This window comes from Cryptomeria japonica, chromosome 7 (assembly GCF_030272615.1).
Source record: "Cryptomeria japonica chromosome 7, Sugi_1.0, whole genome shotgun sequence".
Lineage (NCBI taxonomy): Eukaryota > Viridiplantae > Streptophyta > Pinopsida > Cupressales > Cupressaceae > Cryptomeria > Cryptomeria japonica.
Window position 1 is genome coordinate 299331520 of NC_081411.1, and position 72089 is coordinate 299403608.

Sequence of the window (72089 nt, forward strand, 5' to 3'; positions counted from 1 at the left end):
CCCGATTGATATTGATTTTGATCCACCCCAAGGGGGGTGGATGCCAAGAAACATTCTCTCTGGTATGTTTAATTTTATAGACAAGGATAGATATATTCCAACATATCTTCCATCTATTTATATTATCCCACTCCTCCTGACTAGAATCAAGTGGGGGATCATTTTTCCTACCAAGGCAGTAATTAAGACAGTTTTCCTTAATAGCATTCCTAATTTCTTGAGCCAGAACAAGAGCATTGGATTTTATATCTCTGAACACCCTATTATTTCCTTCCTTCCAAATACCCCAAGGAAAGTGAGGTAGGCATAAGCTCCACAAAATTCCAATCGCATGGTTTCCATTTGGGCATTTCCATTGGGACTGGACGTTCTGAATAGAGTTAGGAGGGACCCACTTAATATTTCATAGATTGAGAAAGAAGGCTCAAATATCCCTAGGAACATAGGAACAATGTAAGAGTAGATGATCAACATTTTCAGCTTCCTATTTGCAAAAAAAATATCTATTAGTGATGGGAATCCCACGTTTACATAGATTATGAATGGTATAAATCATTTTTTGCATGAATAACTAGAAGAAGACATTAACTTTAGGAATTAAGAGTTTGTTCTAAACTCCATCCCAAAAAGGAGGAGTAAAAGACCTAGTAATGATCCCAAAAGCATCAGCCATCAAAAATTTCCCAAAGGTAGAGCCATTCCAAACAGCAACGACTTCCACAAGAGAGGAAGGGATGATGATCAGGTTAAACCAAGCATGGAAAAGAGATAGACAAGCATCCAAGCAGCTGAGGTCCACCCACCCCCATCACTGATGTAATCTGTGACACAAGTTCCAATCAGATTAATGCATTTCTCTTTAAATTGTGAAGCCCACACCGAGTCAAACAACGGTCCCTCACCTATCCACTAGTCATCCCAGAACCTTATATTTCTTCCATGTCCTAGAACCCATTGACTTCCTTGACAGATAATAGGAGTGGATCTGAAAAAGTTGTTCCAAATATCAAAGGCCAAATTCGAGAGGGAATAATTTTCCAACATTCTTTGGAAGCCATGAATTTGGTATTTTTCCTTGAAGATATAAATCCATTCATTATTCACCTTCAAACATCTCCAAAGATGCTTAGCCATTAGAGCTCTATTGAAGTCTATCAAATCTGTAATATCTAGACCTCCCCTATTTCTAGGCAAACAAACCTAACCCAGGCGACCAAATGAAGTCTACTCTTGAACTCAGTACCCAACCATAGGAAGTGCTTCTGTATTATTTCCATTCTGTCAGCAAATTTGGTTGGGATTTTAAAGAGACTCGAAGAATAAATGGGTATGTTCTAAAGCGAAGCCTTAATTAACTGAAGTTTACCCGCTTGACTTAACAAAGCACATTTCCAGCTAGCAAGCTTATTTTCGAATCTATCAATCAGACTCGACCAAAAGGAGTCTGGGGAAGGTCCCACACAGAAGGGAAAACCCAAATACAAATCTAGAATAACACCCATCTTACACTCCAACATATTGGCAATCTTCAATTTCCTAAGTTCAGGAGTATTCATGAAAAAGATGGAGCTTTTAGAAAGACTTACTTTTTACCCCGACCCTTTCTCATAAGTATCCAAGATAACTTTAATAGTCTTTTCTTCATTAATCAAACCTTCCCCCATGAGCAATGTATCATCAACAAATTATTGGTGGGAGAAAATAGTATCTTGGGATGAAGGTCGTAAACCCATCAGGTTGCTCTTTCTGATCTCTCTCTAGATAATTTTGTTGAAATATTCACTCAATGGAATAAAGAGAAATGGGGAAAGAGGATCCCCCTATCTAATACCTCTCAATGCGGAGAAGAAACCAAATGTCGAACCATTGATCAGAATCAAAAATTTGGGAGTGGTAACACATTGATTGATAAGTTGGATGAAGTGGCTACCAAAACCAAAGGATTGAAGCACTCTAAAATAAAAACTCCAATTCACCAGATCATAAGCTTTCAGAAGATCCAATTTCAACAAGAAGCTCGGCTTCTTATTAACAAACAAGGAGTGGATATTTTCATGCACAACAATAATAGAACCCAAGATCTGTCTACTAGGAATAAAACCATTATGATGCTTCAAAATCAAGGAGGGAAGAATACTTTTAAGCCTGAGCATAATGATCTTGGTAAATATTTTATAAACTGAATTACATAAACTAATGGGTCTAAATTCCTAAAAAGAATTGGCATCAGGTTTCTTAGGTATCAAGACAAAAAAGGTGGTATCCAATTCCTTAAAAAGTGACCTGGAGCCAAAGAATTCTCTTCCAACATCGACAATATCTGAAGTAATTACCTTCAAAGGAGAATATCACAACATGAACCTCATCATGAGTAGGAGTCTTGGTTAGCTCCTTATTCATATCTAGGGAGATGGTGCTGGAAAACTCTTGTAGGATCTCATATTGGCATAAATATCAAGAGGGCCATCATCCAAAAGAAGAGAAGAAAAATATCTAATAGCTTCCTAGTTCCACACCTTCAGCTTATCAATATAGCACTGATCCACCAAAATTTATTGATTTTTTTTGTATACCCTATGTTTAAGAGTTTTCATGTGAAAGAACTTCATGCTTCTATGACTAGATTTGAGCCATAAAGCTCTAGACCTTTGCTTCCAGAATTCCTCCTCCTTGGCTATAATATCATGAATTTTGGTAAGTAACTCAACTTCTTTATCCATTATTACATGATCATACCCCACATCTTGGATCTAAGATTGGACATCATCCAAATCTTTCTTGATTTTTTCTTTAATTTGAAAGATGTTACCCAAGGAGGCTTTACTCTAGAGTTGGATATTGGACTTGACATTAGCAATTTTCTTAGCCACTCTATACATCACAGTACCCTGAATGTCAAAATTCCACCATTTAAAAATATTATCATGTATTTCCAGAGCTAAAAGCTACATCTTCTCAAACCTGAAGGGGAAGGCCCTTCTCTCGGTTAAAGGGGATATACTCAAACTAATCGGGAAATGATTAGATCCAATCTGGGATAAAGAATTTAATCTACAAGAAGCATCATAAATCCACTTTGGAGAAATAATGCCTCTGTCTAGTCTGACTTGGATGAGGTTCTCCCCACTTCTTCTGTTGGACCAAGTGAATTTAGCTCCAGGGATATCAAGGTCTAACAAACCCAAATAATTAATCATATCTACCAAGTCCTGCCTACTTTCATCTGAAACAAGCATCCCACCCACCTTTTCTGTACTAGATAATGGGGTATTAAAATTTTGGAATCCAAGAACACTGAGAGAGGAGGGTGAATCAGTATTGTACCAGAATGATCAATTTTAACCCTATTAAACCATACATTCACCAACCCGTATACCGGTACATTTATAAATGAAAGAAGTAAAATAACCAATAAGCCAATCACACAAATGAATAACATAAAATAGATAATTATACATGGAAAACCTCAATGAGGAAAAACCATGGTCGTATATGTGACCCACAATATCAATCCACTGGCCATATGAAAAGATACTACAAAATATGGGGGCTTGCACTTGCAGGAAGGCTTACAGCCTAGAGCACACTGCTTATCACAAAAAGGAGTCTAACTGACTACATAAAAATCTAAACTAAAATCTGGAAAAGAGACTGAACTACTAAGATAGCATCTCCTATGCCTGAATAAAGTTACGGTTTAAGCTCTGTCAGTTTCAGTTATACAACCCTGAATCCTTATCAGAATAACCTCTTACATAATCAACATTCATCACATTACAAAACTCACTCCTCTAACATTTTTCATTTGTTCCATATCATATTCAAAATGACCTAATCAACTGATCTATATACCCTTTACAATCCCCATGCCTTATGTTTCCTTACATAGATAATTATACAATGAATATACAAGTCATCCCAATTACAAATATACATAAATATCAAAATCAATTTTCGATTGTTGGATCTCCCAAAATTATGTCAGACTCCTATACTGGTATTCTAATGAAGACATGTTGGCCTACAATGTCGGTACCCAAAGAATTCCTCCTACTAATGAAGATACATGCTAGCGTCGGTGCCGGTGTCGATGTTCATGAAGTGTCTGTTGGTAATCAACCAAACCAAAATGTGAAAGCCATAACATGTTGCCATCAATGAAAAAATATTGACACCAATCAAATGAGTGTCAATTGCCAACAATCTCCCCCTCTGGCATTGATGGCAACACTCATGTGAAAAATAATAACGGTTTCCATCTGCCAATTTCATCCTAAGACTGATCCCCCTGAGCTAAATATCCATCTATGATCATGAACTAAACAAAATACTCCATACCTCTGATGCCAAGAATATATTTTTCACCTATACCTCACCCTTTGACATAAATGCCAAAAAAAATACCAAAAATCGGGATGAAGAATGAAAGTTTGTACAAAGAATGTCCCAAAATACCTTACCAGAGCTGAATATATTGGAAAATTTCCGGATAGGCTTTCTCCAAAATCTCTCGATAGGTATCCCAACCTGATCTAAGTGTGTCATAAATAGATACAAGTCCATTTAGCATATGGGCATATGAATCTTTATCTTTAAGTTATGTCAGTGTGGGCTTACCAACCAAATCAATACACTCTTTCTTATGTACACTTAGTGAATCCAACCGGTGACTCACCTAACCTCTAAGACCTCTAGCTCTCCTTATGATTTTATCCTTATCTCTCTCAAGATCTGAAACTTGAGCTTCCAATACCAAAATCTGACCATCAATAGAAATTGTTAAACAATTTGGTCCATCAAAAGAATTAACTATACCTACAATTTTCTCCTGAGATTCCTTAATCCTCTTATCCAAATTAGATATAAGTAAACCTATGTTACAACATACTCTATAAATATTAGTACACTGCCTCAATGCATTATAAATCAATTTCAATTTATCACTAATTTCCTTTTTCTCTAACTCAATCATTTGATCAAATGTAGCTATATTTTCCCAAACCGAGCCCCTATGCCTAGCGGTTTGATATTTGTTGTAAAGAATGAAAGTCCTTTGAAATGTGATTTGTGATTGTTTCAAGCTTGTCGGAAGGGCTTGCTCCTTTATCAAATTTTAATTCAGGACAAGTCTATGTAAAATTGTGATAGACTAATCAATAACTCCTTTGTCCATAGATCCTTCCTTCATCATTTTATGTGAATCCATCATGATGAGTTCAGCAGAACTCATCTCAGTTATGCTTTTTTCTTTAACCTATGAGGTGTCGATTGAAAACAATGAGGAACTCACTACCAGTTCCCTGTCGGATTTCTTTCCCTTCTCCTCTGATGTTTTTTCAACTTTTATAGCTTTCTCTCTTGCATCGGTGGCTTCGCAACTTGGTGCAATATTTGTTACTGTCAGTTCATCCTTATGAACTGTGACCTCAACCTGTACATTATGAGAATCTATCAGTATATCTACATTAGTCGGTAATACCTTTGTGTCATGTACATTAGATTCTACCAAGGGCTCTATATCCAATATCTTAATATCCTTGAAAATTGTAGATGAAGTACCTAATATACCTTTTCCTTTCCCTTCAACCGGGATGTCTATAGTATTTGTTTTAGGCTTTGGTGAAGTATAAAAACTAGGGTTTGCATCAAAGAATTGAACCCATGCCTTATGGGTATCAGTGACAATCTCATTAACTCTACCTAGCATAGGATTGACTATCATGTGCTTGCTTTGAAATATATTTTTATCTACAATCTCAAGTTTCATATCCAACTCCTTAGGAGTAATGGATACACAGGTAGTTAACAATTCTTGAATCTTTATCTGCTTGTCCTCCTCCATTGTTGATAATCTTCTAGCATCTAAATTGTTATATAACTATGCTAGGATTTGATTTTCAATTTCTAACAAGGCTTTTTAATATATATCCAAATACAATAAAACTACTTCCTCAACTTCTCTTTGTTCATCATCGTCCAAATGCTCATAATAAAATTGTACATTCTTTAACATACCATCTTTAGTTATTTCATCAACCAATCCTGCACAAGTCTTGGGTGGAATAATAGTTACATTACTAGAAACAAGTGGAAGATCAGTGTCATCCATCTTCTTTCTTCTTCCAGTACCAGATGGAGCAGAAGGTGTTTCCTTTGGATCTTTCTTCCATGCCAGTACCTTGAATGTAACCTTCCTAACTAGTTGCATCCTTGTTTCCTCCTTTGGCTCTTCACTTTTCTTCCTCAATACCCTTTTAAATGCTAAGGGTGTGTCATCCTCAGTTCCAAAGTTGAATGGAATAGGTTCAATAAAAAATTTAGTCTCTTTTCTTTTCCTTCCTTTTACTAGAACAACATCTATTAATGCCTTGATGCCTTGAGATACCTGTTCCACAAACTTGCTTGCCTTGCCCTGGTGCTTCTTCCTCTTCTTTCTGTTAAACTCTATTTCAACCTCTTGCTTTTTCTGCTCTGCAGTACCAAATGACTTCTCAACTTCATCTATAGGTGCATCAATTAGCATCTTTGCATAAGCATCTAGAATCTAAGCATCAACTTCATAACCCATCTCTTCAATCCATGTTTTCTAGGGCTTGATCGCTTCCATTAATATTTCATCCTTTTAACTATGAAGCACATCTCAGTTGAGTATTTCTCAACAATTTTCTTTGGAACCCTCTCTCTAGATTTCATAGCCTTTTGGAATGCCTTGAAGTAACCCCAAACCTTATCATCACATTGACTACCCAGAGTAGCAATAGATTATTTCATTTGTCTTCCTAATGGGATATCAAACGCCCATTGCCTCATCCCAAAACTGGGAGTCTCATTAATGAAAAATAACATCAAACAGACAATAAGATTATGATAACAGAATGTTCCCTTCTTCTCGCCTTTAATCTTCCCTAGGTTAATTAACAATTCATCCAACATCCATCCACAAAGATCTAACAACTCATTATCCCTCATTGTTTTATGTGTTGCATAAATGCAGGAGCTAGAAACAGAATTCAGACAATTAGCGCTTGTGTTGTATCCTTAGAGGTTTTTAGTTATTAATTAATTTTTGAGTTTTGCATGGTTTTTCTCACTTGTCCAAAACTAAAAACATCAGACTACTAATTGTTTTTGTTGCAACATGTTTGTCCAAGATAGATTTTCCCACTAGTCCATATTTGATTGTGCATTTTTAGTTAGAAAACATTATACATGTGGGACTAAAATGAACAAGTATGTTTTGTCCATGGTGTGCTTGCACATTTAGTGTAGGGTGGAGCCACCATTGCACTCAACTATCCTCTCCCCTCACCTTCATGGACCTTGGGTGTAAGAAAAAGAGTGATCAATAACACTTGCCTTTTTTATTTTTTGTAGTTGAGGGGTATTTCTTGATTGGGGATCTCATCACCCCACAAGAGTATCTCAAATTGGGACACGTTGAGGATATCAACTCTCCCAATGTGATCTCAAGCAGGTTTTTCGAGCCGCTATATAAAAAGTTGGTCAGGCAGTTGAGGTGTTGAGTGAATTCAATGTATGTGGGGGCTTCCCTGCACTAATAAGCTCAGTTAGAGCCTTATGTGGCTTTCTTTAATAATTCATTATTGGATTGGTGATCCCTCAAAAATTACACTAGATGCCAATTTTAGTAGCCAAAATCATACATTTGATAGTTCAGGGGATGCAGATTGTACCTCGAAGTTACTCCTCATGTATCTGCTTAGGATGAGACACAAATCCCCCATTTAATATATCCTTGGATATTTGGGGTAAGAGAATCTAGTATACCCAAGAAATGAGTGTCGTGGAGTGGAGCCAGTGCTACCAAATTCTCTATTTGTCCTCCTAAGTGAGGTATTTCTTATACGAGGGGCCTATCAAGTGGTTTCTAATTTCTACCCTAAGTTGTGTTGTCATCAAGTGTCTTCATTTGTGATATACCTATAAAATCATTTTGGGATAATCTAGGCCTCCCATCACTTGCACACTCATTATTGAGTGGTACACTTGGCCAATGTGTTTACTATGCTTGATGTTTTCTTGCCAATAGTAGATTGACAAACAACCTCCTCATTTTCCACATTTGACAAACATTCCAAAACTCAAATATTTGCAAGTTTGCGTAAACAAAGTCTAAACCAAGTCCACCTCATTTCCACCTCATGTTCAATAAGCCTAAGTTGCATAAACATCCCAAGAAGTCTATCCATTATCAAGTCAAGAAGACCAAACTCACCCAAGCATAACTCATTAGACGTGGGAAATTTGGGTATACCAGCCGCCCGCTCTTGCTTAAACATAGGACCTTCTTTTACTAATATCATGATTACACTCATGGTCATAGCAATGAGTATGATGCTAGTGGTGAACTAAGAGTTTGCACCCACCACCAAGGATCAAGCTTGTCCTTCAATACCATCTATCGTCAAAATCAACATGGTCACATCCCCTCATATAATTTTTCATCTGAACCTATCACTTATTGAGTCATTTTCTTGTCAAGAATAACCTTGTCCTCAGTTTCTTCTAGTCATCAAAACCCCTCTTTAATCTTTCATCATCAACTTTTTCTAAGGACTTAGCACATCAATCAATCAATCCAATAATAAAACCTTAATCAAATCAATCTTCAATCATACAATCTTCAATCATACAACCTTCAATCAATCATCCAAATCAAATCAACCTCACTCTAAGGTTTGTACCTTGTGAAGTTTTATTCAGACCTCATCTTAAATCAATTAATCATTTGGCTTTTGTGCTTCGGAAAGAATCTCCCCCAAGTACCTTTGCCTCATCTTTTGGGTCAATCAAGACCCCAATCCTATGTCTTTATTTTTCTTAGGATCATTAGTCAATCCTTAGTTTTAAAAAAAGACTTTGGGATAAGTGCACCAAGATGGTGAACAGAAAAGTGGCCACATGCCCAAAAAAAATAAAAAAATTCATAACCTGTGCGGGTTCTAAAATTTCAAAATTGTGCTAGGCTTGGTAACACCAAGCCTAAAGAAAAAACAATAAAAAAAACAAAAAGTTCATACAGGTTTTGAGAAACATATTTATTTTGTGTAGGCCATGGGTTTTGGCCATTTTCAACACCAAAACCCATGGAACAACAGCAAGGAGAAGCCAAAAAAGCATCTCGCACGGGTTTGCAGCTATTTTTTATTTTTCCAACATCGAGAGCAATTTTCAACAATGGCACCTCGTCGAATAGGTAAGATTTGATTTGTTTGATTATTTTTCTTTGCATTTTAATTAAATTAGGGTTTTTTAATTGATTTAAGTTTTGTTTTTATTAATTTGATGTTAGATTCTTCAAGCAATCCCCAAAAATGAAATGGACAACAAAGACCTCCTCCTGCACAAGCAACATAAGAAAACCCTATTAACATTGCACAAGAGCAACAAGAAAACCCTCAAAATCCTAAAAATGTTTCTCCTCAACAACCACCACCACCCTGAAACCCTCCACATCCTCCATTAGATCATGTAGATGCCACACAAGAGGATCTCATCAATCGCCTTACACAAAATAGTGCCCAAATTTCTATATTGGTGTATAGGTTGAGGACCTCTAGGCTTCAACACCACTCAACCCTTGCTAGAACACTAGAAACAATGGCTAATAGTGCAAATGAGGTATCTAGGGAGGTTACGAAATGGGATTCATGGAGGGATAGATGTCGAACATTTTATGTAGATGGGTTGTCATATGATCAAGTGAAGAAAAAGGGCATAGTTAAAGCTAACATATGTGCTCTTTTCACCGATCCTATTACCAGTAACAACCTAGAACTAAATATGACTCAGTTTCCTATACACTGGTGTGTTCATGCTAGGTTGAAAGAAGCTTTTTGGAATAGGTGGTATATGGTCTTTGACCAACCACCTTGTAATAATTGGGAGGTGCCTCTATATTTTTTTAGAAAGTTATCCTCGGTGAGAAGCCAAATTACTTTGACATCTGATAATTTTAGGGTAGAGGGAGAGGCTCTGCACAGGATAGACCTGGGGCCCATAAGTGGTAGATCAACAACATAGGAGGTGTACAACTCCTAAACCCATGGTTCATGTCATTGTCCCTATATCCTTGAAGGAGTCTATGGAATTACAAATTCTTCAGGCAGCTGCATCATTGACTGATGTCATTGTTCAGCATGGCACACAGTTGGTCAGAGCAGAGGATGTCCCAACATAGGTCCTTCATCAGCGACACCTCCTTCATTAGTAGCACCTCCTTTCTTATCGGCACCTCCTTCATCAGTAGCACCTCATGCATCATTTGGTACGAGCCAGCCCATTCAGCATATGTGCCCCACCTGCCAGGGTGTATGTTCTGGTGTAGACACTGACACGGATGAGGATGGTGGGACATCTCATTCATGTACATGTTGTCAGAGTAGATACCATGCTTCCACTGCAGAGGATGTGGCCCTCACCGATGAACTGCTCAATATGTTGTACCCTCTCTATCAGACACAAGGGCATTTAATTCTATTTATGACATGTTATCAATTAAGTGACTAAATCTTATAAAAAGAAATGAATTTTTATTTTTAGAACAATTTAAAGTGACATATAAATAAAATACATTGTAGGGTGCAATAGGTGGTGGGAGTACACCACATACTATTCCGTCGACTCCACGGTCATGAGTATTTTTGCTACCAGAGGTAAAGATTTGTAAATTTGTTAAAAATATAATAATACATTGGATTCAAAATATATTTTGTTAATTATATGTATCATTACTTGATATTTTGTAGGGCTTATCAGTGGCTGAGATGTCCCAACTTGATGATATCATGCTTTCAGCCATTGACTTTGGCCAATATAGCTATGCGGGTACCATTTAGATTTATAGATTTTTGACTTAAGTGATGTATTAAATACATGCTCTTTTCCCTTATGTTAATTTTTTTCCATTACTTTACCTCACCTTCCTCGAGGACATCTCGTGTGAGAAAGCCATCCTCTAGCACTCCAAGGCAAAAAAAGATATCCTCTCGAACACCCAAATGATAGAAGGTAATTCACTACAGTTTAAATTCAATTGTTGAAATGTATTATGATTAAACATGTATATGTAGATATTGATAAATGCACTTAATTTATTTGTTCTATATACAGAAACATATGGGGTTTATGAAATTAATGAATGCACTTGATGTTGATGAGGTTCAGTAGAGGGAAGAGGTGATATCTTCATATTCACTTTGGATTGCATTCTTGCTTGTTCGAAATAACTAAATCATTTTATGTCTATATCATATGTTATCAATTTTCATACAGGAAATGGTAATAGCTACATCAGATTTGACTAGGCCTCCTAAGGTTACAAGAGAACTATACGAGGCTTCAGTGTGCATTTTTTCTACATATGTTAAAAATATTTGTTTTATCTAGTTTGTCAACAACTTTGGGTTATTAACTTGTATGATTGTCTTTAAACTATTACAGGCCCCTTCCAAACTTCCTACTATTAATCTACCATTCAATTTCAGTAGAATTCATACACGTATATTATGGGATCCAACACGACCAAGGCAAAAGGTATGTATGTCTTAGATCAACTCCTTTTCACTAAGTGCACAACAGAGTTGAAACCATCTAGTTAACTCCTTTTGTATCACTTACCATGGATATAGGAAATGGTCGTAACTAATTCATCTATGACTTTGCCTCCTACGACCACAACACATCCATCTGAGGCTCCGGTATGCTTTAGTTTTTTAGTCTATTCATTTTTAGTTATTATGTGTTATTTGACATATATGTCACTAACATGTATTAATGTTGTTTTACCAGTTACAGCCTCCTTCGGGACATTCCACGGATCCTTAGCCTCACCAAATTGCAGAAGACAGAGATGAGGTAAGCAACATTTAAACTTCAAACAATTTAGAGTTCAGTATTTAGTTATTTTGATGTTATATTGAGAAAATATATTTGATTCAACATTTGAATTGTCCTTGTGCAGCCACTTGCAGAGCCATGTACTTCTTCGAAGAGGCTTGATTTTGATGATCTGGCATAGTCATAGATACCGATAGAGACATGTAGTTATAGTTGTGGTCATTGAAGGACCAATTTTTATATATTTGACATTTGTATATGTATATATCAACTTTGACAAACATGGCACATGCCACATTTTTTTAACTATTATTGATTTGGCATCTATGCCATTTTTTGATATATGTACATGATTATTGTTCATTTTGATATATATGAAACTTGATATTCAATCCAATTTGTTCATTGATATATATGAAACATGATATTCCTGAAACTTAGTTATTTGCTATTGAAATGTGATCAAATTGGTTAGTTATGTATATGTCTTGAAATGTGATCCAATTTGTTCATTACTTGCAAAAAAACAACAAATGATCATCATATTGTTATAATCTAAAGTAACAATAATAAAATAACTTCAAAAAAAACCAAAATACAAGACAAATAAATCATAATCAAAACAAAAAAACAACAAATGATCATGATTTTGTTATTATGTAAAGTAACAATTATAAAATAACTTCAAAATCAATCATTCCAAAGCAAACACGACAAAAGAATATGAAAACCTGACTGTTACTGTCCAAGAAAATCATGTGCAAAAGTAGTGGGGCCTTCAAACAACTTGTAATGCTGGTTTTTAGGCCGTTGGAACTAAACTATATAAATATTTTCCCATAACCCATACGGGTTATGGAAACCTTATATGTCAACGTTCACAATTTCTCATAACCCGTACAGGTTATGTAGAACTAGAATTTTTGGCCTTGGTTCTACATAACCCGTATGGGCTATGTAGAACTAGGAAAAGGAGAGAGGGAGAGGGAGAGAGGGAGGGAGAGGGAGAGAGCGAGATTGGGAAAAGGAGAGGGGGAGAGGAAGAGGGGGAGAGAGGGAGGGAGAGGGAGGGAAAAGGAGAGCGGGAGAGGGAGAGAGGAAGGGAGAGGGAGAGGCATAGAGAGGGAGATTGGGAAAAGGAGAGGGAGAGAGGGAGAGAAGGATAGGGGGAGGGAGAGAGGGAGATTAGGGAAAGGAGAGGGGGAGAGGGAGAGAGAGGGAGATTAGGAAAAGGAGAGTGGGAGAGGGAGAGAGGGAGGGAGAGACGGAGGGAGAGAGAGAGAGGGAGGGAGGGGAGAGAGAGGGAGATTGGGAAAAGGAGAGGGGGAGAGAGAGAAAGAGGGAGAGAGAGGGAGATTGGGAAAAGGAGATGGAGAGAGGGAGAGAAGGAGAGGGGGAGGGAGAGAGGGAGATTGGGGAAAGGAGAGGGGGAGGGAGAGAGGGAGGGAGAGGGAGAGAGGGAGGGAGGGGAGAGAGAGGGAGATTGGGAAAAGGAGAGGGGGGAGAGAGAGATGGAGAGAGAGGGATATTGGGAAAAGGAGAGGGAGAGAGGGAGAGAAGGACAAGGGGAGGGAGAGAGGGAGATTGGAGAAAGGAGAGAGGGAGAGGGAGAGAGAGAGAGGGAGATTGGGAAAAGGAGAGGGGGAGAGGGAGAGAGGGAGGGAGGGGAGAGAGAGGGAGATTGGGAAAAGGAGAGGGGGAGAGAGAGAGGGAGGGAGAGGGAGAGAGAGGGAGATTGGGAAAAGGAGAGAGAGAGAGGGAGAGAAGGAGAGGGGGAGGGGGAGAGGAAGATTGGGAAAAGGAGAGGGGGAGAGGGAGAGAGGGAGGGAGGGGAGAGAGGGAGAGGGAGATTGTAAAAAGGAGAGGGGGAGGGAGAGGGGGAGAGAGAGAGGGAGAGAGAGGAAGATTGTGAAAAGGAGAGGGAGAGAGGGAGAGAGGGAGAGGGGGAGGGAGAGAGAGAGATTGGGGAAAGGAGAGGGGGAGAGGAGAGGGGGAGAGGGAGAGAGAGGGAGATTGGGAAAAGTGGAGGGGGAGAGGGAGAGAGGGAGGGAGAGGGAGAGAGGGAGGGAGGGGAGAGAGAGGGAGATTGGGAAAAGGAGGAGGGGGAGAGAGAGAGGGAGAGAGAGGGAGATTGGGGAAAGGAGAGGGAGAGAGGGAGGGTGAGGGAGAGAGGGAGGGAGGGGAGAGAGAGGGATATTGGGAAAAGGAGAGGGGGAGAGAGAGAGGGAGAGAGAAGGAGAGAGAGAGAGGGAGATTGGGAAAAGGAGAGGGAGAGAGGGAGATAAGGAGAGGGGGAGGGAGAGAGGGAGATTGGGGAAAGGAAAGGGGGAGAGGGAGAGAGAGGGAGATTGGGAAAAGGAGGAGGAGGAGAGAGAGGGAGACGGAGATTGGGAAAAGGAGAGGGAGAGAGGGAGAGAGGGAGGGAGAGGGAGAGAGCGATATTGGCAAATGGAGAGGGGGAGAGGGAGAGAGAGGGAGAGGGAGATTTGGGAAAGGAGAGCGGGAGAGGGAGAGAAAGTGAGATTCGGAAAAGGAGAGGGGGAGAGGGAGGGAGAGGGAGGGAAAAGGAGAGTGGGGGAGTGAGAAAGGAAGGGGAGAGAGAGAGGGAGAGAGAGGGAGATTGGGAAAAGGAGAGGGAGAGAAGGGGAGAAGGAGAGGGAGAGAGGGAGAGAGGGAGATTGGGGAAAGGAGAGGGGGAGAGGGAGAGAGAGGGAGGGAGAGGGAGGGAAAAGGAGAGGGGGAGAGGGAGAGAGGAAGGGAGAGGGAGAGGGAGAGAGAGGGAGATTGGGAAAAGGAGAGGGAGAGAGGAAGATTGGGGAAAGGAGAGGGGGAGAGGGAGAGAGAGGGAGATTGGGAAAAGGAGAGGGGGAGAGGCAGAGAGGGAGGGAGAGGGAGAGAAAGAGATTGGGAAAAGGAGAGGGGGAGAGGGAGAGGGAGAGAGAGGGAGATTGGGGAAAGGAGAGGGGGAGAGGGAGAGAAAGCGAGATTGGGAAAAGGAGAGGGGGAGAGGAAGGGAGAGGGAGGGAAAAGGAGAAGGGGAGAGGGAGAGAGGAAGGGAGAGGGAGAGGGAGAGAGAGGGAGATTAGGAAAAGGAGAGGGAGAGAGGGAGAGAAGGAGAGGGGGAGGGAGAGAGGGAGATTGGGGAAAGGAGAGGGGTGAGAGTGAGAGAGAGGGAGGGAGAGGGAGGGAGGGAAAAGGAGAGGGGGAGAGGGAGAGAGGAAGGGAGAGGGAGAGGGAGAGAGAGGGAGATTAGGAAAAGGAGAGCAAGAGAGGGAGAGAAGGAGAGGGGGAGGGAGAGAGGGAGATTAGGGAAAGGAGAGGGGGAGAGGGAGAGGGAGAGAGAGGGAGATTGGGAAAAGGAGAGAGAGAGAGAGAAGAGAGAGAGAGAGAGAGAGAGAGAGAGAGAGAGAGAGAGAGAGAGAGAGAGAGAGAGAGAGAGAGAGAGAGAGAGAGGGAGATTGGGAAAAGGAGAGGGGGATAGGGAGGGAGGGAGGGAGAGGGAGGGAGGGGAAAGAGAGGTAGATTGGGAAAAGGAGAGGGGGAGAAAGAGAGAGGGAGAGAGAGGGAGATTGGGAAAAGGAGAGGGGGAGAGAGAAGAGGGAGATTGGGGAAAGGAGAGGGGGAGAGGGAGAGAGAGGGAGATTGGGAAAAGGAGAGGGTGAGAGGGGAGAGAGGAAGGGAGAGGGAGAGAGAGGTAGATTGGCAAAAGGAGAGGGGGAGAGGGAGAGAGGAAGGGAGAGGGAGGGCAGAGATGGGGAGAATAGGATAAAGAGAGGGAGAGGGAGAGAGAGAGAGTATAGGAGAGAGAGAGAGGGAGAGAAAGAGATATTTAAGATAACAAAAGGGGGAGGGAGAAGGGGGAGAGGGAGAGGGAGGGGGAGAGAAAAAGAGAGAACGGAGAGAGGTGTGAGAATAGGGTAGGATAGTGTGTGTGTGTGTGAGTGAGTGAGAGAGAGAGAGAGAGAGAGAGAGAGAGGAGAAGAGAGAGAGAGAGAGAGAGAGAGAGAGGAGAGAGATGAGGTAGAGAGAGAACAAGAAGGAGAAAAGGGTGAGAGAATAAAAAATAGAGAAGTGTGAGGGGGGAGAGAGATGAGATAGAACTCAAGGAAGATAATTAGAGCTGAGAATAGACAAAGACCAATGATGGGGGAAGTAAGATGAGAGAGAGAGGAAAAGAAGAGATACATGCATGTATACAAACATATATACATATATCTATATAAATATATGTATATATAACTATAGATATGTATATATACATACATAAACACATATTATCTAGGTATGTCTAAAACATGTGTACTAAATGCTAAGTTTACTAGCATACATTATTATGTCTTCATAACCTATATGGGTTTTGTGAAACAAAAAAAAATGTTTTTAGTTCTTCATAACCCATACGGGTTTTGTGAAACAAAAAAAAATATTTCTAGTTCTTCATAACCCATATGGGTTATTTAGAACTACGAATAGTACTTTTGGTTCTTCAAAACTCGTGTGGGTTTTGGCTTGGTAAGAGGGTTGGAAAATGACCCTAAGACTTGCAAGACCATTTTCCCCCCTTTTTTGTTCCTTTACACATTTTTTCATCCTCCACCATGATTTCTTGACTTCTTCATCATCAAGTTTACAAATGATCAAGTGGGTATCTCTAAAATTACCACCATAATCTCACACATCTTCTTAGTTTTCTGACCATATAAATTTTTTATTTTTGGACAACATTAGCATAGTAAACTTTAATTTTCTTTATCGGTGCCTTGACAGTCCTCACAGACATATGTCTACCATTTTTTTAATAACTTTTGATATACTTGACCAAATTTAAAATAAATTATATATTATTGTTCTACACTAGATTCTATACACTTTTTTTTTTTAAATTGCATTTTTTATTATTTTGATGCAAGTCATGCCCAGTGCACGAACAGGTACCAAATTTTCAGGATGCGGTCAGTTCCAAATATCATAAAAAATAAAATACTCAATGGAAAATTACAAAAAAATACACAACTTATAGATCTCACTCTTACCTATTATCCTACCAAATGGTTTTGCAAAATACTAAATCTAACTATATATTTTGTGCAGCGCACAAAAACAGCTATGTTATATTTTTCTCAAAAAGTCAAGAATAGTTTTTCGTGCATGAAAGGTTTGACCCTCTTAATCTTATCCAATTTTTTTTAAAAATTAGTAGTTTAGAAACTAGATTCAAAGTACTACAATTCTTATTGTTTTCTCAACTCCTAGTTTTGAGTGCATGGCCTTCAAATAGCTCTTTGAAGTTCAAGTTTACCTATTTTCAAAAGAAAAAAAAAAGTGGCCACTTATACCCCCCTTTTTGTTCACCATCTTGGTGCACTTACCCTTTGATCATCATCCTAAGGTCTAAATTTCACCTAGCTTGGTTGTGAACTCATTTGTGGTTTTCATCATCAGCCTCCTCCACCTGAAATCTTCATCCAAGGACTAAGGTGTGATATTAATTAACTTTGTTCTATTCTAAGGACCCAACCAATCATCCAATAAAATATCCATCTTCATCAAATCCAAATCAAAGGTCCAAAATTTTTGTTGAATTCTTTTATCAAGATTTTCTTCCAAAATATTTCCTAAGGTTATTTGTGGATGGTCACGACTTGATCTCAAAAGAAAAAGATGGCCAAAGAATATGGGATGTCGGACGTTAATATCCTATACAATCAAGATCATACCCAAGATCAAAATCCACAATCAAATATTCAAAACTCACAACCACAAGCGGATCCTAACATGATTGACCAGCCTAACCTCCCACCGAAAATGTGAACATTTTTTAAGGATCCCTACAATCAAGAAATGATGGAGAAATTTATATCCGACATAATCCCATGGGTCTCTTGACTACCCTTATCAAACAAGGGGTGCATCTTCCCCTTTATTTAGATAGGTCCATTCTTGATCAACAACCACAAGGAGAATTCTCTCCTATTCACATCATTGACCCAATCCTTCACCCCCAATCAGTGGCACCCATGATATCTATTCCAACAATCTTTGTTCCTTCTTCTTTTGCTTCTACATTTCTAACCTATATACCTTTATCTAACCTAACCGCATCTCTCCTTAAACATTCTTCTATCCCATCTTCCTCCACTCGTCCAAATGTCTTTATTCCTCAATTTTCTATTCCCCTCAACAATACCGTTAACTTGATTAATGCTTCTCTTTCACAAGCTACCACAATCCGCCAGTCACGTCTCCTTGTCACATCTCAAGTCCCCATCACATCTCAACTCCATATTTCTTCATCATATCAATACATTGGTAATGGTGGTATGAAATTCACAATCCTAGGGGTAAACATGATCCATTATGTCCAAGATCCGCAATATGATATAATCAAAGAAATTCAGAACATGAAGAACATCATCAAAAACATGAAGGAAGGGACTAACAAAAGAAAAACTTATTCATTCAAGGAATTCTTTCCCTACCCCTATGATCCACCAATGTCAGTTGCACCTTACCCACTAGGGTTTGAGATACCTAAGTTCAGGAAATATGATGGCAAGGGTGACCCTCGAGACCACGTCTATGAGTTTCACATTTTATGTCAAGAGGTCTCCTATAGTAGTGATAACTTGCTGGAAAATGATCCAAAAGCTCCACAGTTTGGGAACAAGGAAGATGATCAAGTCTTCAAGAAAAATCCAAGTCCACAGATTCTAGTGACCCAAATCTGGGACATACAGAAAAAAAATATTGAAATTGCAAAACAGAAAGAAATATTTTTCGTTGATGCAAGATTGCCAAGAATCGGGGATGCTTGTAGTGTCCCTCCTAGATTTACATTTTGATTCATGATTAAATAGACTTATCTAGACTTATGATGATAGTTATGACTTTATTTCTATGTAGTATACATTTATGCTGCTATATGGACATGTGTTGTATTCATGACTTTTCATGATCTATGTGATGGATGATATGTTATGATTATTCGATGGATGGTATTTCTTGATGGACTTATATGTATTCGAGATTCTTATGTGATTTATATGATTTCATTATATATGATGATGATACTAACCCTACCTCTTGAAGATGATTTTATAAGATGTGTATGTATTGGGTGATTGTCTTCGTGAAATGGACGATGCGTTATCACTCATAACGAACATGATAAGGTGTTGTGATTCTCTTTCACTTTCCTGCTACTATGATGTTGTATATATATGTTCTTTTGTGTTTATAGGTCGATGCAGGATTGAAGGTACCCAACATCGACTCCACCTAGTCTTGTAGGTCTGAGCCTATCCTAATCCCAATGGCAGTTATTGGAGATGACTTGGTTTTCCCTCACCTACTCATGGTCTAATATGTTCACCTTGTCAGTCTTGTCGGCTGTTGGTTCAAGTGGATATATCTTTGTGAGTGTTGTTATAATACCACTGACCACTTTTCTATTCAAATGATACCATTTATAGCGATGTATGGGTATGAGGCACCTAGCTTTATTGATCTGTTGTTTAGTGATCATAGAGTGCCTACTGCTAGAGATATGCTATAGGAAAATTAGGATATTATGAGGGCTCTTCGAGAGAATCTTCAGAAGGCACAAAACCAATAGAAGCAGTGCACGAATTAGAAGAGAGTAGAAAGGATATTTGAGGTGGGCGACATGGTATCTTTGGTGCTACAACCATATAGACAGTCTACTCTCAAGAGGAGTGGTGCTGAGAAGATTAAGCCATGATATTATTGACCTTACATGAATATCAGGCATGTGGGAGAGGTGGCTTATGAGCTCGAGCTACCGACAAAAACTAGAGTGCATAATGTCTTCCATGTCTCACGCCTCAAGAAGGCATTAGGACATAATGTGACTCCTTCCATGACTTTGCCACCCATGGATGATAAGGGTAAGTTGATTTTAGTACCTAAAGCTATCCTAGATGTCAGAGAGAATTAGTTGAGGAAGAGAGTTATTATGGAATATTTAATCAAATGGAAGGATTTACCAGTTGAGGATGCTACATGGGAAAGCAAGGAGATTTTGTAGCATCTAGCATTGAGATTTCTAGAGGACAAGCAATTTTAGGGAGGGTAGACTATAATGTGCCCATTTCCTTGGCACATGGACGTTCATGAGGTTGGCCTATAATTGACCCTCGTAGGCCAAGGAGTTGTGTAGGGGGTCGACATGGTGATGATTAGTGGTTTCACATCTTATTATTATTTGAAATTTAGATGATATAAGGGGATAACACGTATCATGAGACGTGTGTACTTTATTAATAATGCAATAATATTTTAAGGGTGGATTAAAATAACATATATAATAATATAATATAAAGTGTACCTACCCTCATCTTCTAGAAGGTGTCTATGATGAGTTATGAAAAGAATAAATAGAAGAGGGGAATACATGTTGGGATCATCAGTTGTTTGGTTATCTCTTGAATTGAGTTGTGGAGCCAAGGGTTGTTTGCAGAATTGATCCTAGGGAACGATACCTCCCTTCGATCTGCATAACTAAGGAGGTGAAAGATCCTCTTAAGGGTTACTTTGGGAGTGAGGAGCACTCAACATTTCACATTGATCTTAAGGAGATTTCATATCAGTCACATCAGTTTGGAGAGATTACTTCAAACATTCATTTGTCATGATTTTTGTCCTTGGGACATGATAGATGCAAATCTTCATAGTTTGGGATTAGCGATATTGTCTGGAGAGGAGGCTGGTGCTATCTTGAAGTCTTGGAGGTGAAATCGAATTGAATTGTAGACTTATATCAAGTTGGTGTAGACTTCACTTAGTCCATGATTTGGCTTATTCCTCATTGTTGATGCACCAAATTACACATTGGTGGGCAGCGATTTCAGTTTAGGAGCAAGGTGATCTTATTGAGACATTTTTTAATGAGCTTTGGTGTCAAAATAATCCAAAATTTGGTGGTTTGATCAAACGGACCTGTGCATAGAAGAAACCCATCTATTTGGGTGATATCTCCTTGTATGAGCCTTAAAACTTGTCATTTAGTGAGGCGCTTCAGTCTAGAATTATAACTGGTTCATAAGGAGGCAAATTTGTTACATCCCACTTGTGCCCTAGTGATTTTGTGCAGTATTTTCATCCTGACTCTTGATACATGTTAACCCTAGTGCATTTTGATATACTCGTATGATGTATGATGTGCCTAGTTTTTATGCTTTAAATGATGGATTTGTTCAGATGATTATGCATATGTGAATAATGATGATTATTTTTTCTATGCAAAATTTATGTACTTTGATTTAGTAAAATGAGGAATTTCAGTTAGCAATATGATATCATGTTTCACTTTTATCAGAGTTTATAAATTGTCAGAACTGAACAAGATTTGATCTAACCAATTTCCGTGGGCCAAGTGTATGCAGGAGACCACCGTCCCCACCAAAAGGAGGGAAAGTATCATCAGGTCGGGAGGTGAAAGAATGGAAGAACTCAATGTCATTCGAAAACCCTAGCCTAAGCCAGGTAAACCTAGGTGGATCTTGTTGGACTTTGATTAGCCAGTGTGTCAGTTAACCGGTAGGTCGGTGCATAGAATCTGAGGTTGTCATTTCTTGAAATAATTATTAATTATTAGTATTAATAAATTATTTCATCGTTTATTAATTAAGTTGACTGGACTAATATTACCTTTTAATATATATGTTTAAGTATATGTATATATACATAACTGACATATCTTATACAAGTACCTAGGTACGGTAGCACGTATACCTGATCGTATACGTACTATCACAGTCAGATATTCATATGAAGTATAGGTCACGTATATATAAATATAAATAAATATGTATTATTAAATTTAATTAAAAATTATCTGGCAAGTTTTATTTTAATAAAATAAATTATTTTATTTGGCCAATTTTAATTGGCAACTCAATGATTAAATAGATGTAATTATTTCTTTCATAGTATTGAAAGAAATAAGACTTAAATAAAACTTTTAAATCTTATTAATGTAACCCATTACATAAATTCTATTTAATGGAGAAAGCCTTATAGTTTATTGGGCTGGTTGGAATGTAATAAGAGCAAAAAGATTATAGTAAAATAAACCTATTATATCACCATCTTTCGTTTGGAGTTGTCGGGTAAAGAAAGAAACAAAGGAAATAAATTAAAAGACTTCACGCACCATTATATATGATGGTGGAAAATTTTTTTTGCATCTTTTGGTTTTGGATGAAAATGAAAGGGCTTTGGATGAAAATGAAAGGCAGCCATGGGAAATGGAAGCATGCCCTGCATGACTCCTTGGGAGTTTTGGAAAATCCGCCTAGTATTAGGGCGTGGGTTTTGGACAGCGTGGGTTATAAAAGCCAAAGGATAGAGAGGAAAAAGGGGATTATTATTATCTACAGCATATTTTTCTTCTGGAATGAAAGGGAACAAGGGTTTCAGCTGGGCATTTCAGTGGTTCCAGCTTGTGGTTTCTGCATGGAAAATTGGTTTCAGAACTTCATAATCCACCAGGTCACGTTGCCTTCTTAGACCTGCGATATTAACTTATCTCTTGCTGTTATTTTCCTAATTTTCGAAGTATAATGGAAGGAATTCATAGATATTTTAGTCGTATGTAAATGGCTAGGTATTTAAGAGAATTTCATGGCATTTTAGATGGGTTGAAAACTCTTCTGCACTTTTACTATGTATATTAGTTTCTGTTTCTATTTTTAGTAGGAAATAACCAGTCTGATGTAATGTTGTGTATTTTGCTAAGGCTTATTGGAGATTGAAATTGGAAAGTAGATATGCGTATTTCATTACCATTATTCTGCTATTAAATTTAGTGTTAACTTTGTTCCTGGAATGTAAGGAGAGGGTTAACGTATTTCAAGGTATATTATATTTTGTGTTATCCTCGTGAGAAGAAGTATGATATGTATACATATGAATTGTATATATATATATATATATATATATATATATATATGTAAATATATATGCATATATGTCGTACTTCTGGAAAATTCTCTCCTACCTCCTAAATCTGGTGTTAAAGCAAGCAAAAGAATTCTGAATCTACCCTACTGATTTGGGGTAAAGGGGCTTGACTATTTCACAAAATAAATGAGGGAGGGTAATATGTCTTATCTTGTTTTTCTATATCATGAAAAGTAGAGAAGATTGTGAAAAAATTTGTGTTATCCTCGTAGGAAGGTTGGGTAGAAAATCTAAACTTATGTAAATTGTTTCTGTTTGCTGTCTTACACCAGATTCATACAGATTTATATTTATATATGTACACACATGTATATTAGTATACTTAAGATATATATGTATGTGCATGTATGGATATAATAGGTGGTTTTTGAAATAAATGATTGAATGTATTTAATCCCTTACTGTTTTTAAGAAAAATGGGTTAATGTATAAGTCTCTAAAAAAGAGCAGTCCATTTTATATCAATTATAAAAAAAATTGGGCCTGCTAGTTTGTATCATTGTTTTCCTTCAGACAAAGTAAATAAGGGTAGATGTAGTGTTTATACATACTTCAAATAAATACAATCTGTATAGATACGTGCATATGCATGGGTGTATGTGTATGTAAGCATGGAGATATAACACTTCATACCGATGTGATTGTAGTAAGTGTTTTTCGAACCCTTAAATTTCGTAACCTGCTGAATACGATCATACCAGCAGCATCCCTTGGTTTTAGATTTGAAAACCTGCAAGGTCTCGTGTTTAGAAGACTATCGATACCTTATTGAGCTTCCTTAGATTTTTTTAAATGGATCAATCCGAACAACAGTGTCAAACACACTTTTTGAGATTACCCTCTTGAGCTTAGTTGAACTCCTAGAACCTAGACTTATTGCCGAGAAGGGTGAGATCATTGACAGTGCAAAGACTCATGCTTACAGTGTAAAACCTTGGCCAAGGTGGTGCTGCGTAATGCATGCACTAGTCTAATCTTTAGCACCAAATACAACCTTAGTCAGAGCATCATACTAGTAGGGGGTTACCCTTAGTGTATGACCGATTAAGTGCGTAGGTCCTAACACCAAGTCTCAGATGGCATTGAGTTCTCGTATTCCTTTACCTTCCTGTGAAGGGCCGGGCCAGTCCAGAAGGATATGGCATGGGGGACTAGATGGTTCGTGGTTGGGTGGAAAAGTGCCCTAATGATACTTTCCCTCCTCACCAATATCATAATAGAGTTTGAAGTCCAGAATTTAGCATCAGTTTAAAAGTACTCTCTAAACCCTATTCTCTCTTTCATTTCATGCAAGTTAATTAGTTCTTAAATATTTCATGTATGCTTAATTTATAGTTTATATTCACTTAACCTTTCGGTATCGTTATTCATTTTCTTTTGTTTGTATTTATATATATATATATATATATATATATATATATATATTTCCATCTTGCTATGCTTATGTTAATGGCTCTTTTTGCAATGTTTAGATTATTTGAATTTAATTTTCTTTCAAATTTCTGCATGTTACAAAATTGGAGGGGTTCTTGGCAGATTACATCAACAACTTAGTCATCTTTGATGCAGCAGCATGGCCGAACTATGGAGGGGTTCGATTAGACATTGTGTGGACCTCAACATGATGGATATTGCTTGATTCTTCATCACCTCAATAAGGCCATCCATATTAGGTTCTTTAGATCCTACAATCTCTTGTAATTTTTAGTTGATGTGTATTAAGTTTCTAAACGCCATAAGTCCTCAGAAAATCTGAGACATAATTTTGTTATCACTCCATAAGATGATGTTGTAATGGCACATTGAGTTTGCATTTAATTGAGTTTGAAGTACTCTGGTGGTTGCATATTATGTAATCAGTTTCTAAGGTTGCATACCATCTATTTGACAAAATGTCAGTCCATAGTTATTCATGATTGTGAGCTTTAATTGTCATTGCTTGTTGTCTATACATTACTTGGTCATCACACTTCACTTTCAAGTTAGTTATGAATGACCTACATTAAAATTTAGTGTTCAATGTCCCCATACCAAACTAAAATTAAGACCAACAAGTAGAACACTTGTTAGACAAGTGTTTGACAGAATTTCTAATCTAAGAAAATTAGAGGTTTATATCAGAATTGACAAGCGACACTACAAAATTGAATTGTACACTTTTTTAATACAGATCAATAAAAAGAAAAGAAGAAGATATTTATAAATTATATAAAATAAAAAATAAATTTAGACAATAAAAATCTTATTCAAATTTTTTGATTGTCATATGATTGATTAAGTTAATGAAAAAATTCAATGCAATAGATGCATAAATATCATCCTATTGAAAAAGATTAAAAATATTTTTTTTGTCTTTATAAAATTATAACAGGAAAAATATCTACCTATTATTATAAAATCATAGAATTAAAAATATCTATTTATTATTAAAAAATATAATCTTGTTTAAAGGACACATTTCAATACTCCATTGGCTGGCAATAAATTCATGTAGAAAAGGAGATTAATTTAAATTAGCTACAACTGCTTTCACAAATTGCAACTTGTTTCTCTTTAAACCAAGTTCTCAACTATCATATATGCGCTCAATGTAGAGGTAGGCTATTATAGTGGCCGCTTCTTCAAATATCAATGATCTTTAAAACTCAAACTAGTGTTTACAATCCCTAGCTTTCTACTTCCATCTTCTATATCTGCAACTCTCCTCTGAGGCAATGGCCATGGGAGATGCCCAGCCACACAGTAGAATCTAAACCTTTGGAAAGCTTGTATACCATCCATTGACACATCATACCTTTTTAATGCGAACTTCAATTTCCTCCAACTTTCTAACTTCAATTTCTTTTCCTCGGGGCTCTTCTCATTCCATCGGACCTGTCGTTGCTTGACTATGGAATCCACCTGCTCTTTCAGTTCTGCTTGCAGCTTCTCCATTCTATCCAACTGCTCTTGCAGCTTCCCAAATCTATCCAATTTATCTGTCATTTCCATCTTTAGGGAACTCACCGCAAGTTCATAGTTTGATGCTTCAGAATAATTTCTAGCTTCAAAGGCATCTCCTTGGGGCTCCGCTGGTGCAATCAGCTGACTTTTAGAAGCTTCCAATTTTGATGGTTCCGAGTTGCTACTTTCAGGATCCTCGTTGTTCTTAGAAATTCCCTCCTCTTTCTTGTCTACTTCCAATTTTTGTGCATTTGTATCTTTGATTAAAGAATTATCCAAAGCTTTGTCCTTTTCACTGTTATCTTCTGCAATAATGCATCTTTCATTTCTTATAAAATGATCTACAATCTTTCGGAGTGAAGGTTTTCCTTCATCTTCAAGAGCACGAAGCCTGTCCCAATTCTACAAAAAGAACAGTGATAACATAGATTATATTAAAGACATGTACATACATATACACGCAATTTGACATGAAATCGATATAGTTGTGTATGAGATATGGCATAGATACACACCTCTATAAGGATATTTATATTTTCCTCCCACTCCCAACAAATGAATATCCATGTTATCAACTGAACCTGCCACCCATCCAAATGTTTGGCTTCATTATTTATCAGAAAGATATTCCACAAAAGCCGATGGTAGTTCAAGAGGCGCTTCCACTCTCGAGGTAATTTTCTGAAATCCGTAGCCATTTTTTGAAAATAATCAAATACAATTTTCTCCCCTTTACTGTACGTCATGAACAGCAGCTGCCTTATAGGAATGAAGTCGCTTGAACTTTTATCACCTGAATCAGCAGGTTGCATATTTATTTGGAGTATAAAGTTTAACTAGACTTGAGATATCATTAATTCTCATCATTTGAATTATTAGATTGTAATTCAATTTATATTCTGATTGTGTCTATTATCACCTTTATCCATGTTTGCTTCTTGTGGAGCTTTTGTTCCATGGTTGGTTTGAATGTGACCAGTTTTGGAAAGATTGATGCACTTCATACTTGCGGCAACCTTCATTACTGTTTGCCATAAGGTTTGAATGGGACCCATTTGTTTCGAGTTACTATCACCTATCAATAAATTGAAAATGCAATTGTTAGTCGCAGATAGGAAAAATCAAATTTATCTAATGAACTTAAGTATTTCTTGTCATAGCATATTTGTCCTGAAATTTTCTTTTGTTTAAAACCATCGAAGAAAATGACAGCTCTCATGTTAAATGAAAAAATTAGAAATATAGAGACAAATTGCTAGATAACAGGTGGGAAAATTATGTTGCTAACAACCATAAACTGGATGTGAATTATAGAACTTTAAATTAGAATTGCAATGCAGTCTTGATATGAAGATATTGTGAATATGTATAGTGATAGTTACTTGTTTCACCTGCATTCTGCACAGTTATCGCAACCTCTTTTGAAACACCTGTTTGTGTTCCTGGTAGATTTTCTCCTGTCTCTACTGAAGTACCACCACCTATTTAGAAAAACAGCGTCTATAAGATTTTCCATGTCTAAATTAGATATAAAATCTCTTTGCAATTTTATTTTTTGTTTCATATCCTAACCTAGATCTTACCTGAAGTAGGAGTCACCAAGCCAAGTATCTTTGTAAAGTCAGGTTTATATCCCCGAAACCGTTCAAGAGAAAATAAAGCATTGTATTCTATTTCTATTTCTGCTACGGAATCATCTTCTTCAACTGCTTCTGATTGTGTTTGGCTTGCTGACTTTTGTTTTTGGAAAACTCCCAAGTGTTGGTCCAAAAACTTCTTTGATTGCACTTCACTGGAATCAGGGAGGTCTAATGGCAGTTGTATTATTTTTTGTAAGTACATATTTGCCAACTTCTTGTTTTGTTTTGAGGATTTGTCTCCATACTTTTTCATTATAGCCCGTTGGAGTATGGTTTTATCCATGCCGAGAATGACATTGATTTTGCAGATTGCTAATACAAGATTAATAGCCGACAAAACCTGTATAGAATTAAAAATTGTATTAGCACACTTTCAGTTGCATTAAAAATTAAAAATTGAATTGAAAATAAACTACTAGTAAACTTACCTGAAGAATGACAGATTCTTGACACCTGTCAAGATCATCGACAAATAAAACTATTCTTAGATTAGCACTTGGTATTGAACTAGCCAAGATATCTCCACGGTTTTGACAAGATAGCAATGAAATAATACAGGACTGTGTCATGCAATGCCATATGTAGGAAGCAACACTGCACAGGGAATATGGTTTTTTGCTAATTTCCTCTTTCAAGAAATTTATATCAGATATGACCCTTTCTTGATAACCAAGCTTTTCTGCATGGTCGGGAAGTTTTATATAGTTCATTAATTGAACACTCACAGGATTTACAGTACTCATCTCTTTCTTTACCAGAGTCCAGACCATAATTATTATAGTGAGAGGCAAAGATGAATATTTTATCTCAATTGAATCTTTGAACTTGTATTTATCTAGCACAAGCCATAAAATCCATGTAAATGAAATGGCCAATAGAGCTGCAAGGAGGCATGGAAAGATAATCTCAATCCAAATAACCTGTTTCTGCTTTAGCCAAGTATTTCTCAAACACGTGCTCAACCACTGGGCATCTGTCATTATTCCTTCCATTTCTTTTGTGATTTCCACTGCGATGCCTGCTAATGCTTCTAATTCGTTCCTGTATTTCCATGCATTGTATTGCACAGTTAAAATAGCGGGGACACTTCCCTCTATTGGAGAATCAACTTCTGACTTTGATTGTTCATCTTTTGATTCGAACTGTGAATATGAAATTTAGATTAAAATTAATATTCGAACTAAAGTTATCATAAATGAGGATGTTGATAACAAAATCAAATACAATTAATCGAAGAGAAGTACCATGTAACTGCTTTCCATAGCAGCTAGCGATTTATATATATTATGATATTTAGCATCGTACTGGTTTAAACACTTGCGAACTGAGTCTTTTTCCTGCTCAACAAGCATCCGCATTGAACATTGAGAAACATAGAGTTAGTCGAAAAGAAAACGTTTTATTATGTTCAAGATTTTAATTTTACGTTCTCGTTTGCGGCATTGTTTTGTTATTAAAATTAAGATACCATTTAATAATCTTTTTCTTCATCGTCGAGACTCGAGAATAACCTTTTTTGCAGTTTCAAAATAAATAAATAACCAACAATTTTTTTTTATACATTTTCGTCATTGTTGAGCAAGTCCACCGTTTTCTTGATTTGTTGATATTTGTTTTGGCCCTTTGCTGATCGTTCCAAATTTTGAATGCCCGGAAAACTCGAACTTGTCATCACTGAGCTGGTCATTTCGGATGGCAATAATAATGCCAGTTGTGCAGCTGTCTTCAACAAAATGCCTTCTGTCTATATTCAACAGAAATGAACTCAACTTTAGTCTAAACGTATAAAAGAATTGACTCAATTTGGACTTATGATTTAAAATTTACCTGTAACATGAGGCTCGATTTACCCATGCCCCAACTACCAGAGATACCCACTGTAATAGGAGGTTTTAAATAAGGGTTCAAAAACAATGCCGCAAGACCATATGCAAAGTCTCTTCTTCCTGTAAAAATAGGAATAACTACCTACATAAGCTCAGAAAACATTTTACCATTCTTTTTTATTTAGAAAAGAAAACGGATTGTATTTTACCCAGATAGTCAGATATGGCTGGCTGATAGTTTCCTTGTTCTACAATACTCTGAATTTGCTTACATACTGCAGACAACCAAGCGCACAATGATAACAAAATATCTGGTGTCATATATATTTATATGAAGTCGTAGAATGTTCCAAAGTTTAATGGAATACCTGTCTCAACATTATCTCTCTCTTTTTTATTTTTTAAACCTTGTAACCAGTTTTGGTCCTGGATGTCGCCGATTCGAGCATCCCTTGTAAGCAATTCTTTGGTCATCTCAACATCACCAAGACACGCAGCTGTCCTTAACAGATTGTTTTCCTTCCCTATCTTTTTAGTGAAATGCTCCTTTTGTTGTAAGAGAAAGTTCTTAAGTGGAGAATCGCCTAGATGCTCGTCTGCAGTGCCTAACCCTGCAGCAGAGGCCCACAGAAAAAGCAATTTCTTTTCATCGGACCCACAATTCTTTAACAGCAATTCAGCCACTGCCTTTGCTTGGCCTTCCGATTTGTTCTGCGCAAGACAATGAAGTGCCGTTCGTCCATCACTATCTCTTTCCAGTAATGGTTGAGCTCCCCAATGTAACAAAACTATGACCGTATCAGCATGTCCCTCTTTAGCGGCTTTATGAAGCGCCGTCTGTCCAAGGATGTCTGGTGTCCTCACATATACTTTAGGATTATCTGACCACTGGAGAAGGGCATCCGTGATATACAATCTACCCGTTGAAGCAGCGACATGTAGTAATGTCTGCCTGCTGTTGTCAGTTACAGATTCTCTCCTGCTCCAGTCAATTATGGATTCTATACTTCCCATAAGAGGTAGAGAGAGAATGATATTTTGATTATCCTGGTTGCCTCCTTTAACCACCTCATAGACAAGGCCACGTCCACCTGCATCTTTGATTTGTAGCTTGTCTCTATTTAATTCACAAAAATGCTCACAGAGGCGTTCGTGTCCTTTCATAGCTGCAAGAGAGAGAGCCGTTTGATCTTTATCATCTAGTTTATTTGCCCATTTTTCTTTCTCTTCTTTGCTTGTACATTTGGCGAGCATTAACTCAGTTACCTTAAATGCATTGTAGTCATTTTCACACATAGAAGCGTGGTGCAAAGCTGTTTGACCCTGATCGTCGCAAGCACGTGGATCTGCTCCTTTCTCCAACAGTCTTTCCACAATTTCTAAATTTCCCTCAGAGGCAGATTCACGCAAAAGCCTGGGAGAGTTCACCTTATGAATATAAGTCTCTAATGGTTGTTGAGAAACGGACAATAGCTTCACCATTAGCTTTATGTTATATTTCTTAACGGCCATATCAAGAGGGCTCGCCCCATCTTGGTCTTTACAAGTAACCATCTTCGCTAGGTCAAGATTAGAGACAGGTTCTTTCTGCACTGCATCGCTGTCGCCTACCCCCAATCAGCAAATCGACAATGCCTTCATTACCTCTCTCAACTGCGTAGTGGAGAGGGAGGCGCCTTTGACCATCAAGGACATCCGTCTTTCCCCCGTATTGAAGAACCGTTTCGCACACGCTCACATCAGCAGCACGACACGCACAGTGAAGAGCAGTCATTCCTTCTTTATTTGACAAATTGACAAGTTCTTCTTTTGACTGACATTCGTGGAAAAGACGTCTTATAATTTCTATTCTATCAGCCCCTGTACCATTAACTGCATAGTGTAGGGAAAGGCAGCCTTTATCGTCACGAACGTCCAGCTTTCCCCCGAATTTAAGAACCATATTACACACGCTTATATCAGCATCACGACAAGCCCAATGAAGAGCAGTCATTCCTTCGTCATCTGCTGCATTGAAGACCTGTTCGTTTGAACGACATTTGTCGAAGAGACTTCTCAAAACTTTTTCTCTCTCATTAGAGCCTTTAGCACTACCAACTTCCATACAGTGGAGGGGGAGGCGGCCTCTTTTGTCTTGAACTTCCGGCCTTCCGCCGTATTGAAGAACCATCTAACACATGTCTAAATCACCATAACAACACGCCAAATGAAGAGCACTCTTTCCTTCTTCGTTTTTTGCATTGGCGAACTCTTCTTTTGAAGGACATTTGTCAAAAAGATTTCTCAAAATCTCGTTACTTCTACACTGCTCGATAGCATATCTTGGAGCCATATTCTGTTGCTCTGGGCCAAGATTCGCTTGTGGCTGGGCGCCCCAATCTAATACCTTGTTCACCAATAAGCTATCTTCATTCTTCGCTGCATAGATTAAAATCTTGTTGAGGACAGGATAATCTCCAGATGCATCGTAGTGGTAGAAAGATCGATTTTTCAGTTTATCTTTGAAACGTTGCCTACCATCACCTGCTGTATCTTTCCATGCCCGTGCTAGAATCCCCTCTCCCTCATCTTTCTCATATTCAAGGACATAATGGATTATGGCGGTTGACATAATGAAATCCTTTTGACTTCTTGCCTGAAACATTTCAGTGCCCAAATCTTTGACCAGTAAAGCAAAGCATATATGTACAATGCTTGCTACAACATTAGAGTAGATGTAGTACCACAAGAAATTCCAGATATTTGATGTGTCTTCTTTAGAGGCAAAATCCTGAAACCAATTCACTTCTGAGCATTGCTCTATTGTGTCAATGGTAAATCCATCTACCATTTCTAGAAACGTTTGCCCCAGGATCTTCTTATGCTTCCCACTGAACTTGTCCCAACACGACTTTCCCATGCTAACCATCACTTCTTTAACCGAATCTTTAGAAAGTGCTCTGGTATCCACTTTCTGACTAGCAAGTCCCTCTTCGCCCAGTATTCTGCCCAAGCTACATATCATTTTGTTCATCTCTACAAATGTCGTCTTATTGCTGAAAGATATGTTCCCTTCTCTCACATATACTGGGTTAAAAGTATCTCCTCTTTCCCAACAGTTGAGAAGCCAGTACACAACTTCGTAATTCCAGTCATACGCACACAAAAGTAGTGCAACTTGTCTTCGTTTGAGGGTGAGTGCAAAATCTGAGTATATGCTCCTTGCGGAATCCGAATTACCTATAGAACATTTTGTCACACAAATTGAGTGCAATATAACATGCTCACTAGTTTGAACGCAAGTTGAATTTAGTGTAAGATATGTTAAAAAAGGATGTACCTGAGCTGTTGCTTAGTGATGGCTGAATTTGAATAACAAGCATGTGTCCCAAATTTCTTCTGAAGTCATCTCCGATTCGGAGGCCACCACGTCCCCGGCTTATCCAGCCGTCAAGAAGACGTGCTTTTTGTCGTCCCTTGAGAAGACCCTGTTGTTTTATCATTTCAAGGTTGTCATTTGCTTCCTGAGAAGTAGCTAAACGCCAGCCTGGTTGAGTGCAGTAGCTCCTCTCAACCACATCCATCCTGCAAGGTGCGGCCTGTATTTCTGAAGTCATCGGGACCTCAGCCAATGATCAATGCCTTAAACACAATTGATTTACCACATTAGCCAATTCATCATGCAATCTCAAATAATGAGAATGCGATAATCTACTCGAACCGCGTTTCACAAATACAGAACTTATTTGAGCAAAGCCAAAATTTGTAGGCTTCTTCACATACGTATGAAGACGTGTAACCTACAACATAAAAAAATGCAACGAGTTATTTTCCTTTTTGAAAAGTGTGTTAAAGTGTGTCAAATTGATTAGGAAGGATCATGCTTAATACAATTAATCTTACCAAAAAATTGTATAATTCCTAAATTTAAAAATAATATAATTAAACAATATTTTTTATCACATAAAAATGAAATTTCAAATAAAGTAAGCTTGTATCAAATGGAGGTGTAATAGTTACATCAACCCTAATATATGATAAGAGCATCTAAAAATTATATATATATATATATATATATATATATATATATATATATATATATATATATATATATATATATATATATATATATATATATATATATATATATATATATATATCAAACAATAAAAGAATAATAATTGGTTTAAAGTTTAAGGTTAGTTTAAGGTTATATGGTTTAAGGTTACTTTCTTTTTTATTATCTGTTGTTTAAGTTGCTATATGGACAAGATTGTTTTCAATCTTTTGTTATTCTATAGATGTAGGTGGTTTTTGTTTTTGATAATTAAGATAGGAAATATTATTGAAATAATACATATAAAACAATTTGAAGTTATTTAGTGATTTGTTTCTCTATGATTCATCATCAGGATTTGAAGTTAGACATTAATTCATGATTATATAATGACATTTACAAATAGAATTCTTCCCATTGTTCGTTCAATTAGCAAAAAAATGTTGTCCAGCTAACAAATAGAAGTAAATATTCTCCAACAACAAGAAAATAACTCAAATAATTCAAACCTTACATGAAACTCAAATTTAACAATTAAATTAGATTATTTATAATTTGTTAATATTTAAAAGATTAATAATAATTAAATTTACTTTTTAAATCCACCTAATGTTAATAAAGACCATTATAATTGAAATTCATTACCACCTACAATAAAGGTTTCAATGAAAGGAAAATTATAAGGAGGCGCAAACTTCCTATTAAGGGAGATGAAAAGGTAAGTTAAATCACTTCTTAAACTTTTAACGTATTAAACAATTCATACTTGAAGCCTACTAAATATCTCTCCACATGGAGAAAGTTGCATATAAGTACGGTACCTGTTGGGGTTATTATAGCCAATAAGTAACCACTTGTCACTGTAAATAACTTTATCTCACCAACTAAACATTTAAAAACAAATGCAGTAATCTTTAACCCCGAAATCTATTGCCTGCCAAAAGTTTAATAAAACCGACTCACATGAGAACATGAGACACTTCTACGCCCACGTAGTAAAAGTTTATCGGTTAATAAATTTCTTAAATTTATTTTTAAATTAAATATTAAACAATTTAGAATTTGAATAATTTTTTTTGAAAAAAATTGACATTAATTGCTTTTACACAATTTAATTATTTTATAAATAAATAAAAGTAGAAAACATTGATTATAAGTTAGAAGTTAAGTTAGATAATAATAAAAACATATATTGTTAGATGTATTATAATTTAATATATTGGGATATTTACTACAATATTAAAAAACATTATGAACTATTATATCCTTTCATTATATTTAATATTACTAAATAAACAAAATCAATTAAATATAAGTGGCTCTATATATATGATATCAGTTTGATAATTTGATTGTGATACACTAATTGAGACTATAATTAAGCACAAGATGAAATAGAAACAAGACTTAGTGAGGTTGTATGACTACTATGTGAACTTCAACTAATAACACACTAACATAGAGGACTTGTATACTAAAAACTAGGAGTATATTATTAATCAAAAAGTCAAGATGATACATTGGTATTAAAATTGATATAGCAATTGTACCTCATTTTTCTAAGATCCTATCTATGATAGATTTATGTGTCTTGCACCTAGAAAACCCATTCATCTTCGAATATCTGAAGTGAGAAAAAAATGCTAGTGATAAAGCTTGTTATTGTAAACGAATTGAAGTTCAATACTTCCTTGAATCATAGTCAACATTCAATAAAAAAGTTAATTATGAAATTAATTTAATAAGACTAAATATTATGATGTTCATGTAGATAGAAATGTCATTATGAACATGTCAAATAAAGGAGATAGATGTGTTTAGAATCTATTATTTCAATGGGATGTGTTACCAATTAAAATGGCCTAAGGATGATTCAATTAAATATAAAATGTGAACACTTTTGCATTCACGCATAAAGGTTGAATCAAACAATTCTAGAGAGAGCTAAGAAAATGTTTTGTAATCCAGGTTTGGGCAAAAAAATTTGGACAAGGGAAAAGAAAAAAAAAAACAACGATTTTTTTGATCAATCAAGGTCGGTCATCTCGATTGGATTTTGACTTTCTAGAAGAGAGATAGTTGGGAAAATCAATTTCCTACAATGATCTACGGGTCTTTAGCTGCAAAGCATTTGCTTACATCCCCAAGAACAAGAGAACGAAATTGGATCCCATATCTAAGCGGTGTATCTTTATTGGCTATGGACAGAGCAATATGATTTCCTGTTGTGGGATCACAAATAGTTCGTAGCACGGATGTCATATTTAGTGAATAAGTGTTCCCAGGGTTGCAGACATATAGGAGGCAACCAAAAGAATATATATTTTTATTTATCTCTCAAATGACAATACTACTCCTCACAATAAAACTCACACTTCGCAGCCCCATATCACTTCCTCATCCTCTGTTCAAAGAGTCTTACAAAATTTGGGAGGCTTCCATCCCACTCAGGTTATTTCCCTGCATCCTATTGAACGATTTGAGAGACAATTTCATTCCACACAACCTTCTCATGATTGCATCTGCCTTTTCTCTGCTGTTAATGTGCCCTTCTCGGTACGGTCTGTGCGTGGAGGTATTTCCACGCAACCTCCTCACGGCTTGCAACTGCCACCAAACATTGGTGTGAGGGATAATGTTATTGCGCAGCCTCCGAATCATGAAAGAAATTCCTACGCAGGGCTTTCAAATACACATTCACGGGCTGTTGGTGGAATTCATAGTATGCAGCCTCCACCATACTTTTTCCTGCCGGGGCTTCCTCTACACCAGCCGCTCCCTATCAAAAATGTGCGGTTGTGGGGTGTGGTCGGTGGTGTCCTACCCGTTGGGTCTGCAATGGATCCCATTTCCGGTGAGAATGTGGAGAAGCGCAGAGCTGGGGTTCGTTAGAGAGCTTTTCTCCTTAATTCTATCACAGATAAGGGTGGAAGTGAACATCATGCCTTGAAATTTGCATATGGATGACTCTACTGAGGAGAAAGGGGTCGTTGGATTGGGTGAGTCGAAGGGTTAACAATTTGTATGCTCAGTTCAGATCTGTTGTTGACGGCTTAAATCACACATTAAGTTTTGATCTCGAATTTAAAAGTGTGAAATATTTAGAAATGACTGACATGGAATTTAAGACTGACTGGTAAACTGCAATATAACATTTTGATAAAAGTAATATATGTATACATGTTGCTGCTAGATGTTACGGGGTCTTAATGGTGTCTTCGTGCACCCCAAACTTATTGTTTTTTTGGGCTTGCTTCTGCTTTCTGGGCATTTCTATGGAGTTGCACAATGCAGATAATGTATCTTTCATCATTATCAATAGACATAAGGAACAACCCCAAAACCGGCTAATTATTAAAATAACATACACATATATTTAATCTATTTTGTTTAAAGTGATAAGGCCTCATCACTATCAACGTCGCTTAAAATTATTTTAATAATGAGCTATCTTAACTTTAATAGAAAAAGAAAAAAGAATTTTGTCATTGCAATCAGCCATTCTTGTTGAAGGAACAAATATTTTCCAACTTCAGACTATTGACCTTGAGGAAATATAAAAAGTAAAAATTAATTATGAGAAATACAAATTATAGATGGGAATATGCATTTAACTATATAATGATTACCACTGAGCTGATAATTGAAAATTCAAGACGTTAAGCGCCACGAATAAATGATTACAGATATGGCTGTAGAATACTGTGAAAACTGCATAAGTGAAACGGGTCCTATAATGCTTTATGTTTGGATACAATGAATATACAGTGTAATAACGTTATGATAAATACCATCTGAGATTACAGTTAGGCGGGCCCAGCGAAAACAATTTAATATTTATTAAGTCTACATTATAATAGGGTAAATATTACATTATAATAGGGAAAATATTACTTTATAAACTGTTCGATCTGTGGATGTAATTAAAATTTCATCCAAGCGATTTTATTTTTCAAATAATTTTCGTTTTATTATCTGGCCATCGGAGCGAGCAAGTTTGTTCAAATAATTTAATAACTAGTTAAAAGTAAGAATTAAAAGTCATTACTAACTACAAGTACTAATAAGAACACATTATATTGATAAAAATAAATACAAATATAAAACTATATTGATAACACTACTCTTTATGCAAAACAAAGTTATGAATATATTGTGTACCGGCCGGATGATGACTGCTGCGCTGAATGGAGATGTTAATTGAGTAGCACTACCAAATGCTTGCAGATATGATTGAAGAAGAATAACCCCAAAAACTGTAACAAGTAAATGAAATGTTGGTGCAAAGATATAATGCACCAACTGCCCTGACCTTAGTTTGCTCTGACCGGGAATACATTTATTTATATGCACTGTAAGAGAATGTAATGATGAACAGCGCGCTCATCTGAGAATAAAGTAAAGTAAAGGCGGGGACCATCTAAAACAATTTTGATGTACATCCACGTGAATTCCATTCTTCAAACTACTTTAATATTTGTTCTGAACGCGTCTTTAAAAAGTATAATTTAATTTTTCACCTCAACTTTATAATGTGATGGAATTTCAGTTAGATCGAGTTTAATTAACCTATGATGTGGGTGATTAAGGTGAAAGATAAATAAACTTGGTTTTTCTCTTTAAAAAATAATTTTTAATATATATATATATATAGATTTGATGTTTGAAGATATTAATTTTGAATTTAGTATTATTATTTTATAAAAGTAAATGTTAAAAAGATTCTTCTAGTTCATTACATTATTATGTCTAGAGGTATCTATAATGACATATAAATATTCTTAAATAAAAAATTGATTTTGAATAAATTTGAAGTATAGATTATTTTTAACGAGTATTCGGCTACATGTCCTTGTTGACAACTAATAAACATGCAAGACGATTATGTGATATCTTTGGACATTATTTTACGTATTTTTATAAATATACTAGTATATAAAATATGTTTTTATAAAATCATAACATGGAAAATATTTATAAACTAAATTGTTGGTACTATCAAATATAAAATAGTCTTATAATTAAAAAAAAAATCATTAATCTAATAGAGACATGCATAATTCTATACTGTTATGTTTCAGATTCATAAACTCTATCATATATATTTACAAATAATATATATATATATATATATAGTATTATTACTTTCTTTTCATTTATAATCTTCAACTTATACTAATTTTAATTTAACTATTAATATCAAGTTATTACCTAAAATAATTGTAAAAAGCAGTTATTTCATATACAATTTTATAAAACTAATTATTTCAAAAAAAATTATATAATTTTAAATAGCCATCAAATACAAAAACGATTAGAAAAATATTCCAATTATATTAAATAGCATAATTAAATATAACATTTTATTTGCTTAATAACACGCTGTTAAAATGGACAAGAATAACACTATGTCGGCATGGTACTTTGCTACGAAGTTCCACATTTTTCATTAGTGAAATGGTAATTTGCTTTTACTTTTTCTTTACGCGTTTTTCGAGAGATGAAATTTAAAAAGTTAAAATTAAAACAAACCATGCGTACCGTTTACTCCGATTTGATTCCTTGCTTAACGCTGAGTGCAGCAATTTTTCGACATGATAGAAAGGGGAATAAACATGTTTATAAAGTAATTATTTAAGTAGCAATTGCACCTTGGTGTGCAATGGGTACGCCAAAAAAGTGTGGAAGGTCAATTCAATATTTTTTTGTCTATTTTTTTGCATACATTTGTGTAATACATGAGATCAATCGGTAGATCCTTTAGAAAATGATGTTGTTTGTGCAAAAATGGTCTCAATGGAGAACTGCTAGCTTTAAATCAACTATGTATCCACTTAGAGGGATCCAAATATGATCTAAACAAAACCTTGAATTGGGAAGATAATTAGGCTTCATTGCCAATAAAATTGTGTTATGTTTGCAAGAGGGACACATATATAAAGGGAGAGATAGAAAGACAAAGTTAGAGATAGGAAGTGATATAGAGAGAGATGAAGGTGGAGGAAGAGATCTAGGTATTTAGATAGATAGAGAGATAACAAGATAGACATAAAGGGAGAGATGGAAGAAGAACTATTAAGAGATGGAGATAGAGAGGCAAAGAGATATAGATATAGAGGTCTAGGAAGATGGAAAGGATGAGAGAGAGGGAAAGGTATGGATTGATAGAGAGAGGGAAGATTATGGTCTATTGTTTGCATACATTTGTGTAGTTCATTAGGTGAATTGGTAGGCCATTTACCAAATGACATTGTTTGTGTAAAATAGGTCTCAATGAATAAGTGATAGCTTCATATCAACTATGTTGCCACTTACAAGGATCCAAACATGACAAAAACAAAACATCTAAATTAGAAAGATAAGAAGGTTCCATCTTCCATATTATGTTAGCAAGAGGGAGAGGGGAGATATATCCAGATAAAAATACATAGAGATATAGCGGTGGAAGAGTGTGGGAAAGATGGATAAGGAGATAGAGATAGAGATAGAGATAGAGATAGAGATAGAGATATAGATGAAGATAGATGAAAATGGAGATAAAGATGAAGATGGAGAGTGAGAGGGAGAGAGAGAGAGGAGAGGAGAGCGGGATGCATATATATGAAAATAAATATATAGAGAGGGAGAAAGAGGGAGAGATAGAAGAAGAAATATGGAGAGAGCGATAGAGAGAGACAAAAAGATATAGATGTAGAAGTGAGAGGGAGAGGAGAGGAGAGGAGAGCAGGATGCATATATATGAAAATAAATATATAGAGAGGGAGAGAGAGGGAGAGATAGAAGAAGAAATATGGAGAGAGCAATAGAGAGAGACAAAAAGATATAGATGTAGAAGTATGGAGTGTGTGTTTGTAGGAGACATGCGAAAAGAGAGAGTGGTAAGGAGGTAGAGATAAAGAGGAAGGTATAGATGGAGTTGGAGATAAGGGAGAGGGGGAGTGATATAAAAAGAGGGAGATAGAAATAGGTAGAGAGGACCACAAAGAGAGATAGGGAGATAGAGGTAGAGAGATATAGATAGAAAGAGAGTGGTGATAGAGAGAAATAGAAAGATAAAAATAGGAGAGGTAGATATTATTACATATAGATAAAGAGAGGGAGGGAGATATTGGGAGATAGAGATAAAGACTCAACAAGAGTTGGATAGAAACAAGGCAAAAAAGACAAGTAATTGAGATAAGTATACAGGGAGAGATAGAGAGGGGAAAGATAAAGAGATATGGAGAGAAGGATAGAGAGGAAGAAAAATATATAAAAATAGATAGAGTGGAAGGAAAGAGAAGCAAATAGATATGGAAGGAAGTGATAGGGATATAAAGAGGGAGGGATGGGGGTAAAAAGGAAAGTTGGAGGGATAGATGTAACTTGGGAAAGATAGTGGGGTGTGAGAGAGAAATATATAAAGAGTGAGACATGGAAGGGGAGATGAAGAGGGAGAGGGAGTTGAATGGAGATAGAAAGAGAGAGACAATGAGAAGGGGAGATGGGGAGATATAAAGGTAAAGATGCAAGAAGTGATAAATAGAGGTATAGATAGAGACAGGAATATAAAGAGAGTAAGAGAAATGGAGAGAGAGAGAGAGAGAGAGAGAGAGAGAGAGAGAGAGAGAGAGAGAGAGAGAGAGAGAGAGAGAGAGAGAGAGAGAGAGAGAGAGAGGGGGGGGGGGGGATCAATAATATGAGGTAAAGGAGATAATAGAGATGAGTAATCTAGAGAGGGAGGGAAGGAGAAACACAAAGTCTATGTGTTTGAGTGAGGAGATATAAAAGTAGAAAAAGAGAGGGAGAAACACAGAGTGTGTGTGAGTGTGATATATTAGGTGATAAAGATAGAAAGGGAGAGAGAGGAAGAGAAATAGAGAGATGATAGTAGAGAAGTAGAGATATATAGAAAGTTTGAACGATAATTAGACAAGGGGAGAGACATGATAGAATGGAGATAGAAAGAGGGAGACAATGAGAGGGGATATGGGGAGATAGAAAGGTAAAATATAAGACATGTGTGTGTGTGTGTGTGTGTGTGTGTGTGTGTGTGTGTGTGTGTGTGTGTGTGAGAGAGAGAGAGAGAGAGAGAGAGAGAGAGAGAGAGAGAGAGAGAGAGAGAGAGAGAGAGAGAGAGAGAGATCAAAAGTTAGTCTCTTCATTCTATAATTTTTAATTTAGATTTCTTAGTTTGAAATGTACTCTATTATATAAATTAAAATTCAAAATATAATTATTTTACATTGATTAATATTTTAATAAGATAATAATTAAAGTAAATACAAAATGAAATTTCAAATACTAACAAAAATAATAAATATTAAACTTATTAAATTAATAAATAATAGAAAAAGGTAAAAGTAATTTTTAAATTTATTATAATTGAAATATCGATAACATTATATAAATTAAAGTAAAAATTTGAATAATTAAAGATTAAATTAATTCTAATAAACTTAAATTATTATTTGTAATTTCATAAAAATATAAACAATTAAAAAAATCCAATTTAAATATAAATTAAAAATTACTATAAAAAATTAAATGCAAAGTTAAAATATATTGAAATCTAAATATTAATAAAATAATAATTTTAAAAATTAATAGTTAATATAAAAATATTAAATTAATCAATAATTTAAAATATGTATTTTCATTGAAAACATACTATCTACGTATGCATAAAAAAATTAAAGAAGTTTCATTTAATATATATTAACATTAATTATTTATATAAATATATTATATTGATTAAAATAAATTAAAAATATAATAATATTAAATTTTTTGAATATATAATTGTTTACTATTTGTACTATATATACATATATACATAGTATAAAATAAATAAATTAAAAAAGTTTTTTACGTTAGTGAGCATAGATATTTTTTAAAAACACTACATATGTTGGAGTTAATGCCCAGTCAGCATAGATATATTAAAAAAAAATACGTGTTTTGCACGAAACTCTTAACCAATGACATTGAAAACTGGTGATGTCATGTCAAATGAAGGGTTGGGTAATTCAGAAATTAAAACAATCAATACCCAAAAAACTGTTAATAGTTTTGCGAATATTTGACAAAAAAGTGGTAAGGACAGAATGAACGGTTTGTATTTTTCCAATCGTCTTGCACCGTTACAGATGCAATGTCAATCGTAGATGGACTCTGACAGCTCGTCCATTTCATATAATGCACGCCTTCGGTGTAATTAAAAATAATAATAATAAAACTACTCCCCAACAAATAATAATTGTGCGGGGGCACAGGTAAAACGTATCTGATGGCTATAAAAGCTCCAATGGTCTTGCATGTCCTTTGGTGAAGGTGGACCATTGATTTTTAATATCAGCAAGTGCATCTCAAATAAGGGAACACCTTCGGCGTAATTATTGTACTAAGTATTTTGAGTTAAAAAAAAAAAAGTTTAAATGAATATTTAAATTAATATAGAATGGTTTTGGATAGTTTTAAATGAGATGAAAATGTTTTATTGTGATTATAATTTTGTTGTTAATTTAAAAAATCTATTATTCAAGTTGTAAGAATGATGTTCCAAAAAATTAAAATTAAAATTAATTGTGTTTAAGGCTAATTCTGCTGTTAAGCAGATAATTAGCAGCAGAGAGAGAGAGAATATGTATTGGAAAATGTTGCCACAAGAGAATGGTGACTGTGATGAAGAAAGGTGGAAGATTTTGTCATATAAATTAGGAAGACTTGAAACCATCCTTGAAGAAACGTTTTCTTAAATGACTAAAAAAGGCAGGTTTATGATTTTTTTTGGGATAAAAAGTACTGCTGCAGTCCCCATTTAGGACTGCATATTGTTTTGGGAAAAAAAAAAAAGTTATAGGGCTGGAAGCTAGAGATGGAATTTGTAGGGTTATAGAAATCATATTTGTTTGCAATTGAATATTTGTGCAATATTTTATGTCATTGTTTGAATAATTATTTATAAATTGATTGTAGTTGTTATGTTGATATGAGCATAGTTACATTCAAATTTTGTGAGGTTCATTCATTGAAAGAAGAATAATAATGTTCATGGCTTGTTCATTAGAATATAATGGTCATCAATAGCATTAAAGCGAGGTCTAATAATTTTTTTTATAATTTCAATGCATTTTGCTAGATAATGAATTCTAATAATAAGATTTAAAAAAAAAATAGACACATACAAAACATTGTTAGCTCTCAATGTTTACAACATAATAGGTAAATTACAATTTCTATTCGCAATGCTCATTGTTAATGATTAAGATTCAGGTTTAGTTTTCACGTGCTAATAGTTGTTGCATTTAAAGTAAGTTGTGTTGAATAGTGAATTACATTTATTACTTGACAATTTATCAATAGAGCAAGTAGGATAATGATTGATACTTAAGAAAAATATAAATTTGAAATGCTATTTGCATCTTGCTAGCATCTATATTCGTAGTCCAACGAAAAACTAATTTTCTTGAGTTGAAGTCACAAAAAATGTCTTGAAAGAATTATAATCTTATAAAATTTTATAGAATTCAGAATTTGAATTGGTTAGTAAATTGTACCAAATTGAAAACCTATTCATATAGAATATTCGCAAGGCATTTAAATAAGTTAAGATTGTTATGAAGGATCAAGAATACAATACTCTAGTGACATTCGATTTATATGAGATAAGGAATATTTTAAAATTAATGGTGAATTGTGTTGCTTAGTTTTATATGAGATAAGGAATATTTTTTTGTGATGTATATTTTGTTATTTTAAAAATCTATTGTCAAAATTTGTAATAACGAGAATCCAAAATGTTTAAATGTGAATTGGGTTGTTAGGCTAAAAGCTACATCACTAACCCTACCTTCCATGGAAATTTGATCTTATATTGACAAGCATGAATTTTGTGTCTTCCTTCAAAAACATGTTTTCTTGTACATATCTGAATTGTTTGGTGTTTAAAATCATAAGAAGGCTTACTATCAAGTAGAGGAATTCATGACAACTCGTGATTGTAGTCTAACCCTAAGTAGTAATCCAATATCATTTCAAACAAGATTGTAGACAATCCACATAAAATTAAAATGCATGGATATATTTCATAAACTAATAGCTCTAGATGCAAATGACTTAATGCATAGAAAATGGTGTTTCTAATCATGTTTACATTAGTTAAGTTTGTGCTATTATCATTGAGAATAAAAATAAAAAATAAATGATAATGATGATCATTCTTCTCAACAAGGTTTTGCGTAAGAGCTTGCTAGCTGAGGTAATGTTGAGAATCATATAAAACTAGCACATATTAGCATATTTTTTTAATCAACAAGTTATTTGGGTTAGAGATTTTGCAAACCTTTTTGTCACAAGTGAGATCTTGCAAGCGTATTTAACAAATTTGGCAAGCGGTCATAACTAATATTCTAGCCTTATTTAACATAAAATTAATGAGGAAATCAGCTCTTCTAGGATTGCAATGCTCACAAAATATAATCTCATAAAATTTTTGTTAATGCATCCTTTTATTTATTTGGAGGATTAGATGTGAACCAATCTTTCCTAACACTTTTCTTCTAATCAAAGCAATTATTCATGGGTTACTTTCTGATATTATTTTGCAAGAGAGAGTGCTTGCTAAAATCTTGAAAAAAAAGCACAGTATTAGTTTAGAGATCCAAATTCAATTATCTAGCATACAATCCCAACTGGCGGTTCTAGCTATAGAGCACAATGGGCCTCTACTTAAGAAGTTTAACAACATTACAAAAGAGCTTGTTCTTTGCACTCTATGTGCTATTAGTTTATGAAACCTATCCATGCATTTGAATTTTATGTGACTTGTCTACAATCTTGTTTGAAATGATATTGGATTATTGCTTAGGGTTAGACTACAATCACGAGTTGTCATGAACTCCTCCACTATGAGGGTATATAAGATTTTGCATAAGAGCTTGTTAGCTTAACCAGTGTTTAGAATCTAATACAGCGAGTACATATGACCATATTTTTTTGATCAACATATTATCTAGGTTAGAGACCTTGCAATTTTTTTGTCTAATACATCTATGATCCATCTTTTGTCCATTACCATACTTTCCTCTATCCTGTATTATCATCTTCGAAAAATTCCTATTCTAAAACCATGAAAACCAAAATAAGGTAATGATGATGGATAAACTTGTCTCCTCATATACATACATACAGACATACATATATGATGTTGAGCGTATATATGATTTTGAATTTAATATTATTTTACAAATATAAATGTTAAGAAGATTTGTGTAACTAATTATATTTTACACAAGCTATTTGTTTCTAATAGACAAACTTTTAGTTGTATACTATTCAATATAATAATTAGATTTATTTTTAAATCTATACATTCATCATAAACAATAGAAATTTTTAAATAATATTATTACATAATTTCCAACCTTTTTTAATCTTAATCTAACAATTACTATCCATGTATACACCTAATATAATTATAAAATATAGTTATTTATTACATATTATAGAACTCCTTTAATAAAATAATTCTATATAGTATTATATAACCATCGACTAAAAATAGTGATTAAAAAATCACTCCAATTTTAATTAAAGAGCATAATTACATATACCATATTATTTACTTAATAGCTCTTGTTAAATCAAGTGGTGAAGCCAATTTGATAAAATGACAAGAATATCGTTGTTGGCATGCTAGGGGAATAGCACCAATAGCTGACATAGTTCCACTAACCTCCATGTTATTGTCATAGTGACCCCCTAATAGCCACCATAGTGAAAACATCATTAATAAATTTATTTTATATCCATAGCTGATCATTTTTAGTAATTTTTTGTTCATAATTGGCCCATTTGTGCACCACTACTAGAACATTTTTGCAAAACTATTGGGACATTTGTCCACAAGTACTGGTGATTTCGAGTGGATGGTTACTAGAACACTTTTAAGTACGTATTAGGTGACACTTTGAAATGTGTACTTTTTTACCTTTGTATGCATAACTGATTCCACAACGTGCATCATTACTACCCAGAAGCCAGATCAATAGTTTTAAGTAGTTAAGTCCCATACCAAGACAACAAAAAAAAAAAATTCAAAATTTGATGTACCACTCAGGATCTGTGGGTGTGCGAAGTTATCTATGATGACTATTGGTTCTCTTCCCCTACTTTACCTTGGTTATCACGAACTTCCACATTATATTGAATGAGAATTCGCATTTACTTTTGCTCTATTAGGGCTTTTACTTTTTCTTTACACATTTTTTAAGAGAAGATAATTAAGTTTAAGACCATGTACATTATTTACTTTGATTTTAATCTTTTCTCTACATCGACACATTTATAAAGTAATTATTTACTTGTGTCACCAATTATTCTAAATAAAAATATTAAAAAGTTTAAATGTATTAAAATTAATGGTGAATTGCGTTGCTTAGTTTTATATGAGATAAGGAATATTTTATTGTGATGTATATTTTGTTATTTTAAAAATCTTTTGTCAAAATTTGTAATAACGAGATTCCAAAAAGTTTAAATGTGAATTGGGTTATTAGGCTAAAAACTACATCAGTGACCCTACCTTTCATGGAAATTTGATCCTATATTGACAAGCATGAATTTTGTGTCTTCCTTCAAAAACATGTTTTCTTGTACATATATGACTTATTTGGTGTTTAAAAGCATAATAAGGTTTACTATCAAGTGGAGGAATTAATGACAACTCATAAGTGTAGTCTAACTCTAAGTAGCAATCCAATATAATTTCAAACAAGATTGTAGACAAGCCACATAAATTTAAAATGCATGGATATATTTTATAAACTAATAGCTCCAAATGCAAATGGCTCAATGCATAAAAAATATTGTTCCTAATTATGTTTACAGTAGTTAAGTTTGAGATATTATCATCAAGAATAAAAATAACCGATAAATGATAATGATGACCATTTTTTTCAACAAGGTTTTGCATAAGAGCTTGCTAGGTTAGGTAATGTTGAGAATCTTATAAAACTAGCACATATGACCATAGTTTTTTAATCAACAAGTTATTTGGGTTAGAGATTTTGCAAACCTTTTTGTCACAAAGTGAGAGAGTGTCAGACATACCTTTTGGACTTTCTATTATATTTAACAAATTTGGCAAGCAATCATGACTCATATTCTAGCCTTATTTACAATAAAATTAAAGTGGAAATTAGCTCTTCTAGAATTGCAATGCTCACAAAATATAATCTCATAATATTTTTCGTTAATGCATCCTTTTATTTATTTGGAGGATTAGATGTGAACCAATCTTTCCTAAAACTTTTCTTCCAATGGAAGCAATTATTCATGGGTTCCTTTCTTATATTATTTTTCAAGAGAGAGCGCTTGCTAAAATATTGAAAAAAAAGCATAGTATTAGTTTAGAGCTCCAAATTCAATTATCTAGCATACAATCCCAACTGGCAGTTTTAGCTATAGATCACAATGGGCCCCTACTTAAGAAGTTTAACAACACTACAAAAGACCTTGTGTTTTGCACTCTATGTGCTATTGTTTTATGAAACCTATCCATGCATTTTAATTTTTTGTGACTTGTCTACAATCTTGTTTGAAATGATATTGGATTATTGATTAGGGTTAGACTACAACCATACATACATGTCTTCTCATATACATACATACATACATATATGATGTTGAGTTTATATATTATTTTCAATTTAATATTATTTTACAAATGTAAATGTTAAGATGATTTTTGTAACGAACTATATTTTACACAGGGTATTTGTTTGTAATAGACAAACTTTTAGTTGATACTATTGAGTTCAATAATTAAATTTATTTTTAAATCTATAAATTCATCATAAATAATAATTTTTTTTAAATAATATTATTATATAATTTTAAACCTTTTTTAATATTAATCTAACAAATACTATCCATGTATACACCTAATATAATTGTAAAATATAGTTATTTATTACAATATTATATCACTCCTTTAATAAAATAATTCTATATAGCATTATATAGCCATCGACTAAAAATAACGATTAAAAAATCACTTCAATTTTAATTAAAGAGCATAATTACATATACCATATTATTTGCTTAATAACTCTTGTTAAATCAAGTGGTGAAGCCAATTTGATAAAATGGCCCAAGAATATCATTGTCAACAAGCAAGGGGAAGAGCACCAATAGCTGACATAGTTCCAATAATTGCTATTCTATTGTCACAGTGACCCCCTAATAGTTGTCATAGTGAAACCACCATTAATAAATTTATTTTATACCAATAGTTGATCATTTTTAGTAATTTTTTGTTCATAATTGGCCCATTTGTGCACCACTATTGGAACATTTTTGCAAAACTATTGGAACATTTATCCACAAGTACCAGCAATTTTGAGTGGATGGTTACTGGAATATCTTTAGTTAGGTATCAGGCGACACTTTGAAATGTGTACTTTTTGACCTTTATGTGCATAGCTAATTCGACAACGTGTGTCAGTACTACCCAAAACCCAGATCAATAGTTTTAAGTAGTTAAGTCCCATACCAAAACAACAACAAAAATAAAATTTAAAATCTGTTGTACCGTTTAGGATCTGTGCGTGTGCGAAGTTAGCTATGACAGCTATTGGTGCTCTTCCCCTACTTTACCTTGGTTATCACAAACTTCCACATTATATTGAATGAGAATTCACATTTACTTTTGCTTTATTAGGGCTTTTACTTTTTCTTTACGTGTTTTTTAAGAGAAGATAACTAAGTTTAAGACCATGTACAATATTTACTTTGATTTTATTCTTTTCTCTACACTGACACTTTTATAAAGTAACTATTTAATTTTTTTACCAATTATTTTAAATAAAAATATTAAAAAGTGTAAATGTATTACAATTAATGGAGAACTATGTTGCTTACTTTTATATGAGATAAGGAATATTTTATTGTGATGCATATTTTGTTATTTTAAAAATATTTTGTCAAAATTTTTAATAACGAGATTCCAAAAATTTTAAATGTGAATTGGGTTATTAGGTTAAAAACTACATCAGTAACCCTACCTTTCATGAAAATTTAATCTTATATTGACAAGCATGAATTTTGTGTCTTCCTTCAAAAAAATGTTTTCTTGTACATATTTGACTTATTTGGTGTTTAAAAGCATAATAAGGCTTACTATCAAGTGGAGGAATTAATGACAACTCATGATTGTAGTGTAATTATAAGTAGTAATCAATATCATTTCAAACAAGATTGTAGACAAGCCACATAAATTTAAAATGCATGGATAGATTTCATAAACTAATAGCTCTAGATGCAAATGGCTCAATTCATAGAAAATGTTGTTCCTAATTATGTTTACAATAGTTAAGTTTGAGCTATTATCATCAAGAATAAATATAAAGGATAAATGATAATGATGACCATTTTTCTCAACAAGGTTTTGCATAAGAGCTTGCTAGCTTAGGTAATGTTAAGAATCCTATTAAACTAGCACATATGACCACATTTTTTAAATCAACATATTATTTGGGTTAGAGGTTTTGCAAACCTTTTTGTCACAAAGTGAAAGAGTGTCAGACATGCCTTTTGGACTTTCTAGTGTATTTAGCAAATGTGGCAAGAAATCATGACTCATATTCTAGCCTTATTTAACATAAAATTAAAGTGGAAATTAGCTCTTTTAGGATTGCAATGCTCACCAAATATAATCTCATGATATTTTCTGAATTAAATATAAATCATCAACAATACATAATTAGTATTGTGTATGGTGAAAATGGATAACAATAAACAACAATATTGAAAGGCTAAATGAATTCAACCACCAAACCCTAGCCTAACAATGAACAAAGATCCACCATAACATATGAAGATAACCTAAGACAATGCAAATAACTCAAAATCACAAAGATTATACCATCACATGTCCAATAGGGTTTTGATCTCCATTCTTCCTATCTCCATTGATCTTGCTTGATATATTTGCTCTCAGATTTTTATATGCACAAGAGATCAACAAAGAACGGAATGTGGTTGCAAGTAGGATTGTAGTGTAGCCAAGTACTCCAAAATCAGTCATTAGGATGTGTCATTAGGGTTTGACAATGAAGAAAACATCTCCTTATATAGAAGACACAATATGAAATGGAGGGTTAAGATTGAGAGGTGTAAAAAGAGAGGTCGGCTAGGATTAGAGGGTAGGTAAAAGAAATAATAAAATAATGAAAGGGGTAGGTAGTGTAGGAATTAAGAGATGAATGACATGTGTCATGTGTAGAAAAAGCTAATGAATTAATTAAATAAATAAAGATTTATTTAATTAATAGAAGAAGTAGGACAATTAAATAAATAAAAATATTTATTTAATTTAGGAAAGGGATAATTTAAATAAATAAATGTATTTATTTAAATGAGAAATAAGGCTAGAAGAGGATAAATGAATTAATTAAATAAATAAAAATTTATTTAATTAATAGAAGAAATAGGCTTAGATAATTAAATAAATAAAATATTTATTTAATTAGACATGACAATTTTGGGTGTCTACATTTTGCCCCTCTTTGAGACAATGCGGCTTGTCGCGTTGTTTCAAAGAAGATAAGATGAACTGATACAGAGTTGCCCCAGAATGGGAATGATATGCCCCCTCGAGAGATTGGATGAAAATGTCTGAAAAGATTGCAGACAATCTCTCGATAAGAAAGATGGGATAGAATGGGTTGACCAAATAAAGTGACAAAGTCACGGGAAGAAGAATACTGACTCGGGAAATGAGGGCGAGGGCTAGGGTAGGCTATAAGAGAGACCACGGGCAAAAGAAATCCTCATTGTCATCCACACCCTTACAAGAGCACAGTGCAGAGCGAGAAAAGAGCAGCAGCAGTCAGCAGCGATGGCTTTGGTTCATAGATTTGACCGCATTCGCCGATTCTAGCGACCAGCAGATGCAGGAGAGCCGGTAAGTACCCGAAAACCTCCTCGTACTTTCACGCATTTCAAGTTTTGTCATTAATGCATGCTAAGTAGCAATAAATGCGCTAGGAATAGGGTAGTTGAAATATGCAAAAACGCGAAACTGCGTCTGTGTCAGTGCCAGGCGCGTCTGTGTCGGACAGGCGCGTCTGTGTCAGGTCCAGGTGCGTCTGTGCCTGGAACCGCGTTTGTGCTGAATACGGACGCGTTTGTGAAATGTAGAGGCGTCTGTGCCCTGTAGGGGCGTTTATGTCATGTAGGGACGTCTGTGTTCCCTGGTCGCGTTTGTGCATGGTATAGGCATGTATGTGTTCAGGAAGCGCGTCTGTGTTGCAGAAGCGCGTTTGTGCAGTCTATAAGCGCGTTTGTGTGTCAAAATGCATAGGTTGTGTCTTTTTAGGTCAAATCGGCAGTTCTGTGATGAACATACACTGTCGATTGGATAAGCTGCTGAGAGGATACACTCAAGCAGGTCCTCTAGGAAGACTAGGATAGATCAAGGCACTTTGTGATGAACAGGGAGTACCAAGATAGGTAGCACTTTGTGATGAACAGGGAGTGCGAATGTGAGTAACACTTTGTGATGAACAGGGAATGTCACACACGTAGTACTTTGTGATGAACAGGGAGCACTAGTAGGATAGATAGCAACACTTTGTGATGAACAGTGAGTGTCACTAGGATAGGTAAGCGTATGCATTTAGATAGCAAGTAGCATTTTGTGATAAACAGTGAATGCCACGATAACTGACATGATTGATTGGTTTGACTGCAGGAGTATCTGCCTATGCTGGAGTCACAGGAGAGATTCCCATCGACTCAGAGGTTGCGACCAGAGTTGTCGATTCAGGACATGATTTCTATTGAGGAGATGGGTCTCACACATGTGCTATATGTGCCCGAGTTTCGAGCAAACATGGGTTTGCTGACTGCACTGGCGGAGAGATGGCACTCCGAGACTTGCACGTTTCACTTGCCTATGGGTGAGATGACAGTGACGCTTGAGGACATCTACAGGATTCTGCATATTCCGATCGATGGAGAGTTGATTCCATATGATCGAGATGGTGACAGGGAGGCACTGAGACGGGTATTCCAGGATCCCGGGTTGGAGATGCGAGCAGGTCACGTGGCATGGGATACCATGACCGCTACAGGTTTAGCTTTACCAGCTGTTATCGGAGGAGTCATTAGTGGGTACTTGTGTCCGGACAGAGCTACACGAGGATTGGCAATTGGCTGGGGAGGGGCATTGGAGACACTGGTGACTAAGCACACCAGATATGCATGGGGGCCATGTGTCCTGGCCCATTTGTACTATGAGCTGCATCAATTTGTGTACCACAGATCAGTGGGCTTGGGCTGCGGAGTGACTCTCCTACAGGTGTGGGCATATGAGCACCTGCCGATCACACGACCTATCCATTTCAGAGGCAGAGGGCATGGACGGAGCTTTGTGCATTTGTACGATATGATTACATCACAGCCTCGGATTGTTCGACTGGAGCATTGGAGACGCGTCATAGATGATATTGATATGGTTATCTGGAGGCCGTACCTGGGGTGCGAGGAGTGGGATGACGACGCAGTGGAGCTACCCTATGCATTCAGGAGCAGGTATCTGATTGGGCGGACGCCCTATATTCTGGAGAGGCAGCTTGTTGACAGGGTATGCAGACAGTTTGGCAGGATTCAGAAGATGCCGCGAGGCTCGGGCATGTATGCCCGTACAGTCAGAGATCAGGTACAGTTTGGGCCGCTGTTATCATATGATCAGGCCGTGACACAGCTGACAGAGATGATGCCATTACCCTGGGACATGTGGCCAGATGTGGAGGATGCAGGGATGGACACAGAGTACTCTGCATATTGGGCAGAGCATCCATTTCCGAGGTTGACAGATCTGGGAGAGCTGCTGGATGGAGAGGTGGGAGGGGATGATGATGATGATGGTGGAGGAGATGGAGGTAGGGGCCGGCGGAGGTGGAGGGGAGTAGTGGGGGAGAGGCGGGTAGCACCTCGGAGGGAGGGAGGACAGGAGAGAGCAGCCTAGGTGGTGAGAGGTCGGGGTGGATTGCCCCTACAGGTACCAGCAGCATAGGGTCCTAGAGCACAGGGACCTAGACAGGTGCAGGGACAGGGACAGGCACAAGGACAGGTACCTATTCAGGCACCTAGACAGGTACAGGGAGAGGCACAGGTACAGGCACCTGCAGAGGAGGAGCCACAGGCAGAGGCTGAGGGTGGAGATCCTGAGGAGGATGAGCTGCTAGGGCTGAGAGAGATCTGCCAGGGCCAGGCAGACGAGATTGCAGATTTGGAGCGGGAGAGGGATCGCCTCAGGATCAGGCTCAGGGACACAGAGCGAGAGAGAGACTAGGCCATCCAGCGATATACTGAGGCCGAGACAGCTCTGAGGGCAGGGAGGTGGGCAGTAGAGGATGCAGGGGTAGGCTACACATATGTGTTGCGAGCCGGAGAGGAGATTGGGTATTGGAGGGACCTGTACTATGGTGCAGTGCCAGCGGATCAGCGGGCGAGGAGCTTCCATAGATCATCGCGGACAGCGACGGCTACGGGAGGGAGTCGTAGGAGGCAGGCATCCAATGGTGGGGTCATGGGTCCTCCACCACCACTAGACAGGCAGGGGGATCCTGGAGCAGGTCCATCTACAGCTCAGTGTCCGTCGAGGCCAGGCGGCTCCGAGGGAGGGAGTTCAATATAGCCATAGAGGGCTCCCCTTTGTATCAGTATATGTATCATTTTTGTATTGTAGACACCTGCGGGTGATTTTGTAGCCATATGATTCTTTTGACATCATTGTATCATGACACATTTTGATTATATATGAGATGATCCATTTTTGCGGCAGCTATATGCATGTGTACCTTATGTGATGAGATGTTCTTATGTGATGCATGTTTTATGATATGGATGCTTATATGATGTAATGCAATATATTTTTGTTCTTTTATGTTTTTTATGTGTATGCATGATGCAAATGAATATGATAATGCAAATGAATATGATAATGCAGATGATTATTTACATAATGAAAATGTGAGATGTGCTAACATGTGTTGTATGCAGGATGTGATGCAATTGTGATATCTATATGTATGTATGAAATGCTTATATGTGGTGATGTAGGTGCAGCTACATGAAATGTAAATGTTTTTGGTGTGTCATTATACTCAGTCATGTGATAGCGGGCTACACAGACTCGAGAAGGACGATGGAAGTCAATCAAGAAAGGGGGATGTAAGACAGAAGATATGAATGTGAAAGAGCTTCTTGTGCGGTATCATCATTGAGCTTATTATGGCAAGTAGGTTATGACAATCGAGGCATATGTTTGACCCAGAAAGTCATTGTACCTGTTTGCATGGAGATAAGACAGTCACAAACAAGGAATGCCCCAATTCACACTAGACTCACAGTGTCCTCATATCCTTGGACAAGTTATAGCATTACTAAGAGACAATCTATAGACAGCAAATGCAAATAGGTGACGATACCCCATCCTCGCCTTTCTAGTCAAAGACATCCTGGAGATAGAATCTCTAGTCAGAGACATCCTGGAAAAGCTAAAAGACATGTCACCAAAAGATAAAATCAAAAGAACACCAAGACTCGACATCAACATCCACTGTAGTCCTCAAGTTTAGTGTCTCTTGTCACTTGTATAAGTCGAATTTTGATTGTGGTCACAATGTTCACTTTCACAAAAAGGATAGATAGCACTGAACCATATGTTGTCTGAGTCTATTGAAAGATTTGATTTTGTTGAAGCCCATTGTTGCTGCTGTGTCTCATTTGAAACTGACTGAATCCATGAAACTGATACTTTATTGTGGAGAAGATGAAACTTTATTGCGGATCTGTGGTGCAGATGTTGCTTTATTGCGGATTGTGCGCGGATAGACTGAAGGAAGCTGGAAGAAACTTTACTCCTCGAAACATGTGATGTTCTTAGTTCCACACCCATTACTAGACGTAGGAATTGCCTTAGCCACAGATAGGATCTGATTTATTATGAATGGAAAGGGATGTGATAAGGGAGGGTTATAGATGGCTAACCAATCTTAGGTAGATCAATAACAAGCCATGATGGGACTGGGTAAGTTTATTGTGAGTGAATAGGTTGTGAGTGTGTGCAAAGTGAAAGGATGAAAGAGAATCCTGAAGGAGGGAGGAGCAATGTCTCTACGCATGGCGCTGGGAACCCAGTTTTCACCATGGTACTTGCCCAGGGCGCCACCGAAGTGGTTTTCACTATTGGACGAAATTATTTCTCTTTACTTTTTTGATTTTTCAATTTTTTTTTTTTTTTAATTTTTTATAATTTTTTTGTATTTTTGAATTTTTTTTTTGATTTTTTTTGTATTTTTGAATTAAGATACTCTGAAAAGCTATGTGTAAAACCTGCGAAGGTGCATGTTGTTGATAGGATCCTCCAAAGATTCCCCTTCTGTAGTTGAGAGCTGATATGCCCCAGATCCATATACCGCTGTAATGATGTAAGGACCAAGCCAGTTTGGTTCGAACTTGCCCTTCTTATCTCTATCTTACTGATTCTTGGGGTTCTCTCTGAGTACTAAGTCACCTACCTCAAATGCGTGAGGCTTGACTTTGTGATTGTAACTGCATTGTTCCTTGACTGAATGATGTGTAGCTTGAGTGACTGTCTTCCTTGATAAAGGAACTGAGATAGAATTACTAGTGTGTGGACTACACAGGCCCATATGCGTGTCACCTAAACAAGTTTGGGCATCACTGATAGCAAAGTCCTTTGAGGAAGCTCCATTAAAGGTCCATGATGTATCACCAGAAGGAAAAGGATGTGTGGAACAAGTGGATGAGTTATGAAGGCTTATGATTGCGAAAAGAAGTGAAAGTAGGATAGCGTGATGGAGACTTAGGATCAACAAGTATGCTTTTTGACTTGAAATTTTAGAACTTTTGCCCCCAGTTATTTTGATATTAGGGGAGATCAGCTCTTTCTCTTTTTGCTTCATAGGATTTTTATCCTTGACTTTGATTTTTGCAGAGTCCAGTAGCTTTTGATTTTGATTTGGACTAAAGGACTTCTCTTTATTTTTGACTTTTAGATTTTTCTTTTCAAAGCTTGATTTTTGATCCCCAATAAGTAAGGGCTTTTGTAATTCTTGTTGATCCAAGTCTGGAAGTGGAGTGGAAATGGAATGAGTGGATGATATGGTAAGGCTATGTGAGTTATCAAGAGGGCTGGCAATACGCTCAATAGATTCTTTGTTGGAACCACTCTTAGGACTATTGATATCAAGAGTTGCTTGCACCGCTATAGGAGATTTGCATTCGGACTTAGTAGCCACAACACTAGGTGGTTCACACCCAATTCCTTGGTCTTGCATATTGCTTGTAGATTGTTCTTGTCGACTGAATGGCTTAGGAGACAGTGGGAGTTGATCAACATGAAAGATATACTCACCACATCCCATGTCTTTAATCTTGAACTTGTCTTCTTTTAGCTCTGCCTGTTTTGATGTAGAAGCTTTTAAGGATTCAGGATCCACATATGTCGATGAAGGAATAGCTTTGCAATTGACTGGGATTGTTATTTCTGATCTAGGTTGTAGATTGTTGCAATATATGAATGGATTTGGATCACCATTGACCGTTACCTCGACTCCATTGTGAGGGAACTTTATGCATTGATGGTATGTTGATGGGACTACCCTCATCTCATGAATCCACGAACGTCCTAGCAATATGTTATACGTGAGATCTAGATCTAGGACTTGACAAACCACATCCTTTGTGACTGGCCCTATTCTTAGCGGTAAGGTGACTGTGCCCTTGGACGAGCGCTCTTCATCATCATAAGCCTTGATGGTGATTTGGTTTGTAGCATTCACAGCCTTGTCAGAATATCCCAATTGTCTTATGGTGCTCAATGTACAAATATTAAGACCTGCTCCTCCATCTATCAGGACTCGCTTTATTTGATGTTTATGTATGAAGGCTTCAACATGTAGAGGTGCATTATGTGGCTGACTTATGGAGGCGTCATCGGCTTCTGTGAATGTGAGGGAGTGTGGAACGGATAGGTATCCCACCATGGCTTGAAACTGGTGCACGTTCAGATCAGTAGGGACGGCAGTATCTCTCAAGATTTTGTCAAGGATAGCTTTATGTGCAGGAGATATACGTAAGAGCTCAAGAATAGAGATGAGCGCAGGTGTCTTCCCTAGTTGTTCTACAAGGTCGTACTCAGGCTTGGTTGATGAAAGATTGGTATTCTTAGTGGAGGCACCTGGCAATGTAATCTTACCTCGACGAGTTGTAACATGACATTCAGAGGTAGATTCGGAGGAAGATCCCACACCTTTTAGGACAATCTTGGGTCTCTGAGAAGGATTCTCAGGATTTTTGTTTTTGATAGTAATGGTAGAGATATGATTGTCCATTGGGATGTGATTGACAGTAGAATCATAATTGTAAGGTGCTCTAGTGTAATTGGCTTGATCATCTGTGACTTTGCCTTTTCCTTTGTCATGTTTGGGAATGGTTCCTTAAACACCTCATGTTCTTGATTAGATGAATGTCCCTCAATCTCTATATCTCCTCTGTCAATGAGATCTTGCACAATGTTTTTTAATCGATGGCAATTACCTGTCTTGTGACCCTTGCTCTTATGAAACTCGTAGTACTCATCATCATTCCACCAATTTGGTTTTACCTTTGGTTCATAAGGAGGAAAATCTGGAACTGTAATTACTTTGTTTGCTACAAGCTTTTTGAATACTGATTCAAGTGGTTCCCCCAATGGAGTGTACTTCCTTCGAGGTTTAGAAGTTGTTTGATTGTTCACCTGATTGTTGGTAGAACTTGATCCAGAAAAAATGAACTTTGGTCTCACTGTATTGGCATCAACAACACCATCATTAACTGTGTTCTTGTTCTTGTTCCAAAATTTTGGTTTGTCCTTTCCTTTGAAGTCCTCTTTGTTTTCTTTGAATAGTTTGATAACTCCTTGTTCAATTAAGACCTTTTCTGTTGCTAGGCCCTTTTCAATGACATCCTTGAATGTAGACAAACAAGCTTTTCTGAGATCATAGCCAATAGTCTTATTAACGTTTTGTGTGAACATCTCCACCATTTGTTTTTGCGGGATTTCACAAGAGCATCTGCTAGCTAAGTTTCTCCATCTTTGTAAAAATGTTGCGAAAGATTCTCCTTCCTTTTGTTTAGTATTGCACAAGGTAGTAACTGAGACATCTGTTTCAATGTTGTAAGAGAAATGTTGAATGAATGCCTCTGCCAAGTCGCCCCATGACTTAATACCAGGAGGTAATTGAGAAAACCATTCCATAGCTTGATCGCCTAAGCTCTGTGGGAACAACCTCATTAAGTATGTTTCTCCTGCCGCTACCTCAATGCAAGCTGTGAAGAATTGTCTTATATGTGCCTTGGGGTCTCCTCTCCCTCTATATTTGTCAAATTTTGGCGTTACAAAGTGTGGAGGAAATGGAGGCATTGGAATGCTCTTATCGAAGGGATAAGGACATATATCTCTCATAGTGTATGTAGGTTTTGGTGTACTCATGTCCTCCATTTTCTTTTGTAGATCTCTAATTTGTTGCTCCAAATTATTCTTGGGAGGAGATGGATTTCTTGTAGCATACCCCATGTTTGAAACACCCATTTGAGGAGGAGCTTGTTGCATGTATGGATGATACTGATCGTAGACATGTCCATATGGAGGTCTATATTGTTGCGACATATATGGAGCACTTGGCATAACTTCTTGTTGGGGAACCCCATATCTGTTTTGTGTGTATAAACCATATTCAATAGGCCTTTCATTTTCCATTGTGTTGCCCCCAATTTTGACATGAGGTCTCCTTGTGTCAAAATTTTGGGGATGCCTTTGAGTATCTACTTGTTTTGATTGATTCATACCTTGAGCATGTGATTGAGCATAAGGCCTCCATGATGGTCCTTGAGTATAAGTATCATATGTTTGAGCTTGTGTATGTGAGATTGCTGGCTTTTGAAGCAAGGCTGATGGTGACTCCGGCATCATATTATTCGGTCCTCTATTTCCTCCACTATTTGGTCTCCTTTGATCCATGTTGGGTTGAATTTGTTGTGAGGGTCGACTTTCCATAAGCTGAGATAAGTCAAAATCATGTGGTATTTTAGCTCCACTATGTGCCATCATGTTTAGAAAGTATTGTCGATCTCTCCTCATTATCTCTTCAACCAATCTATTGAATTGAGGATTCATTATGGATTCTTCTATGTCTGCTGATAGTATTGAAGAGTTGTCCACTGTGTCATTGTGTGTAGCATTGTTGTTTATAGTGTTTGCGCTTTCCACATTTGGATTATGTCTATAAACATTCATGTCTGGTAATGTAGTGTGCTCAGGATTGTAGAATAGATCATTGTCATACTCATAAGAACTCATGTTTACGGATTCTTCAGCTTCTTTAGCTACTCTCCTAGATTTTTGAAGGCGGGTTTCAACCATGAACTAGGTGTTAGACCAAGATGTGAGAAACTAGATGAAGAATGAAAAGAGTATGGAAGACCAAGAGTTGTATGGAGTGTAAATGAATCTTGAGGTGTACTTGCAATGTCCAAAGTGTAAGACCAAGTATGTAAGTAGTAGAGTAGGTGTGACTTCCAAAGAGAGGATAGTTTCTCTTGATGAGGTAAGCTGACCTTGACTCTAAGTAAGACCAAATGAGACCCAAAGGTAAGAAACCTTGATGAGGGACCACTTAGCAAAGTGTAGTAGTATGTAGTGTGTTGAAAAAGTATGATGAGGACAAGCAAGTGACCTTTTTGACTCAAGTTTAGACAAGTGTGAATGTAAGGTGAGATGTGAAGCAATGATGGACTGTGTGAAACCTTAGAACAGGCTGAATGCTAGATGAAACCTGAAGAGACAACCTAAGAAGCTCAAGTATGCCAAAACTGATTTTCTTTGTTTGCTTGACTGTTAAAGTTTTTAAATCCTGACACAGATGCCTCTATATACTTCACAGACGCGATTCCAAGACACAGACGCCTCTTTGTTTGACACAGACGCTGATAAAAACACAGACGCTATTCTGTACTTCACAGACGCGCTTATCTGACGCAGACGCGGTTTGAACAGACATAGACGCGTTTCTGTAACCTTAGTGCAATTTTGCCTATCTGTGAAGTTGTTTTGTTGTGACCAAATCTGATTTTTCGACTGTTTTTCGTGACAAGAGGACACAATGTTGATGACTCAATGTTTGCAGACTGTTTAGACTCCAAAAGTGTGTTGTTTGATGTAAAGAGTTTTTGCATACACTTGAAGACACAAAAGACACAATGTTTTGCTGTTTTGTCTTGAATGTTTGAGTGTTTAGCATAAGACAAGCACAAATCTTAGGGCTGGCCAAGACAATAGTTGTTGATCCCACATAGGGTTTTACCCCCGAGGCTACGCTATTCAGAGCGGATACTTAGATGCTTGACCTCACTGGCTCCACCCTCGGCACTCACTTCTCGGGTCAGCCAAGCATCAGTCCCCATGAAAACTCCCCATGGCGAACTTTGTATCTCTACTAAGAACCGTATGTGTGTGGGCCGCTACCAGAGGTCCGACCTCCTGCCTCAACAACTAGAAGGATTTGGGCATCTAAAACAAAGAGGTGCTAGTAAGGGCATCCGCTCGTGTGGCCATACATGCGGCACTTTCAGCTCTGTAAATACAGAAGGCTCCCAGCCGGTAGGGGTTACGCCCTACAAATGATCAAATAAATTTGATCCAACGGGTTTATGGGGAGACATAGTGTCGGTATGAACTAATCAGCACACGTTATTCATAGTTTTCACCATGAATACATTTGATTATAGTGGTTTGGATGAGGTGGGTTTTCCTCGCTACCACTTGGGTCGTTCTCTTCTCACTAGTAGTCCTAATGACCACACGGGAAGACAGGCCCTCTAAAGATCAAACAAAAAGAGCCTATTGCTCAAGACACAAAAGACAATGATTCAATTTTAGTGCACCAATGGAAGTGTTTGCTAAGCTATGAAAAACAAGGCACACAACAAAACTAAAAAACCCTAGCTAAGGCCCTACAACAAAATTGTTAGTAGTTTGGGTTGTTTCAAATGATCACCCCTTCCTGCAAGCACACAAGTTAGGTAAATTTTAGAAAACCCAAAAAGACTTTGTGAAAAGGGGCCTTCAACAAAAACGTTTTTGCCTCCAAAGCAAGCTGCACAAACCAGGTTAGCTAGATCTGCAAGGGTTAGCCGAAAATAAACCAGATCTGAAATCCTAAGTACAAAATCCGAAAACCCGAATCTCAGAAAAATTGAAATTGCAAAACAGAAAGCACAGACGCCTCTATACCAGACATAGACGCGTCTGTATGACACAGACGCGGTTCTGTTATGCACAGACGTGCTTGGACACCGCAGACGCTATTCCCGAACATAGACGCGATAAGATCAATCACAGACGCGGTTTGAATTCACAGACGCGGTTCCAGAAACCTGAAAAATAAAATCTGGCAAAAAACACAGACGCGATTAAAGATATTGCAGACACTTCTGAAACACAAAAACGCGATCTGAATGCTCGCAGACGCGGAAAAACCTAAAATGTCGTCGAAAATTGTCCGATCTGCAACTTCAAAAATGCGAAATCTGCAACAAAATTGTTAAATGCAAAGGGACAAGAGTCCCACCGGGCGTGCCAAAATGTTTATGGTGAAAATGGATAACAATAAACAACAATATTGAAAGGCTAAATGAATTCAACCACCAAACCCTAGCCTAACAATGAACAAAGATCCACCATAACATATGAAGATAACCTAAGACAATGCAAATAACTCAAAATCACAAAGATTATACCATCACATGTCCAATAGGGTTTTGATCTCCATTCTTCCTATCTCCATTGATCTTGCTTGATATATTTGCTCTCAGATTTTTATATGCACAAGAGCTCAACAAAGAATGGAATGTGGTTGCAAGTAGGATCGTAGTGTAGCCAAGTACTCCAAAATCAGTCATTAGGATGTGTCATTAGGGTTTGACAATGAAGAAAGCATCTCCTTATATAGAAGACACAATATGAAATGGAAGGTTAAGATTGAGAGGTGTAAAAAGAGAGGTCGGCTAGGATTAGAGGGTAGGTAAAAGAAATAATAAAATAATGAAAGGGGTAGGTAGTGTAGGAATTAAGAGATGAATGACATGTGTCATGTGTAGAAAAAGCTAATGAATTAATTAAATAAATAAAGATTTATTTAATTAATAGAAGAAGTAGGACAATTAAATAAATAAAAATATTTATTTAATTTAGGAAAGGGATAATTTAAATAAATAAATGTATTTATTTAAATGAGAAATAAGGCTAGAAGAGGATAAATGAATTAATTAAATAAATAAAAATTTATTTAATTAATAGAAGAAATAGGCTTAGATAATTAAATAAATAAAATATTTATTTAATTAGACATGACAATTTTGGGTGTCTACAAGTATATCAAAACAAAATTCTCAGAGTTTGGAACTGATGAGTATCCCAGTTAATGTTTCAGCTACCGCAAAAGAAAGACAAAATTGATCTGAGTAGTACCCAACACTAGTTCACCTATTGGGTAACATAAAAATATGATTCAAAAAATAATCATCCACTCACAAACTAATTATAAACAATCTCTCCATCAGGTAGCCCATAATTCCCCAGAGGAGGAACCCAGGCAATCCAACCATTAACACCTTCATTCCAAACCTCCACAAGCCCATTCATAATTTGTTCCTAGAAGGGGTGCATAGTGTGAGCCTGGATCTTCTCTTCTCCCCTGCATACCACATCCATCCTAATATGTCTCTGCTCTAGCTAGTGCATGAATCTCATAAGGGCCATCTCAAAGGTGGTTTTGTTGTTGTCAAACCTATTTGACATAAAGCCATGTGAGGTCTCTTTATATACACTATGGTGGATCGATCCTTAATCCATTGATAAAATTTGTCTTCATCAAACTTGAGGACCATCGTAACCTGCAAGGAAATAAGATGGAAAATGAGCCTCCACAAAGACTCAGTAAGGTTCCTAGATCTTCCATCAAAGATATCATCATTGCAAAATTTCCATATCAACCATAAAATATCTAAATAAAGACAAGACCGTAACAGGTTAGCCATTTTCTTGCAACCCTCAATGAAGCCAAGACAAGCATCAACAAAAGAGATGGGCATAACATAAAATTTAAAACCAAACAACCTCCAAACTTTCTTAGCAAAGTGACAGTCAAAGAAAATATGTTGAACAGACTCAGGAAGTAAAACAAAATTTGTAGAGAAAATAATTTCCCTCAAGATCTTTCAATGGGAGTTTATGTAACATGAGTCACCAACCAAAGAATTTATTTTTGGGCTCCGATGGACCAACCCACAATTTATTCAAGGATCTATTCCATAGTGCTAAATTCCAATCTAGGTTCCAAATGCAATTCAATTAATTTATTATACTATCTGAGTCAACCATTATGTTATAGATGGACTTGGCCTTGAGGAGAGGAATGCGGTGTATTATCAGTGCAACAAAAGGACAAGGGGGGATTGAATGAGGATGGGGGGAGGTTTCACAAGAAAGGGGGAGAGAGCATCCTTCAACACCTTATAGATCAAGTACTGAGAGAGAGGAACATTATATCTATGAAAGATTTCTTCCCATGAAATCAACAATCTATCATGAATAATGTCTTCAAAGTTTCTGATACCCCTATTATACCACTTCAGTGCAGAACAGCCTTTTAATGTGGCAAGAGGTTTGTCTTTGTGAAGGATATTTCAACATATGGACCTATCAATAGTGATTTGCCCTTTAACAACAAAAAACTCATTATTTGTGAAATACTAACTAACAACCTCCAATGGTCTCCATAGAGAGGAAGATTCTTCCATTTTTTCTTAGGAACAGACCTTTGAATGTTTTGAGTTATTAGCACTTTCCAATGTTCATTTCCTTCAATATCCCTAAGAATCTACTTTGATGTAAGGGAAATTCCTTGAAGATTAAGGTCTTTGAGTCCCATTCCTCCTTTCAGTTTATTTATCACACACCATTCCCACTTTACCGCATGCTACTTTTTGTTGCCTTTACCATCAGACCATAGAAAATTCTTGATTTTCTTTTTGATGTGATTAAACTGATAACTACAAAATAACCATGTTGAGGAAAAATATATATTGTAAGAAGATAATACCTTTTGACAGACTTGGAATCTGTAATGCCCCACTAGGAACCCTGAAGGAAAACCCACAACAAGGGTGGAACAATTTTTTTGTTTAGGTATAAACATAATAAGTGCATAACACACAACATGCATGATAACACAAGCGAAAGACTTACATGACAATTCCTTAAGGTTTACCAATGAAGAATTAAAACCAAAAGATAAATTCCACAATAAGGTTAATCCAATAATTCATCATTAACTCAATGGTCACAAGAAGCCATATGCAATAATAGATTACACCATTGAAAGATTGAAAGGATACAATATAATTTCTCTTCAATATGTAGGTACACATAACATAAAAGAAATTGATAAATAACATCCCAATCTTAGGATTACATTGTTCTTACAATACATGGCTTCTCAATATACATATAAAGATACAACTTAACCAATTACAAGGTTACAAAATATCATGGTATAATGACCACATAGGTCTCCAAATAACAATAATCTCCAAAAAATGCGATAAGCATGAGCCATGATCCATAGAAACCACCTGCGAAGCCAATCCTCGCATGAGAGTACAAACATGAACATTCGATGGGAAGTGGCACTACTACCCAACCACGTAATTCCCAAAATGGAATCACCCCACCATGCTAGGAGATAGTTGAGGACCCTCAAGCAAGCAAAAGCATGACATGGTTGACAAAACAAAAGGACTCCATGACAACACAAAGAGACTCCACAATAATCCAGGTGACTCAACATCACAAATGCACAAATGACTCGATATCACAAAACACAAGTAAACCAACATCACACACACAAGTTAACCTAAAGAGAGAGTTTCATTGCATATCTTAAGATGCATACCATGGTACAACCTCCATAGGTCCCAGTTCACTGTCCTGGTAACCTCTCTCGAACCTCTGATTCCAACTAATTCTCATGCGAACCCTACTAGCATTTCGCGAAGACAAGGTGGTTGATTTTCTATTCTAGGCCTTCTCTCAACATTATGAGCCTTAATACAAGCACTCACCTATGCGTGAGGTACAGTATCTTTATTAATGTTTGAGAATTACCCACTAATCAATTAATTAGATTATCACTTATTATCTTACTTTCGAAGGGTCATCCTGCCTACTACTTTGGGCGCAGCCCCCTTTCGAAAGCCACTCTCTCAAAAGACACTAAACCAACATGGTCACTCCACGAGGACCCTATGGCAAAACATACAGCCATAACACCACTATCCAAAAACAAGTGGTCAAAATAAGGACATACCGACTCTTCGTTAACCATAAGGCAAAGACACTACATGGTTAAGACAAAAAAAGTCATCATATATCACTTGGTCAAAGGTACCAAATATGCCACCATAGGACGGCTAAACCACATACCAAAAATAATACAATATAACTCTTGCAAGGAAAACCAATTTCACTAAGTACAAACCCAAACAATCTTTGAGAAAATCAGCATCATAAGCACTTGGAACATCATTGATTGAAAATTAAATAAAACACTCCTTTACCATTCACATCTATTCAATTTCCAAACTAATATTTCATCAAGGATAACATTCATGTAAAACACTCGTCCGAATAAAAACATGAATTTCCAACAGGCATTTAATTCACAATATATCCAAATTAACCAATTTGAATTCCTAATTCATGCCTTGATTTCCATTGCTAAATTTATTAAACTACATAATAAAAATAACATGAAAAATCACCATTCTCATTTAACACTAAAATGAATTTAAATTATATTTCAATTTATAAAATTTAAGTTCATAGCATAAACCAGTTTGTCTCGATAAGGGTACAATGTCAAGCGGTGGCCAAGGCCAACCCGTAGTAGTGCTGTTGTCAAGGTCGTAGGCACTACCTGCCAGTAGTACTACTGCTGACCAGTAGGCCTACCGACCGGTAGCACTGCTACCAACCAGTGGTAGTCCTACCGATCGGTAGTGTTGCTACTGCTGGTAACAGCCGGTACCGACCGGTAGTACTGCTACGTGCGGGTAGCAGACACTACCAACCCGCGTGGTGAGACTAGCTCGCCATGGGGTAAGGTAAGTCTACAAAAGAAATAAAAATAAATGCCTCCCAAAGCATTCTGAAACCATTATGCCACAAAACCGTTTGACCATGAAAATGATTCATTCCTAGAACATTTCACAGGTACACACATACACAGTGCCAAATCCAAAATTCAAAAGGGATATTTACCAGCAAGGTAAATGATGAAATAAACACACTGGAAGAAATTACTAAACAATTCTTGGCAAGTTAGATACTAGGATGCACCCAGCAAAACCAATCTAATTCATTCTTTTCCAAAAAGAAGAGGTAAAACAAGAAATTGATTTCCATGAACAAAAAGCAAACAACAAATGGAGAAATGAACCATTTCTTTCCTAAATGCAAGCATATGATATAAACTTCACAAAACCAACAATAATAGACACTCTTTCTTCCATTCTAGTCATTGATCCATTTTTAAAGACCCATGATAGATTTATGTCCAAAATATCCAATACAAACCTTAAACCAACAAATGTATAAGTTTGGAATACTCAAAACTAAAATGCAGAACTTTAGAACCCTAAAACCCTAATAGCCTTAAAGTGAAATATTGTTGTTCATTCCCATCCCTAATTAGGCTATGCGAGTTCATCCAAGCCTAACCAGCTCTAATTAGACTAACCATGATAAAATTGAAGCAAATTGCAAAGTTTGTATTCATTTTAAAGCCCAATTTGAAGTATTTTTGTTCTTTTGAATTCTTATTTTCATAAAAAAAGAAGTGTGTATGATTTTTGTTCATTCACCAAACCCTAGCTAATGCTAGTTGAATTCATTTTATACCATTTGCATGAATTAACAACCCTATCTTAACCCTAGAAATCTCAAAAACTAAAATAGAGAAACCACAAATCCAGTTATTGCAAAATGTGATAAATCCTTGCATAACGCAAGAACTCAAAGCACGGGGGCAAAAAGTCCCTACACAGGTGCAAAATCCCTAAAACAACTCACAGGGGTCTATTTTCTTTTAATTAAACCTACAAACACCTCAAAAATAGTCAAAAGGCAAAAAATTGTTCTAGTTCACATTAGGTTCACAAGAAAATGTAACTAAGAATTTGAATAAAGGCTTCATATCATAACATTAGCCAACCACAAAAGCTAACGAGCTATGGAATTGATCATAATACATTCAATAGAGGAAATGAAAGCAAGATTTTAAAAAAATGCAATCCAAAGCACATGAATCTCCTTAATATCTCCTCCATTATTTTTCTTTCACCTTCAAATGGGATTTTGTGGAGTTCATCTACAAGTGAAAATGAAAGTGGGAAAGAAAGTTGATGATGAGAGCTGAAAATCGCAGCATAAGATTACTCGAAGCGTGGTTGAAATTGATGAAGAAAGAGATCAATTTATAGGCAAATTGGTGAAAGGACCAAATTAGCTTGAAAGGAGATGAAAGAAGAAATTTCATTCAAAATTGACACATTGATTCGAAAGAGGCATGATTTTGAAAAATTATGATGCACTTTTATGTCACATTTATGACAAATTCCCTTGCAAGGTGTTATGACAACTTTCTATGTCAAGAGGTATGACAAGCTTCTATGCAAAAACTAATGACAAATTGAGAGAATCGTGCTTCTAACTTATGAAAAAATGAAGCATAAAAACAGGAGAAACTAGAAGAAGATAATTAGTGGGAAATGAAATTCAAAAATTAGGAAATTAGGTGGAAAAGGAAAAATTAGGAAAATAGAAAATTAGGAAATAGGAATGAGGTGACATTAATTAATAAATTCCCATTTATCAATTAACTCATAAAGATAAATTAGCCAATTAAATAAAGTATATAAAATTGTGACACAAAGGACTTAGGACAAATAAATTTATTTAATCTAGAGGGAAAAGTTAATAGGTTAGATGATTAAATCATAAAACCCTAGAATAAAAATTAGAAATGAAAGGATGTCAATTAGGTCATGGAATGATTGAAACAATTGTTATAAGGTTGATCATGATTAAATGATGATTGATGAAGAACCAATGTTGACTGACAAAGATCAATTGATCAAAAATTGATAAAAAGAACGAAATTGATAGACAACAATTGAAAAGGATCAATGACTAATCGATCCAAAATTGATGAGAAATGATGATTGATTGAGATTGATGACAAATTGATCAAAGATTGATAAAAGGTCGACTTGATGAAGGTTGAATGACAAAAGACCAGTGACGAATAGGTCAAAAATTAATAAAAGATCGACAATTGATGATTGAGATGGGATCCAAAATGATTGATAATGATAAAGATCAAGGACAAAACCCTAATTTGACATCGATTAGGATTGGCAATGTCCAATGATAAGATGATCATGACCGATGATTGCAATTTGAAAAATGATATTGACAAGACCTAATTGAAAATACAGGAAATACAATCGAAGGAGGAGGAAGTGTAGAATCATGACAAGGTGTTGACAAAGGATAAAGATCATGTGCGTGACATAGAAGAAATGTTAATAAGATGCGAAAACCCTAAAATAAGGTCACGTGAAAATGTTAGTGTATGACGTCGTAAGCGTTGGTACAAAAAGTTGAGGACACAAATTATTGCCCCCCTTGGTCCTGAGAATTTTTAATGATCTTCTGGCTATAGATTATTCGTGTCATCCTGATTCGAAAAACGTCGAGTTTGTCTACTACCAATATTTGATAGACCAAGATGATTTGCCCCCATGGTCTTGACAATTTGTCCCAAAATTTATGTCATAGTTTTTTATTCATTTTTTATTTTCAAATATAAGTTTATTGCTTTGCATGATATATGGAACATTCTATTACTATTATTATACATCAATTTCTCATTATTTTTCCTAGATCTAGCATTGGAATTTAACCCTTATTCAAATTCAATTTAACCTCAAACAAGGAGAATTACTTTGATATACATAGAATCATTTTTAGATTGGCATAATCAAATTCAATAACCTTCTTAATTTAAGGTTGGTCCCAAATGAAGTTATCAATCAAAATGATGGATCCCTAATTCCAATAACTTGTAGACTACTAAATGAATTGGTTATTACAACTAATTCATTTCTTGGCCAATAATAATATAATCATTAGATCAAGATCCTCTTAAAATATTATTTATATCAATGAAAGAATAAAGAGGAAATCACCTATGTGCCATGACACATTAAAAATCCAACACAAGCCACAATAAAAGACACTAGTATTTTTGTTGTTTGTAAGAAAAATAGGATGCACACATCCATCATGAAGTCTAAGTAGGACACTATAAAAATCAATAACCTATAAAAAATGGGTTCTATAAAAATATTAATAGAAAGACATATGAAAAATATAACATGGCCATAGTTACCAATGTCTGGCATGGAGGTGCTAATATTATCAGCATGGGAAAATTAGATTGCACTTTCCTAAGAGATAATGAACCTATGTACTAATTTGGAGTGAATGAAATTAGTGGAATAAGTGGTGAGCTTATGGTGGAGGGTTGGTTAATTTTCAAAATGAAAGTTCACAAATTGTGTGGACTAACAACCATGACATGATGCATGGTAATAGGAAGAAAATCAAATGAGTGAAGAATGATAATCCAATCAACATAGGGTTACTAAGAACAATAAGATCCACCACACACCACCATTTTTTTTTAATGACATCAATTAACAACTTCATCAACCAAGCTACCTCTATCTTAATTAAAATTTTTGGAATCTAAACTCCTTTAATCTTCATGGTGGTGACAACTCAAAGATTGAATATATTTATATACTTATAACTAGAGCATTAGCCTTCCATGATTAGGGTCATCCATTGACCCAAACATTAACCTTGAAGGTTCACCCCTAGTTACCTGGCCTACATATCCACTCAGGGAAAGTCAAAGGCTTTATAGTTCGTAGTCAGAGGGAGATGATTCTCTCCTCTTAATGAGATCTTGATCTCTCTCTAAACTGTTTAATTAATTTAGTGAGCCTATATATTTAGCCTCATTGCAAGGAGATATATGCATTGCCATCAAGTGTTGGTTCCATAACCAAAAGTACCTGATAATTGGTGTTCAATGTGGACATATACACACAAGGGTCATATCACATCTCCTATACTCGAAGATTATCACAATCACATTTACACAAGGAAATATTTCCTAGACATTACAAGTTCATATGATGGCTAGCTCTAGCATACTTCACATACCTAATGAGTAGCTCACACATAACACTTAGACATTAGTGATTTGCTCATACACGTATTATAGATGATGTTGATTGTCTCATATATTAAAATCACAAGATATAAGTGGTTGGCTCATTTACAAGCTTCACGGAAAAATGACTGTGTCATATTCATGCATCACAAGTTGATAGTGATTGGCTCTTGTACATGAAATAATAGATAATAGTAATTGAATCAAGTACAAACATCGCATACAATAGTGACTGGCTCCTATATGCATCACAGAGACAACATGACTGACTCAACCTCAATGGCTAACTATCTCATGTCCATAGTGTATCCTAGGTAGAGAAGGAATGTTAGTGCACTGTGCATGACACCTTAGGTCCCATTCTTCTCCCTAGTCATTTGTACCAACCGATTTAGGTATAGAATCCAGTGCATCCCATACTACACTGTGGGTCCATCCTAAACCCATTGGGGTCAAGTATACCATCAAACAACGGGGAAGAAGATTCAGTGCATCCCACACTACACTGCGGATCCGTCTTGAGTCTCAAGAATTTCAACAAGCAGTAAACCAACCTATCCCAATGGATTCTGACTTCAATATCCTATAGGCCACTAACGACAAGTTTTTCCATCTAGGAACAAGTAGCTTCCAACATATATCACTTAGTGACCTTAGTGATATTGTTAGCTATCTTCTTCACAATCCTGGGTAACACCTGGCATCGATCACCCCCATGCTAGGTGATTACCAATGAACCCTCCTAATACAATGGTTAGCTCCGGTTACTGCTACCCGCATGGTAAGGTAACTACCCGTGCAACCATTACCGTATCAAATCCTGGATAGCCCTTAGCAATCCTTCACCTCCATGAACCAGGTGAGTGTTGGCTAATCCAACCAACATTAGCTCTAGCCTCCAAAATTGGTGCAATCCAATGACTCGACCTTCTATCTATTACCCTATCATGTCTAAGGTAGTCTAGGCAACATCACCTCTGTGAACTAGGTGATTGTCGACTAATCCCTTGTAGTAGCCCAGACATCAATCATTGGCACAGTCCAATGACTTCCTATCTCTATATAAATATCCCAGTGGTTCACTCTTGTGGGGAGGTGGGGGTCATACACATCAAGATTCACATACTAGACAATTAAATAAGTGCAACACAATCAAGTAATTGAGGAGCCTTTAACTCTAAGGTTTAACTTCACAAATACATGATACAATTATAAAGAACCAACGCAAGATGGTCTCATATCATCCTATACCCTTAAGCCATTACCAACTGTAAGGTAGTCAACCCATGTTCAAGCCCTTGAACTTTCTATTCGATGGCAC

At 36.2% G+C, this 72089-nt stretch overlaps 3 protein-coding genes across 3 annotated transcripts; all 3 read right to left on the reverse strand.

Annotated features, from left to right (window-relative positions):
• Positions 1-25331: 25331 nt before the first annotated feature.
• LOC131076368 (uncharacterized) lies at positions 25332-30805 on the reverse strand. The gene is made up of 11 exons (XM_058013509.2): positions 29620-30805; positions 29461-29526; positions 29253-29371; positions 28987-29169; positions 28670-28762; positions 27854-28567; positions 27369-27765; positions 27177-27266; positions 26705-26860; positions 26301-26578; positions 25332-26187 (listed from the first exon to the last, which is right to left on the reverse strand). The coding sequence occupies exons 1-11, from the start codon at positions 30803-30805 to the stop codon at positions 25471-25473; spliced, it is 3999 nt and encodes a 1332-aa protein (XP_057869492.2). The 3' UTR covers positions 25332-25470.
• Positions 30806-30821: 16 nt separating this feature from the next.
• LOC131856699 (uncharacterized) lies at positions 30822-31421 on the reverse strand. Its single transcript, XM_059208582.1, has one exon. The coding sequence runs from the start codon at positions 31419-31421 to the stop codon at positions 30822-30824; it is 600 nt and encodes a 199-aa protein (XP_059064565.1).
• LOC131857170 (uncharacterized) lies at positions 31400-32932 on the reverse strand. Its single transcript, XM_059209353.1, has 2 exons — positions 32571-32932; positions 31400-32470 (listed from the first exon to the last, which is right to left on the reverse strand). Exons 1-2 carry the CDS (start codon positions 32845-32847, stop codon positions 31422-31424), a joined length of 1326 nt encoding a protein of 441 aa, XP_059065336.1. The 5' UTR covers positions 32848-32932; the 3' UTR covers positions 31400-31421.
• Positions 32933-72089: the final 39157 nt, after the last annotated feature.

Excerpts from the sequence above, each read along its gene's own strand:
- LOC131076368 (XM_058013509.2), bottom strand. The coding sequence starts at position 30,805 with ATGGTTACTTGTAAAGACCAAGATGGGGCGAGCCCTCTTGATATGGCC. Across the intron at positions 29,527-29,619 it reads GAGAGATAATGTTGAGACAG|TATGTAAGCAAATTCAGAGT; the intron begins GTATTCCATTAA and ends GGTTGTCTGCAG. Across the intron at positions 26,861-27,176 it reads GATAACTGTGCAGAATGCAG|GTGATAGTAACTCGAAACAA; the intron begins GTGAAACAAGTA and ends ATTTATTGATAG.
- LOC131856699 (XM_059208582.1), bottom strand. The coding sequence starts at position 31,421 with ATGGTTCTTCAATACGGCGGAAGGCCGGAAGTTCAAGACAAAAGAGGC.
- LOC131857170 (XM_059209353.1), bottom strand. The coding sequence starts at position 32,847 with ATGACTTCAGAAATACAGGCCGCACCTTGCAGGATGGATGTGGTTGAG. Across the intron at positions 32,471-32,570 it reads ATCACTAAGCAACAGCTCAG|GTAATTCGGATTCCGCAAGG; the intron begins GTACATCCTTTT and ends AATGTTCTATAG.